At 42.6% G+C, this 64,793-nt stretch overlaps 1 protein-coding gene across 3 annotated transcripts; it reads left to right on the top strand.

The window, feature by feature from the left end:
* The first annotated feature begins 6,608 nt into the window (after window positions 1–6,608).
* Window positions 6,609–23,120, top strand: stx19 (syntaxin 19). 3 transcript variants are annotated; one of them, XM_084085326.1, is made up of 6 exons: window positions 6,609–6,647; window positions 7,166–7,367; window positions 12,154–12,508; window positions 13,429–13,665; window positions 17,066–17,278; window positions 18,111–21,193. In XM_084085326.1, the coding sequence occupies exons 3-6, from the start codon at window positions 12,245–12,247 to the stop codon at window positions 18,345–18,347; spliced, it is 951 nt and encodes a 316-aa protein (XP_083941452.1). In that variant the 5' UTR covers window positions 6,609–6,647; window positions 7,166–7,367; window positions 12,154–12,244; the 3' UTR covers window positions 18,348–21,193. The 3 variants fall into 3 exon arrangements, 2 of the variants coding, with proteins under 2 accessions (XP_083941452.1, XP_083941451.1); XR_014602802.1 differs by lacking the exon at window positions 6,609–6,647 and adding an exon at window positions 22,441–23,120 and having other exon boundaries at window positions 6,988–7,367; window positions 18,111–20,600; XM_084085325.1 differs by lacking the exon at window positions 6,609–6,647 and having other exon boundaries at window positions 6,988–7,367.
* Window positions 23,121–64,793: the final 41,673 nt, after the last annotated feature.

The following is a 64,793-nucleotide window of genomic DNA, read 5'->3' as shown; positions in this document are numbered from 1 at the left end:
CGGAATGTCATAAATTGACATTAATTTAATAGTGCAGAACGCTGTCAGACTGCCTCCGGGCTTACGCAAGAACCTCTAAATGTCTGTCTTCTTATTTTTTTATTTTTTTTATAGGCAGCAGCCCTGGGAATGTTTTCTTTAACTCCTTCTCAGTGTGTGACACTTAATAAATGATGTGTCAGCCTGGCTCTACCACACTGTGTCCCTTAGCGTGCCGCATTCGCCGTGCAGATTTTGACATTTACTCATGACCTTAACCCCTTGAGACCGGGAACGCAGCACGTGTGTAATTTTTTAGATTTCTATGGCTATGCAAAAATAGCAGATCTACAAGCTCACAGCGCGGCAGAGCGGCATGAGCTTGTAGATCTGCTATTTTTGAAAAATCTTGGAATATAGATTTTTTAAAGGGAACATTTATAAAATATTTAGTTCCAGGAGCAAAGATTTGAGTTACAAAATGTCTGCTAGAAGAATAATAATCAAATGTTTGCACACATTTTCATGATTTTTCAAAAATAGCAGATCTACACGCTCTTGAGCTTGCAGATCTGCTATTTTTTAATCGCCAAAGACATCTAAAATGACAGAGATGTGTTCCCGGATTGAATGGGTTAAATCGACTATGTTCTTACATTTATATGCCATGCACCGGAAAGGGATAACATCTTTCAAGAAGCCGTGAAAAGAGATGTATTTTTCTTTAGCCAAACGGGTCCTGACATTTGTAACATGGCAGCCATTAAACGCAGGACATTCTGCGGAGGAGGAGGAGAGAGGCTAGACATCCTGAAGAGAAGTAGCCGTGGTGTATAAGAACGCAAGTATACTCTTTACCCCATAAGGGCTCAACACCATGACCATCTGAGCAGCCATCAGCTGGGCGAAACCAAAGATATTCAATCATTTAGGAATCATGTTCCGCCATCCCAACTTTCCACTAGGTGTGAAATGGTACACGACACGACACGATACGTCCTGAGCTTGTAGATCAGCTATTTTTTGGCGTAGAGATTTGATGTAGACGGGGGGGAAAAAAGTGGTCTATCAACTCAGGCCCACTTGAATATCGTTTTGCGGCCCACCCTCTGACTAGGTTCGCTTAACACGGCAGCCGCAAGCAGATGGGTGGGCCGTGTGTATTTTCAGAGCAATGCTTTTTTTTTTAGGATGTTTTAATGTTATGTCATCATTTACATTTTCGCCAATTATTTGAATTGCCGAAAATTAGTTTTATAGCCGACATGCTCTTGTCAAGCTGAACTTGGCAGGGGAAGCCAGAAGCATTGTGTGTTCACTGCATGTAGCTAGGCCTGTCACAATTATTACATAATCCTCTAATCGCCATTATTTTTGCATAATCGTTTCCATGTTCAAAAGTGTCACAGACACAGACTTTCAAATATTAAATATAGCAGAAATAGCTGATCTACAAGCTTACAACGCGTCACAAAGTGATGTCAATAATTTCTTTGTATATTTCAGTTATTTGTCATATCTGCCCTGTGCGATTTTTGATTAGGAAGCCTAAAATGCTTCATATGTTCCAATGGGTTCAATGGCCAAACACACAATATAATCGTCAATCGCAATTATTTGAGTGACAATTAATCGGCAACTTAAATGTGTAATGGTGACAAGCTGAAGTTGGCAGAGGAAGCCAGAAGCATTGTGTTTTACACTGCATGCAGCAACTAGCTGACAATGAGGACACATCTGTATGTGTTAAGCTGCCTTTTGCAGCCAGAGACAATAATGCTGTATGTGAGATTCACCTCCCCAAGACCTGCCTGAGAGGGAGAGGGAGGGGGGGGGGGAAGAGAGAGAGAGAGAGAGAGAGAGAGAGAGAGAGAGAGAGAGAGAGAGAGAGAGAGAGAGAGAGAGAGAGAGAGAGAGAGAGAGAGAGAGAGAGGCATATAAAGACATGAGAGTGAATGTTAGGTGACATAAGACACATGGTGTGAGTCACACTGTGTATTCTAGCTACAGGGCACCTCACACTGTTAACAAGCTACCAACACACACAAGCACGATACAAGCCCACAGCTGACTGGATAATTAGCAGAAGGGTTAACGGGAGGCCAGTAGTGGAAAATAAGTACATGTATTCAAGTACTGCACTTTTAGGGGTGTGTAACTCTGAGAGTGTACAAATGTATTTGTACACTTTTAGACTGATGCTAGGTTATTGGTTTGCCTGCGATACTGAGGCACTACAACACTGTCTCTCTGCATTTGATATACGTGTTTGTTTACCTTGTTTACTGTAAGTTGCTCTGGATAAGAGCGTCTGATAAATGCCTTAAATTGCAAATTGTAAATTGAGATAATGGACAGTGAGTAGCCTTTTATGTGAGCATTTGTGTCCCAGTACAATGGTTTGGGACAGACCTTGGGGGAATTCCACAATTTAACAAAATGCATTACTTTTTTTTTTTGTGTGTTATTTCTTTTTTTTTTTTGCCATATGAACACGAACGTTCGAATGTTAAAGAAGGTTTATATTCCAACAGATTGTAGTCATTAAATGGTTACATCTTTGCAGGACATTGTCTATGCTTTGGGGTTTCTGGTTCCACAAGTTTCAAATGATCATATCTCCGTCAAATATTGCCCAATTTCAATGAATGATACATCGCATGAAAGCTTACATTCTGTACTTTCATAATAGTTCAAATTGTACTTGGTCACATTTTTGTAGTTATGGTGTAGGTCCTGGTGCACACGGAACTGGAAACTGGATCCGCCCCGGGAACCGGTTTCCATTGTGTTGTCATAACAGCATCTTGTCATCATAACTGACAGCGGATACAGCTCATATCCTCCACCCGTTTGCATTGTCATCACATGTGCTTTTTAAGAACATCTACCATACTGTACATCTCGATTGTGTTCCGGCTTGGATCAATGGAACTAACGTAATTATTCCTACATATTGGCATCACAATGAAAACTCATTTTTCAAGGTTTTAAAGAAAGAAAACTTAGTTTTTCTTTCTATATATTTGTTTCACATTTTATTTTTTATATATATAAATGTTATTAAGAGAGCTGAACCCTGAGAGAAAGCCTGCTCTATGTTGATACCAACTCTTTCTAGTTAAACAGCTGAAAAACCCAGAGTGAAACGGATGAGACGGAATCAAACATACACAGGCTGGTTCTCGAGTTTAAAAAGTTGACGTTGTATTAAGAGGGAGAATCGATACACAAGGCACCGTACAGCAAGATATCTCTCTGACTAAACAGTCAATGATCACAATAGTTATTTACACAAAGGAAGTCGTTATCCCACATCAGCTCTGACGATGACAGCTGTCCATGTGCAGCCAGCTCATAGGTTGAGAGGGAAGATGGCTAGGTGATGATGTGACAGTTTATCTTGGACAAACAGCGTCCAAATGTCCTGGACGACAGAGGGCCTGCGCTCTGTACAGCTCAAAACACATGCAGGCTCTAGAGCAGGGGTCTTCAACGTTTTCAGGCCCAGGACCCCCTAGCTGAGAGAGATGAAGCAGCGACCCCCTCTTTATTATATAAAATTGCGTTTCAGATGAATCTTTTTGAGCGGTGTAGCCGCTCCTATAAGTGGGGTTGGGAATTCGTCTTTCGCTGTACTGTGATTGGCTGACTCTATTCACACCCTTTTCGCCGTACCGTGATTGGCTGACTCTATTCAGACCCTTTGCTTTGATTGGCTAGCGAGACACATGATGAAATAATAACCTATAAATATCACCACGCACTTCAAAAAAATCATTTTTTTTAAGTGAGCTTCCATCACTGTGATGACCACTGTTGTTTTAAATAACACCGCTCACTTCACACTGGGTGTGATTTCTTTGTTTACTTGGTCTGTTCTTTTTCCCCTCTACACATACCTCTTTGACAAAAAATAGCCGATCTACAAGCTCACGACGCCTCGCAGCGCTAGGCGTTGTGAGCTTGTAGATCTGCTATTTTTGTCTAAAGTTCTCCTCAGAAAAAGGGATGCTAGGGTTCAAGTGGTTAAGGTAAAAAAAAATATATATCATATCACACAAAGATTTGGTGGACCCCCTATAGTAACTCTGAGGATTCCTTAGGGCTCCCGGACCCCCTGTTGAGGACCCCTGCTCAAGAGGAAAGGGGAGAGCTAATACTAGGATTAGTTACGTACAACCTCGAACTGAAAAACTTCACAGTATTGGTAAGCAAACTTCATATGACCTGAGTTGTGCCAAGGTGGCACGCTACAATATGTTATGATGGCAGATACAAAGATCATTCATGAAATAGATAGTTGTTTTAGACCTATCAGTTATATTATTAGTGTTTTCACTGGGCTAGAGATGACAAATCTGTATAAAAAGAAAAAAGTTTCCTGCACTCTTGTAAAAAAAAAAGTTTTTTATCCTCAAATAGGCTCTATTCACAGCATCCATATTATGAAGACATTCACAGGTGTTACCAATGATACTAATGAAGGCCCTGTTCCATTCTGGTCAAACAGAGGTCAGGGTGCTGATATTGTGCATGTTGGCTCACTGGAAACACGCTGCTACACCAGTGGGTCTACAGTTGGGGTCCAGGGACCCTCATGGGCTTCCAAATGGCCCCTTACAGGTGTGTAACTCTCAGAGTTATGCGGGTCGTGGAAACCACTGTGCTACACTAAATGGAACAGAGCCTTCATTAGTATCATTGGTAACACCTGTGAAGGAAGTGATAATATGGCTGTGCATAGAGCCTATTCGTCTAGCAACCCCAACCTCTGCATGCCCTGGTTACATGTCGCATTTCCGACGTTAACTAACCCTATACCTAACCCTAACCGCACGCGGAAGCCACTAGTCGGAGTAGTGAGATGTCGGAACGCAGACATTACCCCGCATGCCCTCTCTCTGTCTCTCTGAATCCAGGGAACAACTTGTCAGTAGAAATGTGTCATGAGTACATAGAGTCTGGAGTCACCGGGGCAGAGGGAGCGTGACAGCAGCCCCCCCACACACACACAGTAGACTTAGAGGGATAAATAAAGTCTAAATAAAGTCCACAGACCAGCGCATGCATCACCAACACGCCCGCCTTCTCTAATCCCCCATTGTTGTGCCCTCAACAATGGGCACAATGCATAGCTGGCTCCGTTTGCATTGTGCTGTTCTGCTCCCAATTCAACCCCTAAGGCCACTGATGGAAGAAGTAGCTACTCACATTACTTGAGTAACTGTTGAAATACTCATGTTACAAGTAAAGATGTGGTATTCAAGTAGCAGTAAAGTTTTGGTATCAAAATATAGCATCAAAAGTAGAAGCACTCAAATTGTTCAGAATGTGTCCAACCTTTTTTTCTACAATAGCAGATCTACAAGCGCACAACACGTCACATAGCGACAGCTTGTAGATCTGCTACATTTTCTATTAGATAAAGCATGAAATAGGGATTCATTGGTCAATGCATGTTTTGTATAATTAAATCTACAAGGTAACTTGTAACTGAAGTTCTGAAATAACTATAACCCCAACCCTAACCCTAACCCAGTGGCAAAGTACAATAATTAAATAAATAATAATCAAAACTGGACATGCTAAAGTAAAGTATAAGTACCTCATAATTGTACTTAAGTACAGTAATTGAGTAAATGTACTTAGCTACCTTGCACCACTGTCAGCAATAGGCTCTATTCACAGCAGCCATATTATGAAGACATTCACAGGTGTTACCAATGATACTAATGAAGGCTCTGTTCCATTCTGGTCAAACAGAGTCAGGGTGCTGATATTGTGCATGTTGGCTCACTGGAAACACTCTGCTACACCAGTGGGTCTACAGTTGGGGTCCAGGGACCCTCATGGGCTTCCAAATGGCCCCTTACAGGTGTGTAACTCTGAGAGTGTACAAATGGAACCAAATGGACCCGTAAGGTTCCATTTGTACACTCCCAGAGTTATGGGGGTCGTACCACTGTGCTACACTAAATGGAACCGAGCCTTCATTAGTATCATTGGTAACACCTGTGAAAGAAGTGATAATATGGCTGCTGTGCATAGTGCCTATTGGACAAGCCGTCTCTCCCCTGCAGTTTACTTAATCACGTCACCTTGGCTTTCTGCAGATAAACTAATGACTTTCTGTCGGTGGAAAGGAAACCTCTCATGTCCAAAAGTGTTGCTTCTCAGGAAAGTGAAGGAAAGACCATGTTCCAATGGACCCTATAATGTATGTAGAGTATTATTTAGTGACAAGCTATTGTTACTTTTCATTGGTTCAATATTTACAAAACCCACAGAAACACTTTCACTGTCACTATCAAAATAGTTTAAAAAATAGCAGATCTACAAGCTCACAACGAGTTGAATTCCGGACTTTTACTTGTAACAGTATATATATGTAACAGAGTATTTCTACATGTATACTACATACTGATTAAGTAAAACATTTGAGTACTTTTTCCACCACTGATAAAAAATATGGAGATATGAGCTTTCTGCTCTGCTCTGCTACAAGCAGCTCCCGGCTCATTGGCCGAAGCCTGGCCCACTTCAGAGGAAGGGGGAGCGGCTTCAGACTGGCTCGACCAGATTTTCATCCACAAGTTTTTTTTCCTGTTATGTGTGCATATCCTGGTCAACGGTTACCCTGACTGTTAACTCTGAACGGAAGCAAGGTGCTTATAGTTTAGCTTTTTTTTCTCTCATTGTATCTTTAACTTTCGCTTACTTTTTGTTTTCATTTTCAGTTTGTTTGTGATTAGTTTTTAAAGCCGGTTTGCAAGTTAAATGTTTTTTTTGTTTTTTTTCTGAAAAGGCTTAGTCTTAGTTAGTTTAGTTTTTAGTAGTTTTAGCGATAAGTCGTTTCTTTCATTTGGATTTATCCGAGTCGAGATTCAGCAAAGTCAGAAACGCTGCAAAAAAAAATTTGCAGATCTACAAGCTCACAACGTGTCACATTGTGAGCTTGTAGATCTGACATTTTGGAAGCTTTTTAGACAAGAGGGCTTAAAACTGGCACAGCCGAAATAATAATCGGGAGATCAGATTTCAGATATCCACGTTCTCGGTTCTCGATTTCTGTTTAAACAGCATCGTATTATGGTCTGCTATAACGGTCACGTCAGTTAAGCGGTCATTCCGTTGTACTTTAACGATGATGAGCCTCTAACGGAGACATACCTGTCCTTCACAGCCCCCATGAACGGCCGGCCGGCAGGTGTACGGATGGATGGAAAACCAGGGGGAGGAGGATGACATGCTGGAGTAGGAGGGAAAGTGATGTGTGGAACTATAATGTGAAGTTGGACAGAAAACCGTGCATGGATTTGGAATATGAAGCTGTGCGGGAACAGAGGAGACCCTATGCTGAGTCATAGATCACTAGCAATACCAAGGTAAGTGTCTTAACCCTTAAGACCTGAAGCCAATTCTACAAGCTACAAGCTCATAGCGTGGCACTCGGTGTCGCGCTATGAGCTTGTATATCTGCTATTTTTGAATAGCCTAAAGTGTAAAATAATGCTTTAGCACAAATAAAAAAAAATTACACAGATGCGTTCCAGGCCTTAAAGGGTTAATATGATCATCTAGATCAGGGGTTCTCAAAGAGGGGTCCGGGGACCCCCCCTAGTGGTCCTTGAGGGAGTTCCAGGGGGTCCCCAGCTAAATGATAGATTAGCAACCAAATGGACCCTTATGGGTCTGTAACTCTTGAGAGTGTTCAAATGGAACCAAATGGACACTCTCAGAGTTAAATTAACATTGATTTTACTATATAAATTGGGGTCCAAGAGATAGAAATGCCATTAATTGGGGGTCCGTAGCCTAATGCATGTCAAACTGGGGGTCCTTGAAATTAAAATGGTTGAAAATCACTGCTAGAGCCGTAAAAATCTTCTCTTATGGGGGTCCCTGACATATCTTTTCAAATGGGGGTCCTTGACATGAAAAAGTTTGAGAACCCCTGATGGTTCTCATCCTTTTCAGGCCAAGGAACCCTTACAGTAGCTGGGAGAGAGATCAGAAGCAGGGACCCTCCACTATACTGTATGAAAGTATGTTGCAGATTCAACTTTTTCACATGTTTCTTTGACAGCACTATCATCAGTGTGGTTATAATTTGTTTGTGTACGTGTGTCTATTTTCAGATATTTAACCACTTACCACCTTCAATACTTGTACTTGGTCTGCTCTTTTCTTCCGAGCTTGTAGATCGGCTATCGGTGAATTTTTCCCCCCAGAATAGGAATCCTATAGGGTTCAAGTTGTTAACCCATTAAGACCTGGAACGCATCTGTGTCACTTTAGATTTCTTTTCGCTATTCAAAAATATCAGATCTACAAGCTCGTAGCGCGGCACCGAGTGCCGCGCTACGAGCTTGTAGATCTGATATTTTTGAAAAATCTTGAAACATTTGTTTTTAGATTTTTTTCAAAAAAATGTTAGGATTTAGATGTAAAAATGTAAAAAATAATAATTTTTGTGCCCCCCCCTGTAGTATCGAGGACCCCCAACAAGGGGTCCCGAACCCCCTGTTGAAGACCCGTGATATTCAGCTGTTTCTCAATGTTTGGTATGGCGCCCACCAGCGGTCTAAATAGACCCTTATGGGTCTGTAACTCTGAGAGTTAGTTTTTCACCTGAATTTGATGCTGTTATACAGTGGGAGACACACACACACACACACACACACACACACACACACACACACACACACACACACACACACACACACACACACACGCACCGACACACTGTAGGATTGAGCGTTTGTTGTTGTTTTTCTTTAAATAAGCTCTCGATGAGAGAGAGAGCGAGAGAGAGAGAGAGAGAGAGAGCCACTGGTTCTCACCTCACCGTTGCCACAGCTACAGCTTTAGAGAACAATAGAAACTTTTATATTCATAAGTTCTGCCCCTGAGACTGTAATGGTTACACCATGCACCACACACACACGCACACACGCACGCACGCACGCACGCTTTACACGTGTAATCACAAAAAAGCACTCCTAAGCTGAGAAAAATATGAGCTTATGTGTCAATGACAGACATACGCGCGCATGCACACACACACACACACACACACACACGCACGCACGCGCGCGCACACACACAGGAACAGGGTCTTTCCTGTTTGAAACCTATCCGGTGGTAATTGGATCGGGTGTACAGTAGTTGGCAGTTGCTCCATTTTCTCACTGCAGCCAAACACTCTGCTCACGCCTACAAACAAACACACTCACTTCACATGCTGTGAGATATATATATATATATATATATATATATATATATATATATATATATATATATATATATATATATATATATATATAGATAGATAGATAGTTGGAAACAAAGTTGATTCAGACAATGTAGAACAGGGGTCTTCAACAGGGGGTCCGGGACCCCTAAGGGGTCCTCAGAGTTACTACAGGGGGGCCGCCAAATCTTTGTGTGATAGGATTCTTTTTTTTTACATTAACCACTTGAACCCTAGCATCCCTTTTCTGAGGAGAACTTTAGCCAAAAATAGCAGATCTACAAGCTCACAACGCCTCGCAGCGTGAGGCGTTGTGAGCTTGTAGATCGGCTATTTTTGGCAAAGGGTTATAGGTGTAGAGGGAAAGAAGAGCAGCAAAGGTTTATCTGAAACACAATTTTATACAATATAGAGGGGGTCCCTGCTTCATCTCTCTCTCAGCTAGGGGGTCCTTGGCCTGAAAACGTTGATGTACCCCTGATGTAGAACATCACCAAATCCAGTACTGTTTGTTGTTTCTACTAAGTGGTCTTGCCCTTTAAATGGACTTTGGTTACTTCCCATCACTGCCATAACGCTCTGCTTGACACCGGGCCTAGAGCGGAAAATTCCTCCCTTTTTCTGTTTGATTGCAGAGAAATGTTGTTCTTTACACTCGAGTAGTCACAGGAATCCCAGACCTTCTCTTCTGTCTCTCTCTCGCTCTCTCTCACCGTCAATTCACAGAAAGCCTTTTAAGTGTCAGAATATCGTCACTGGCTGGTGGAAACAAAACATAAACAAGAAAAAGTGCTCCTCGGAGCACAGGTCTCCGCCAGGTACATTGTTGTGGCCTCCTGGTGGCGCTATAATAGGCCAATGTGAAAAGGGTGCCATTTCTTCTTAGGCCTTTCACGGCAATCGGACACTGCATTCATGATTTGAGGCATTTTGTTCCAAAAATGTGTTTTGCTAAATTAGGCCTGCTGCTGGCGCTAAAACAGGCCAATGTGAAATGAATGGCATTTCTTCCTCGGCCTAGTGGGAATGTGCGTGTGAAATTTCACGGAAATTGCAAGCTGCGTTCATGATTTGAGCCATTTTGTTGAAAACGGACCAACCCTGCAAACTTTGGAGGCCAACCTTAGCCAATCAGGATGGAATATGGGAAATCGGACAGATCCGGGTTGATCACATGACTATAGAGATAATGTGTACCAATTTGCATGACGTTTGGATAAAATCTGTAGGAGTAATGTCAAAAAATGGGTTTTGCACAAATCGGCCTCCTGGTGGCGCTATAACAGGCCCAAGTGAAACATTTGGGGCAGAGGTTCTGAATTGGCATCGAGGGAGTGTGTGTGCACAGTTTCGCAGCGAGCGGGCCAACGTTGCCGGAGATTAGCTGGTAACACACAGACAGGACACACTCGCCATGCCTTTCGGCCTGGCGGAGACAATAAACAGACATTTTGGGGTAAAAAGGTTGTTTTAAAACAGATTCAGGGTGTTAGGCTTACAATTAGGAAAAGATTCAGGTTGGGGGTTAGGGTTATATTCGACATTTAGAGGTCAGGTTTAAGGGTTGTAGTTAGATATGTCTGATTTAGTTATGCGCCGATTTTATGTGTTGAAAACAGCCAATCCACAAGCTCATGGCTATTTTCAGTGTTAGTTTTAGAGTAAACAAGAAAAACGACACACAAAATCTCTGCTCTAATGATGATCTCGATGTGTGTGTCCTTAAGTGTGTGTGTGTGTGTTTGTGTGTGTGTTTATTCCCCAAGAAGGCCTTCTCCTATAGGGTTGTGATCATCTCAGAGATGAGTGGAGATGATTGCTCGCAAAGGGGAAACGTTCTGCGGTTCAAAAACACAAACATGAGTTCTCGTGGGAAAGAAAAAAAATCCGCAGCCCAAGTTGATTTCAACCGATGATGCATACAGACCTTCTGCTGTTTTCATACAGTTAAAAATACCTTCTTTCAGAGCCCCGCGTTCCCTGGCGGAATGCGGACATGCCTCATCAGTTATGCCTGCGTGTGTTGCCATTATGACACTGTAAACAAACTTTGATTAAGCATTGACTCACTCCGGACACACCAGAGTACACTATGCAGTACACACTCATCTACAGTTGTGTTTGCCTGTGCTGCAACTAGGGTTGCCATTCGCCCCTTGAAATAAGGAATCGTCCCCTGTTTCTTTTTTTTACGTGTACACACGTAATGGCTAATGTTCCCCCCAGAATATGAATGCTGGGGTTCGAGTGCTTAATATTATGTACAAAAACTGTACATAATTATATGCAATGAGACTTTTTCTAGGCGTCTCAAATTTTTCTTGGAAATAAGGGTAAAACATAATCAAATAATGTGAAAAAACACCCATGTTTAATTTGTTATTTTCATGAACAATAAATATGTTATAATAGTTAATAATAAAGAATAACGTTTTTAAATCTATGTTTGAACAGCTAACCCTGCTGCCCCCCAACATTGAGAAATGTCATGAGTTTAGTGATGTCAGGAGTCCACCCTGGTAAACTCACCCAAGCACTTTGTAAACAGACACAAGGAATACTTACAGTTATATCACTGCCGGGATCTACAAGCTCGAAACGAATTTTAGTAACATTTTAACTTGCTCTTTCATCATAGAAACAAGTGGGCTTATAACCAAAACGATCCATGTTCTCTGGGAGAAGTGGTGTTAGTTTTTCCGTGGAAAAATATTGTTAATGGGAATGAAAACATAGTCGCACCACCGGAAGTGAAAGGCTGAAGGCAGACCAAAACCCCGGTTTCCCTGAGCACGGGTCATCCGTTCAGCTCCGCCCAGAGCCAAGTGAATAAGCAAAAAACAGCTGTTTTTCCTTTTTATTTGGCGATGGGTTCCCAGATTGGTAACTATCTGATTTGATCCCTTATCGTCCTACAGAGACAAGCAGCTTCCTAAGGACCCATAGCGTCCCTGAGTGGGACATAAATACAAACATTTAAGTCCTGAGGGAGACAAGCAGCCGCCCGCCATGAGAGACCGTCTGGACGAGCTGCGGCAGCGGGCGCAGGAGTTCCGCGAGACGGGGAGCGAGGCGACCGCCACCGGCAGCTCCTTCTCCTCCTCCTCCTCCGGAGGAGGAGGGGACGGCCACCACGACCCCGACGACCCCGTACGGGTGGGCGTGGTCACCGCGGCCCCGGAGGCCGTCCTGTTTGAGGAGGAGCCGGTCATCGAGAACTTCCTGTCCGAGGCGCAGCGGATCCGCGACGACATCACGGAGCTAGAGACCGAGGTATGTATATACGGCAGGGTGTCTGTGTCTAGGGGTCTAAAAGTGAATCCAGCCTGTCAATTGAATCTATTGCAACAAATAACTGATAATCTATGGTTTAATTAAAATAGTCGATTTAATCTATTTTAACTAATAATAGATAATCGATAATTGAATTTTGGGCATGTCACAATGCATCTCAAAGCGACACGTCATAAAGAATATAGGGCTTTAATGGATCATTGATTCAATGAAAAAAGATATAATCAATAGTTGTAGCTATTTGAGTCCAAAAGGCTCCATTTAAAACAGGTATTTTGATTATGCTGTAGATTGAAAATGTTATACTGCAATCATGTTATTTGTAAAAAAAATATATGTATTCATATCTAGTTGTTTACAAATCATGTTCTATTAATGTTTTTAATGTGGTTATACATACATAGGTAGAGGCCCCTCGTATAAGCCCTTTGGGCTTCTTGCCTCCTCCTGGCATTTCTCTTTTTATCATTTTGTGTGCCACTTTTTGTATCGTTTTTATATTTTGTGCAAAATAAATCTAAATCTAAATCAAAACCAAACTGTTACGTTCTGTAATCCAGTGGTTCTCAAACTTTTTCATGTCAAGGACCCCCAAATTGACACTTATTAGCCCGCGCGGACCCCCATTTGAAAAGATAAGCCAGGGACCCCAATAAGAGAAGGCTTTTACGGCTCTCTAGCAGTGATTCTCAACCATTTTAATTTCAAGGACCCCCAGTTTGACATGCATTAGGCTACGGACCCCCATTTAATGGCATTTATACCTCTGGGACCCCAATTCATATTGTAAAATCAATGTTAATTTAACTCTGGTTCCCCTGGAACCCCCTCAAGGACCCCTGGGGGTCCCCGGACCCCACTTTGAGAACCACTGCTGTAATCACATGTCCCCGTGGCAGGTCCTCAGGTTCAGCCAGCAGCAGAAGACGCTGGTGGCGACCATGCGCCGCTTCAGCGTGATGAAGAAGGAGAGCAGCATCACGCGGGACATCAAGCTGCAGGCCGAGAGCCTCCACAGGCGCCTGGACGGCCTGTCCAAGCAGGCCCAGACCACCGAGGACACGCTGGGGCCCGCCGCCGTCACCACGCGCATCCAGCGCTCCCAGCACGCCGCCCTGCACCGACACTTCCAACAGGTCGGACTCGGAACGCCGAATCAGTGGTTCTCAAATGATTTTATTGGACAGCTTTAGTTACTAGTTACTTTGTAGATTTAAAATATTATTACAAAACATACATTAAAGGGTAAGAGCACTTTGGTAGAGGTTTGACTTGTGTAGTTACCTTGCCATGATGTAACTCCAAAGGTGGACAAGAAATCAAAAAGAATTGCTCCATTGATTACAAATTGAGAATTCAAAATATGCTCCTCATTGACTTACATTGTACAGTGAAACAGCTCTCAAAGTCACTCTTTTCGCACATAAACGGACACAAACAAAGTTGATTCAGACAGTATAGAACATCACCAAACCCAATCTTTAAATCTTTTTTTCAGAAGACGAACATTTTTTAACACAAATCTTTGCTTCCAAAATATTTTAAGTTGGGGGTCATCGGCCAAATACATATCATTTTAGGGGTCCTTGACATGTAAGACTTAAAAAAACAAAAACGTTTACATTATTTGACAATTTGACCAAAGTATAGTTTGTTGATAACTTTTGATGCAGTAATGGTCTTTTTTTCTTTTCTTTCATTATTTTTTTTAGGTATTAAAAATCACACCCTGTGTGAAGGTAGCGACGCCTTTGATACATTTTGTCATCGATATGTGTTTATAATGTGTTTATAGCCATGTGTCACGTGAAGCTTGACCAATCACTTTGTTGACGGGTATAACCAATCAGAGCGTTGACGGGTCTGACCAATCAGAGCGTTGATGGGTCTGACCAATCAGAGCGTAGACGGGTTTGACCAATCAGAGCGTTGACGGTGAACACGGACAAAGTCAGGTATAGAGCAGGATCCGCTGAGCGGCTAGCGCCGCTAAAAAGGTCTTAAAAGTCTTTAAATTGTCACTTCACTGTCATCTGGGGACACCTCACAAATCAAGTGTACATGTAGACGTCACAAACGTAACATGAGGACCTGCGAGGCGCACCGTTGCTCTGATCCACACCATACATGGCACCAACACTGTCCAGGGGTCTGCCATGACAATAGCCTTGAATAGTCCATAGTCTTTTGTAGAGGACAGATTATTTTCTGTTGGCAGTCATGGCTGCCAGTTCCCACCTGATGTTGTGTGGAAGTTCAGACTGCTCCAGACCATACTGAATAACCGCTAGCTTACATAACGTCTTAAGACTAGGACTTAAGTCGAGGATAGACAGAGCATCACTACTTACGTCGTATTCGTCGTATACTCCTCCGAAAAAAAATGATACGATCTCCCACCATGCAACAGCACATGCCACACATTGGACCTGGTCCTTTCCCCTTGGGCTCAACCTTTGTCCAGGAGAAGGTCTCTGGATTGAAATTCCACAGATCATTGAAGCACTTGTAGTTATGGTAACCACCATATATGTACAGCTCGCCATTGTAGGTAAAGGCTGAATGCCACCAGCGCCTTTTTGGAAGAAGCTGTGCAGAAGGTGTGTTCAGCCAGCAGTTGGTCTCTGTGTCAAACACTCTGATGTTGTTGTTGTTGTTGTTGTTGTCCTCTAGACAAACAAACATCTTCGTCCCGATGATGGTGGCAGAGTGACGTGATAAATCATCCGGCGGATTGCCTCTGGTGTTAATTAAAGACCAAACCATTGTGGTGGTGTCCAACTTGTAGATGTCGTTAGTGTCTCTATAATGCTGGATCCGTCCTCCATGGATAAACATGACCTTCCCCAAGACACAGGCTGAGTGGTCCCTCCTCTTCCCTGGAACAGTCCCTGACACCCTGGGTTTGAACCATCTGTGGGTGTCGACATCAAATGCATGGAGTGCAGGACTGTCTACACCCCAGATGTAGATGATATATTCTATCAGCACAGCTGTGTGGCACTGATGCATGGAGGGAACCTCAAGGGGATGTTCTCTCCCTGTTGTCACTGGTGGCAACTTCCTCCAACGCAAAGACACAGTGTTGAAAACATGGACGCCAATATGAGCCATTTTGTCATTACAGACTCCTGTCCAATCCGATCTTGCAAAGTAGTACACCTTGTGCTCCACTGCAACAGCAGCATAAGGGCCTGACCGTGGCTCTCCATTCAGATGCACCGACCAGCAGAACATTTCTCACACTATAAAAAAAAGTTGGATTTGTAAAGTCTCACTCTTGAACAACACTGGAGTCCTAAATGAAATTAGACTATCTCTGCCGAGTCCTAATGTGCGCATTATCATTTATATTGCTTCGGTGGCACAAATGTCACGTGAAGTTAGGCCAATCCTACCAAGCCAATCAGTTGGGTTAGCCAATCAAGGAGGCAGATGACTGTTGACTCCTAATATGGCAAATTGAATCCCATATATTATATTATTCCTTGTATGTCTTTACTGTCCCTTTGTCCTCCGTTTCGCTTTCTATCGTTACGTCATCTATAGGTGATGTTTCTCATTATATTGGTAAGTTGTCTAGAGGTGAAGTTATCTATACCAGTGGTTCTCAAACGTTTTCATGTCAAGGTATATGTACAGTATTTGGCCGCGGACCACCATCTCAAAAAATTTTGTTCCAGGGACCCCCTGTAGCAAAGATTTGAGTTACAAATGTTCGAAATATATATATATATTCAAAGGTTTGCACACATGTTCACGATTTAAAAAAAATAGCAGATACAAGCTCATAGCGCGGCACTCGGAACCAACGATTACATTTTTATCCCACAATTTTGTAACCCTATTTTTCACCCAGTGCCAATTGCCTAAGCTTGTAATCCTGGGCGCTACTCTCCCTCTGCCGGCCTGGGGAGAGCCCCGAACTGAGCTCATGCTTCCTTCAACACATGAGGAGTTAAATGCTTCTCTATCCATCGTTAAGTTATCTATACTGTAGGGCAGGGGTCTTCAACAGGGGGTCCGGGACCCCTAGGGGGTCCTCAGAGTTACTACAGGGGTCCGCCAAATCTTTGTGTGATAAGATTTATTTTTTTTACCAAATTTGTACTAATTTTTTCTATTTTTTTTTGGTAATGTTTTTCTATTTTTTTTCTGAAAAATGTCTAAATCTTTTCTACATTTTTCTACATTTTTTTTTTTTACCTAACATTAAGCACCTGAACCCTAACATCCCTTTTCTGAGGAGAACTTTAGCCAAAAAATAGCCGATCTACAAGCTCACAACGCCTCGCGCTGCGAGGCGTTGTGAGCTTGTAGATCGGCTATTTTTTGGCAAAGAGGTGTTTGGTGTAGAGGGAAAAAAGAGCAGACCAAGTAAACAAAAAAAGTTGAATCTGAAACACAATTTTATACAATACAGAGTAGGGGGTCCCTGCTTCATCTCTCTCTCAGCTAGGGGGTCCCTGGCCTGAAAAGGTTGAAGACCCCTGCTGTAGGGTGATGGTCCTCGTTCTATTCTTATGTGTTCTCTAGGTGATGCGTCGCTACAACGAAGGCCTGGTGTCCAAGCAGGATCGCTGCAAGCACTTCATCATCAGACAGCTGGAGGTGTTGGGCCGCGACGTCACGGAGGAGGAGGTGGACGAGATGGTCGCCGCGGGCAAATGGGAGGTCTTCAACGAGAACCTCCTGAACGACGCCAGGATCACGCGCTCCCAGCTGTCTGAGATCGAGCAACGCCACAAAGTAAACAGTCACACACTCTTTAGCCCATTAAAACCGGGAACACATCTGTGTAACCACTAGAACCATTATTTCATACGTTCGTATTAAAAAATGGCAGATACTATGGCCTGGGCCGTAGCGTGACGGTCCAGGCACCCTATAGGCCGCAATGCCCGGCCTGACAGTGTATCGCGGGTTCGACTCCCGTTCCCGACGACCTTTTCTGCGCGTCACCCCCCCCATCTCTCTCCCCGTTTCCTGTCAGCCTATACTTTCTCTATCCCTCTCTAAATAAAAGGCACAAAAAGCCCCCCCAAAAAGTCTTTCAAAAATAAATAGCAGACATACAAGCTCATGAAGCGGCACCGAGTGCACAATGAGTACTTTCTACTTTTGCCACCTGACGTACATGTTGATACCAATACTTTTGTACTTTTACTAAAGTCAATTTTGAATTCCGTACTTTTACTTGTGATAGAGTATTTCTATGTTGCAGTATTGATACTTTTACTTAACCCATTAAGACCTAGAACAAATCTGTGTCACTTTAGATTTCTTTGGCTATTGAAAAATAGCAGATATACAAGCTCATAGCGCGGCACCGAGTGCCGCACTACGAGCTTGTAGATCTGCTATTTTTGAAAAATCGTGAAAATTATTATCATTTTTTTTTAACGAAAAATTGTTAGGATTTCGATTTTTTTTAGACGAGGCCTCAGGTCTTAATGGGTTAAGTAAAACATTTGAGTACTTTTTCAGGGCTTGAGAGTCAGAATGCGTTGCCCCAGCAGCTTCAAAACGTGTAGTTAATGTACGTATACTCACGTCCCTCCCCCTCTCCCCATCGTCACAGGAGCTGCTGAGCCTGGAGAGCAACATGAAGGACCTGAGGGACCTGTTCCAGGACATCTTCATGCTGGTGGAGGAGCAGGGGGCCTACATCGACCACATCCAGACCAACGTGGAGCGCGCCCAGGACTACGTCCAGGTCTCCAACGAGAAGTTCCGGCTGGCCGCCCGCTACAAGAAGAAGAACCCGCTGCGACGGCTCTGCTGCTGCTGCTGCCCTCCGTGGAAATGCTGCTTATAGCGGCTGGGTTCACAGAAGTCTTTCATTTCAGGGGATCACCCCAGTCAGGCCCGGATTAATGCGCGGGATTTAGGGGCTGCAGACTATAGGGCACCAAGCTCGGGGGGGAGGGGTCGAAAACGCCTGGCCAAAATGAAAGAAAGGCCGGACTATTGCGAGAAACGGCGCCGAAATACTGTCCGGGAATGCCGCTCACCTCGCTGATGACGCAGCATCGTTTAACCACCGCCAATCTTGGAACCCATTGCCCATTTTCCTTCGAATTTGACTCTGGGGGGGGGTGCTCCAGATAGACTTTGGATACAGCATATTGGCCCGTTTGGTCTGCCCTCACCTCTCCTCTTCCGGTGGGGGCGCCTATGTTTTCATTCCCACCGACAACATTTCTCCCACGGAACACTAACAACATTTGTCCCACGGAACATGGATCGTCTTGGTTATAAGCCCACTTGTTTCTATGCTGAAAGAACAAGTTAAAATGTTACTAACTTTCCGTGGTGTTGTCGGCTCCGAGGACGCCATTGTTGAATGAGTTTGGGTTCTGTTTCCAGTGGGAACACATTAGGAAGCGAACTCACAGATGTAAATCCTGCCCGCTACATTTGATTGGGTCAAAGCGCGGCTTGCTTTCTGCTTTAAGGCTCGCCCACTTGTAGGCCAACGTTCACAGGTTCTGAATGGCCCTCCCGACGGATGCAGTAGCGCAGCCCGGAATCTGTTCTTGAGAGATTAAACTACCGCTGACAAAACACTGAATGTGGGCACCCAGGGCACCTTAAAGGGTTAATCTGGCCCTGCCCCCACTTTGGTATTATCAAGGCCACGGACCCCCCCCCCCCCCCCATAACTCTGAGAGTGTACAAATTGAGCCAAATGGACCCTCACGGATTCGGCTCCATTTGTACACTCTCAGAGTTACAGCCCCACAACGGTCTTAACTATCAATCACTTTGCTGCGGACCACCTGGAAACCCCTCAAGGACCCCCGGGGGCCCCCGGCCCCCCACGTTGAGAACCACTGGCTTATTGAACGGAGATTCAACAAAACACTGAAAGGATGACGCTGGTTAACCTAAGCCTAATTTATGCACCCTTTCAGCCTAAGTTTCAAGCTAACAGTGGGAAGCTTCGTGAGACGTTATCAGATGGAAAATCTACTGCAATCGGCGAGTGCCACCGTTGCACGATGGAGCGTAGCCTTAATTAAGCTTAATAAAGGCGTATTTGTAACTTTGCCCTGGGTTTATAGTTGTGTAAACACAGGGCAAAGTTACATACTATGCCTTTAAAGTTTCTTTTTTTTTTGCACTTGGCACATTTTAAAAAGAGAACATTCAGCTATAATAAAGAAAAGGGTGAAGAAGTTCCTGTAAGTGCCTTACATGTAAGCATTGACACTAAAGCACCAAGGTGAGAGAGAAACGCAGAACTACCGGTGGAAAAGTTATTTAAGACGTTAACCAAGGTTGCTGCTGGCTTAGAAGGAAATGCCCAAAACACTGTGAAGACAGACAGATAGACAGACACCGGACGGTTGAAGTATCCCATGATTTTGTAACCCATTTTTTCACCCAGTGCCAAGTGCCCAAACTGTAATCCTGGGCGCTACGCTCCCTCTGCCAGTCTGGGGAGAGCCCCGAACTGAGCTCATGCTTCCTTCAACACATGAGGAGTGAGCAGGCCGCTTCTTATCACCTGACAGGGGGGTGTTTCCCCGGTAGGACGTAGCGCGTGGAAGGAACACGTTATTCGAAACAGTTTCTTTCTCCTCCATCAGGCGCCCCGGCTGACCAGGGGGAGGCAGTATAGAGACCAGGATTACTTCATGTTTTTGTGAGGATACCTACAATAGGAGACACGGGGAGAACATGCAAACTCCACACAGAGAGGCCCTTTCACCATGGAAAACTTTTCTAAGTTATTTAAGACGTTAACCAAGGTTGTTGCTGGCTTAGAAGGAAATGCCCAAAACACTGTGACAGACAGACAGACAGACAGACACCGGACGGTTGAAGTTGAAGACATTGTTTTGTGGACTACAGACAGATGACATGGTGGACGGTTTAATGGACACGCATTTGAGCAGCTGATGGACTGTGATTGATGGGACATTCACAGAGGTGGACAAAGTACTCAACCCAGTACTTGAGTCCATGTATGATGACACTCCTGGTCAAATATTACTCATTACTCAAGTGAAAGATACATTTGGAGTACTTGCTTTTAAGCAATGCTTGAGTACCGTATTCAAAAGTAAATGCTTTTAAAACTATTCAAAAATGCAAAGTACATTTTCATGTTGGTAACAACGCCTTTGCTGTATAATTTAGCAACTTTCCCAAAACATTTTCAGAAATATTCAAAAACGTAGAAATAATAAAAATGTAAAAATAAATCAGGAAAATAGCTGATCTACAAGCTCGCAATGCATCAATGACACATTTTGGAAATAAGGCTCAATTCGTTAATAATGTACTTCTAAAAAGTACAGCATTTGTCTTTCAAATGTAGTGAAATGAAAGTCATAAGCTTCCAAAACACAAACACTCAAGTAAAGTACAGACACACACAAAAAAAAGACTTAAAGGACTACTTAGTTTTTTTTTTTAACCTATACCGTTCAAGAGTTATAGGCCAACATGTGAATATGCCTGTTACAGCGCCACCATGAGGCTGATTTGAAACATGTAGGGTGGCATTTCTTCCTCTGCCTAGTGGGGATGTGCGTACAAAGTTTCACGGAAATCGGAGGCTGCGTTCATGACTATTTACCAATAGATCGAATACCCCCCCCCCCCCATTTAAAATCACTTAAATCACTATAACGATAGAAAGCAATACAAGATTTTTTTTAACACTCAACTTTTAATTATTATCATTACAGACTAATAAAATACCCCTTGTTGTAAAAAAAACAAAGTTGTCCTTTAAAGGACAACTTTGTTTTTTTACAACCAAGGTTTATGTTTTAGCTTGTAATTAAAGTAAATAAAAGATGAGTGTTAATTTTTTTTTATTTACTGCTTTCTATAGTTTTAGCAATTTTCACGATCTTTTTTACAGTGGGCAGGGGCATTCTGTCCGGTGGCTAAATATGTATTTTTTTACACAATAACCCAGCGTTTTCTTTATTATTATTTATAGTAGCTCTTCTAGCCCCCAATAACTCACATCTGACCATCAAAGACCACAGGACCTTTTTTATTGTGTAAAAAAGACATATTTAGCCACCGGACAGAATGCCCCCGCCCACTGTAAAAAAGATCGTGAAAATTGCTAAAACTATAGAAAGCAGTAAATGAAAAAAAAATAACACTCACCTTTTATTTACTTTAATTACAAGCTAAAATATAAACCGTGGTTGTAAAAAAACAAAGTTGTCCTTTAATGCTCAAGTAAATGCACTTTGTTATTGTCCACTCCACTGGACATTGGGCAGTTAACCTTGATAAAGTGAATAATGTTCTCTTATTAAGTTTAGTCTAACAGTCGACACAATTCAGACACCGTTGCAAGGTTAGGTCTGTGGAGTCTAGACAATGAATGGAACCTCGCTGTCAGGTCGAGACCTTGGACGTGCAAAAAAAACTTTTCAGGAAATAATAATAATAAATTTATTCATATAGCACCTTTCAAAAAACAAGTTACAAAGTGCTTTACAATAACAACAAGTTAATACAAATCGGAAATTAACCCATTAAGACCTGAGGCCGCGGACACCCATCTCAAACTATTTTGTTCTAAGCAAAGCACAAATGTTCAAGATTTTTCAAAAATAGTAGATCCACAAGCTCGTAGCGCGGCTTCTGGGGGGTCCCTGGAACAAAATATTTTGAGATGGGGGTCGGCGGCCAAATACATAATCATTTTGGGGTCGTCCTTGACATGAAAAAGATTGAGCACCACTGATATAGAAACATGCGTTTTTCAGAATACTGTTGGGATTTAGGAGACATGTAGAATCGGCTTCAGGTCTTAATGGGTTCATTTCATTTACGAGGGAGTAAAACATAAAAAAGTTGAAGCGCGGAGATACAAGGTTTCTGCCCGACGACAGCATAATGATAAATGCAGGTTGCGTGTCTCCACACAGAGGACAATGGACGGAGGTCAACACTTTGCCAAGGACCGCAGGAGAAGCCAGACTGTAAATCCAAAGCCATTTAAAAAAAAGCTCTTCTCTGAATCTGCCACTTTAATGTTTTTTGTGTGGGCACGCGCGCACACAGACTTATGAATGCATTTATAGGAATGTCAAATTAAAGCTCGGCGGAGAGAACGTTTCATATTCAGAGATTACGAGAGTCCCACCGTGTCCATCCATTTCATTTAGGTACGTAGAGTTTTAAGAAAGACCTTAATCTATTTTTATATTCAGGAATGAAGCCCAATTTGCATCTCAAAGGGACGGCCATTTGAAGCTCTGACTTTCAGCAGGCGGAGGGGTGCACAACTTTTCAACGCAGCTAATGACCGTCTGACACGTTTCAAGTTAAGATTTCAAGTCACAAAACGTTGAATAAAATAGCTCTGCTCATACCTAAAGCCCCCAAAATGGAATTTTTCCTCACCGTATGAAAAAGCGAACTCCTCTGACAAATTACTGCTGATATGGGATTCTGAGCCATACGTTTCTGGTAATAGCCCTTTTTTTTGTCTCCTTTAAACCCCAGAGAATACTCACTGACTGTATTTGATAATAAAACATTTCAATTGAAGCACTTTGTTCTTTTCACTTTCCTCAGGTAAGGTATATACGGTGTCCCCTTCACTCTTATCATAGGAACCAAATTAGCATAAACTTGAATATGATATATAAATCTCATATAATTCAGTCTTATGATTTGACCATGTTAAAACAGGGGTTCCCCAAATAGCCATAGCCTCTGGCTGATCTCCCAATATTGCGATATGGCTTGGAAAAAACACACATGTTGTTTGTTTTGCTGTTTTCAGATGTATGTAATTTTAATGATGTATTGTTGTTATAGTCATGCAACTAAAATAACAAGGTTTCACATGATTTGAAAAATTTCAAGTGGCATTTCTTCCTCGGCCTAGTGGGAATGTGCGTGCAAAATGTCACTGCAATCGCACGCTGTGTTCATGATTTGAGGCTTTTTGTTCAAAACGGAGCACTCCTGCAAACTTTGGAAGCCAAGCTTAGTTAATCAGGATGGAATATGAAAACTATGAAAGACTATAGAGATACTGTGTACGGATTTACGTGATGTTTGGACAAAATCTGTAGGATTACTGAAAAAAAAAAAAAAAAAGTTTTGCAAAAATATGCCTCCTGGTGGCGCTATAACAGGCCCATTTGGTGCAGAGGTTCTGCTCTGGCATCCAGGGAGTGTGTGTGCACAGTTTCGCTGCCATCAAGCCAACGGTGCCGGAGATTAGCTGATCACAGACGGAAGGACACACGGATGGACGGACGGACAGGGAGCAAAACATATAGTCTTCTAGACAAAAAGAGAAAATAAGTGGATCAAACTCGGGAACAAATCTGCTGTATAATCGCCGATACAGAAGTGGTATTAAAAGTCAAACAATGGCCGATAGATCAGCCTTTTATTTGAATTCCTGGGGTTTTCTCCACACCATTCCCCCCCGACAAAACCCCTCCAGTGGGCAGGAAAGTCTCCATGCTAATAACGTCCTCTAAATTAATACATTGGCATTTCATGACCTAACTCTTCAACTCCAGGTCCAGGTCTGTTGAAACTATTGCATTATTCAGAAGCATTGTTCTGCCCGCTCCTCCTGCTATAGAAAACGTCTCTGTCGGCCGGGAAACCTCATATATGTCCAAAACTGTTACTTTCCAGGATTCAAAAACAGCAAAAGTAGCAGATCTGCAAGCCCCAAACGTGTCTCTTGCCGATCTGCAAATTTTGATGCTTCTGTGTGACGCTGTAGTATGCAGTAATGTAAAAGGTACTCACATTTCTTACTTAAGTAAAAGTACCAATACTGCAATGTAGAAATACTCTGTTACAGATAAAAGTCCGGTATTCAAAATTGACTTGAGTAAAAGTACAAAAGTACAATATTTGGATCCGAGATGTGGTGGAGTAGAAGTAAAAGTACTGAAAATTGGAAATACTCAAGTAAAGTACAAACACCTCAAAATTGTACTTAAGTACAGTAATTAAGTAAATGTACTTAGTTACTTTCCACCACTGGTATTATGATCAAGTAGGGCGTTAATTTACGGGACAAAAACAAGATAAGTTATGTTAAAAGAATATGAAGATAAGAGGTTGCTGCCCGACCGCGACGAAGATCGCTCTCTGTGTGATTATCTTTTGTCGGAGTGTTTCCGCTCTACAAGGATGGACAATAAGGCTGTGCACACACCGCCTGGAACGCTGCCACGCAGTCAATTAATCCAGGGGGGGATTTACAATAATGCGGAGGGAATGTGGGAGCTCATAATCAGCTCACCTCCTGATTACACCTTAAGCACTTATTTCCCTGCTTCACCTAAACCTGTTGTCAGTGATGGAAGAGGCACTCAGACACTAAGTAAAAGTATCAATACCTACCGCAATGTAGAAGTACTCTACTGAATTCAACATTTGAATTGAGTAACAGTACAAAAGTAGTGGCATCAAGTTATGCTGGCGCAGTTTTATTATATTATGTAAAAATGACTAAAATTAGTCAAAATTTGATGAACTTTGCAATGTGTTGTAATAGCTGAAGTGCAGGGCTTTTGCTGTTAATGTATGTTTTTGTAATCTGCTAAGTGACTATAGTAACTAAAGCTGTCAAATCATTGTAGTGGATACAAAGTAAAATACTTTACCTCTTAGAAGTTAGTGGAGAAGAAGTTTAAAGTATAACAAAATCAATACTCAATTAAAGTAGGCTAAATGCACTTCAAAACTGTACTCAAGTAAATGTACTTTTTTTTTAACTTTCCACCAGTTCCTTGAAAAGGAGCGAGTGGTATCGTTGCTGTCGGGTGGAAACCGTGTCCAAAACTGTCACTTTTCAGGATTCAAATTCAAAAATAGCAGAAAGATAACAGGTCTACAAGCTCAAAACGCATTGCAAATATGACACATTTTGAGCTTGTAGATTGTTTGTGTGACACTGTTAGTATGATGAAAGTAGGGCATTGACTTACACAAAAACTAACCAAAAAAATATGAAAAGTTGAACTATGGAGATACGAGGTTTCTTCCCGACAGCATGCGATTATGTGTAGACTGTGAGTCACTATTTACACATAATGAAACAGCAGCTTCTTGCTTTGGCCTCATAGCACTCTGACCCACTTTACCAGAAACACAACGAGAGCTGAACTGGGATCAGTGCTGACGCACACAGGAGCTTGGAATTATATGGGACCGACTGGATCCCTCTAGTCATTATTAACCACTTGAACCCTAAGCCAGTGGTTCTCAAAAGTTGTGTTGTTACCTTGCCATGATGTAACTCCAAAGGCGGACAAAATCATTTCTCCTTTGACTAGACATTGATCATTCAAAATATGCTCCTCATTGACTTACATTGTACAGTGTCCGGGACCCCTAGGGGGTCCTCAGAGTTACTACAGGGGGTCCGCCAAATCCTTGTGTGATAGGATTTTTTATTTTACCTTAACCACTTGAACCCTAGCATCCTTTTCTGAGGAGAACTTTAGCCAAAAATAGCAGATCTACAAGCTCACAACGCCTCGCGCTGCGAGGCGTTGTGAGCCTGTAGATCGGCTATTTTTGGCAATGAGGCGTAAGAGGTCAAAATGAGCAGACCACGTAAACAAAAAATGTTTGAATGTGAAACACGATTTTATACGATATAGAGGGGGTCCCTGCTTCATCTCTCTCTCAGCTAGGGGGTCCTTGGCCTGAAAACGTTGAAGACCCCTGATATAGAACATCAACCACAACCAAACCCAGTACCGTTTATTTTTTAAATAAAAATGTCAACTTCCTGTTGATTTAGCCATTTTTATTAGGAAGAAAACCCAGACTGGATCCGAGGATCCAAATCTTCAAATACAGTAGTAAAATCAACAGGAAGTTGACATTTTTATTAAAAAAAAAACCAACAGTACTGGGTTTGGTGATGTTCTATATTGTCTGAATCAATTTAACAAATATTTTTAACCAAATGGCCCCGCCAGGGCCCATTTGGTTCCATTTGTACACGGTACACACTCAGAGTTTCAAAAACCAGTCCATTGAACAACAAGGTAACCACCCTAACCTTTCCCTGTGTCCCTGTCTGATTCCCTGGGAGTCAGCAGCACCCACGGGTGTCTGGTGTCAGGGACAAACACGCAGGTGAACAAGGGTGTCGACCGGAAAGTCTGGTTTGTCTGCTACTGGAGTGCATTATCAGACACGCCAGTCGGCTGCTTGTATTGTAGCTCCGGGCCATGTTAACAGATGAGATTACGTTGTGTAAACGCTACCGTTATTTAACTCACAGGAAATAATGGGTCAGAAGGAGAGGAAACAATTACAGTTGCAGAAACTATAGAAGTCCTTTTTACTTGACAGCTTTACTCTATAAACACCAGTGGTGGAAAAAGTACTTAAATGTTTTACTTAAGTAAAAGTAATACTGCAATATAGAAGTAGGCCTACTCTGTTACAAGTAAAACCCCCGAATTAAACATTTATAGAGTAAAAGTACAACAGTATTGCTATCAAAATGTACTTAAAGTACCAAAAGTAAAAGTACTAAAATGTTTGAAAATAGCAGATCTACAAGCTCACAACGCGTAGCATCGCGACGCGTTGTGAGCTTGTAGATCGGCTGTTTTCAAATAGCCTATGTATAAAATAGGGCTAAAGTGGTTAATGTATGTTTTATAACGTAATCATTTATATCTGCAAAGTAACTAGTAACTAAAGTTTTCAAATAATTGCAGTGGAGTAAAAGTACAATATATGCCTCTGAGATGTAGTGGAGTAGAAGTAAGACAATTAGAAATACACTAAGAAATAATAAGTAAAAGTACCTCAAAATTGTACTTAAGTACAGTGCTTGAGTAAATGTGCTCAGTTACTTTACGCCACTGATAAACACTGGGAGAAAATTGTCAGACGTGAGCACCGAATAATTATCAATGTCTGTCTGCCAGTCTGTCAATTATCAGACTGCTGCATCAGAATGCTGCTAGAACTAAGTATATAATTAGTTCTGCTAGAACTAATTATGTGCTGTCCATTTTCAAGGTGACACCAGTCCATGGCTGATAAAGTGGACATAACGCACTGTATGGTTTCTCACAAAAGAGTTTCTATACATTTTTTAAAGCAACTAACTCCAGGCAATGCTTCTGTTTCCTGTTCGCCTCTATTTTCACAGAATGTTCACCTATTATGACATGCTCTGCCATGGGTGGTTGGGTTCATGTACTTGTGTTAGGCTACTATAACTTTATCAATCCTGAGATATGTTTGTTTTTAGTTAGTTTGAAGCAGTGTTGATTTCGTCGACTAAAACTATGACGAAAAATCTTCGTCGACTATCTTTTTTCACTGACGAAAACGAAATAAAAACTAAGCTATGATGACTAAAACTAAGACTAAATGTATTGACAATTTCGTCAACAAATAAAAACTAGACTAAAATGTTAGTGAGGGACTAGTGGAGAAGAGATCCAGTAGAACTAAAAAGACAAGTCATTTTATGCTTGGTTGCGCTCCGGTGTTGCGCTCTGAAAATAGCAGATCTACAAGCTCACAACGCGTCGCGCTGCGATGCGTTGTGAGCTTGTAGATCTGCTATTTTCAGCATGCAACCAAGTGTTATAATCAGCTATACTACGCCATCAAGGCACCGTCAAAATACATTTCAGTCGACTAAATCAACTGTAGATTTAGTCGACTATAATCTTATGATATTTAGTCGACTAAAACTAGACAAAAACTAAAACATTTCAGATGACTAAAATATGACTAAAACAAAATGGAATTTTATTCCAAAAACTATGACTAAAACTAAATCAAAATTTGCTGACAAAATCAACACTGGTTTGAAGTCCCAGCTAAAGGAGGATGGCTGAAAATCAGAACTGGAACACTATACATTTTAAGCAGATAATTGGGTATACTCTTTCCTCATTGGCAGATTTTTTTTTTAAACCAACCCGAACATGTATTTTCTGTTTATTAAAGAGCTGGAGAGAGACGGGGATAGTTATTCCTGCTACTGAACAAACACTCATTATGCTAGAGCCTACAGCAATGCTTACTATCACAATAGTGCTTTAACCTTTTAACAACCAAAACATATCACTTACCCTACCGTTGACTACAATGTTGTCTTTGAACATGTGATATTTTTGTTCACTTACAGATGTGCCACTTCAAAACTTCACATGTCCTGCCATCGCCAAGACAGTACATTTTCAGGGGATTCCCAGGGCAATAAGAGGGACAAAGAAGGGCATTTAAAATGCTGAATTATTTTGATGATCACTGCTTTTATGATGCTAATTAATTTGAGCAACTGGTCAAATCACCTTTCGCCTCATAGTGAGTCTGACACCTTGTTCAACACACATTCTTTTGTTCTCATGTATATGGATGTCTGTTGAAGGGAAAAACGGGGGGGTGTAGTGACAACTTCTTTTCAGGGGCAAAACAGTGCATTTTAAGGGCAGAAAAGGGAGGAAAAAATGCAATTTCAGGGCACTATCAGGGAAAGAACAGTAACGTGTGAAGTTTTGAAGTGGCACATCTGTAAACCTTCACCTGCATAAAAAAAGAAAACATAAAGAAATTATTGATAATGCATCTCTACTCTGTACTAATCACCTCCCAACCAGTTTAGTAATCCTATTCTGAGCCTATCTCCCAGAACTGCAAGCATGCCCTCTAGTGTTCACCCAGGGAAGTTCCAGTTCATAAAGCAATTATGAACTATTTAATAGAAGGCCAGGTTGGACACTTTTTGACCATGGTTTATTGTACAGATAATTATACATCTGTAATAACATGCTTTCCATGGCTAGTCAGCATTTTTCATTTTATTTCATTTCATAATGTGCCCATCCCAAGCTGATCTCAGCCCCAGACTGTCTCACCAGCTGTGCTCAATCAATGCCATTATTAACATGCAAGACCGCAGCAATTGGGCTCTGCTGTGGAGGGAGATGTCTGGAGTGAGTTGGGCGCGATTTGGAGTGAGTTGGATTTGGAGTGAGTTGGGCTGTTACCGCAGCAACTATTAAAGCACACAGGCTACTGTGTAAAACCCAAAGTCTACAAATACTTTTGACTGCGCACATCCACGGGTATGGACTAGTGCATTGGTTCTTGGAAAGTGGGGTCCTTAAGGGAGTTCCAGGGGGTCCCCAGCTAAATGATGGATAGTAAGGAACCAAATGGACCCTTATGGGTCTGTAACTCTGAGAGTGTACAAATGGAACCAAATGGACCCTGACGGATCCATCGGGTCCATCAAACAGAGTCAGGATGCTATGCGATATTGTGCATGTTGGCTCACTGGAAACACTCAGCTATACACCAGTGATTCTAAAAGTTGGGTCCAGGGACCCTCATGGTTCCTTAAGGGGTTTTCAAATGAAAAATCTGAGAACCACTGTGCTACACTAAATGGAACAGAGCCTTCATCAGTATCATTGGTAACTGTGAAGGAAGTGATAATATGGCTGCTGTGCATATAGAGCCTATTCCGGACTTTTACTTTTTGCAGTAATGATACTTTTACGTAAGTAAAAAAATGAGTACTTTTTCCACCTCTGCATACGAGGTTTCCACCCGACAGTGATGGCGATAATTCTGTTTGGGCTAAAACGACGTGGTCATAATTACTGAGGCTCTCACACAGACACAAACAACAACGCACTCACTGATCCAGAACCATATTAAACCCTTGATGAAAGGGGCCGAGGCAGCGTGCCGTTTGTTTGTAGACGAACCAATTAAGAGATGTTTAGCTAATGAGCGCTGGTGTGTGGGAGACGACTTGAAAAGATGACACGTTTTGGCGAGTTATATGCTCTCGACACACGCCGCTTCTTGTTGTTCAGCAGCATAGCAGGCTGCAGGTTGATGTGAACGCTCCTTGTAATGAGACCTACACGCATAATCAACAGACCAACGCAGATCAGACGCAGAGCACAGGGATGCAAATAGTGGAAGCAGGCCATTTTATTATTTATTTATTTATCATGTTTGTTTGCCAGTGATGGAATAATGACTCCCATTCACTTGAGTAGAAGTACAAAAGTATTGACACCAAAATATACAAGTAAAAGTACTTTTTTTATACATAATGTCCCATTTCAGAAGTTTAGAAAAAAATCGCACCCTGTGTGAAGGAAGCGGTGCCTTTGGTGAGTGGCCTCCTGGTGGCGCCATAATAGGGCGGGGCGGGGCTTCAGCAATTAATGCTCGTCCCTATTGGTGGTCTAAGTCCACATACCAAATTTGGACTTGGTGGCATGCTGCAAACTGGAGTTATAGTTGTTTAAAGCCAGTGGCCTCCTGGTGGCGCTATAATAGGGCGGGGCGGGGCTTCAGCAGTCAATGCTCGTCCCTATTGGTGGTCTAAGTCCACATACCAAATTTGGACTTGCTGGCATGCTGCGAACTGGAGTTATAGCTGTTTAAAGCCCGTGCTCAAACGGACATCCAGGCTCAAACGGACAAACGGACATCCAGGCTCAAACGGACATACGGACGGACATAGTCAAGTGTAGAGCGGCTGGCACCGCTAAAAAAAGAAAAATATCAATATATCATATATCAGATCTACAAGCTCACAATGTGTGCGTTTTATGTTTTTTTTAATAATCATCGAAATCCGCAAAGTAACTAGTAACTAAAGTTTGGCATTTGGAAGATGCTGGTGTCTTCTTGAGATCCATGGCCAACCTTTTCGACTAAAGTTTAATGAAGACTAATTAGATAAAGACTTTATTTTTGTTCTGTCTGAAGTCAATTCAGAAATTAAAATATCTTACAGATCTACAAGCTCACGATGACAACGTGACACGTAAGCTTGTAGATCAACTATTTTCGAAAGATTTTGAGACATTTTTTTAAAACTTGAAATAACTTGGTGAAATGGGACTCTCTGCCCAATCAATTACTTTTGGTACTTTTGATACATTTTCGAATACAGGTCTTTCACATGTAACAGAGTATTTCTACATTGTAGCATTGCTACTTTTACTAAAGCACAAAAAGAAAGAAAGAAAGAAATTGGCGGCAAAAACGGTGAGTCCATCTTCCAGCACTGTTTTATGACTGGTGATCATGAACCATAGAGATGTAGTGAAGTCAGTATGGGGAGCGGCGGTGTGTCCATTTTTTTAAAGCCCCTGCCACGGAGGGCCTCAGAAGGAAACCCCCCTGGCAGTAACGTAACATCTCCTCGACATCAAAGTGCTCCCCTCTGACCAGAAGCAGCTGAGCTTATAAGGGAGCTGACGTTGGTTTACGAGGCGGTTTTATCGCCGGCCATCAAAATCAGACAGTGAGGTATCAGGATCCGCGGCTAGCTGTAAATCAGGCCAGACGGTGTGTGTGCAGCGACTGGCAGCTAGCTACCGGTGGCGGGACGGGACAGGACACTATAATATATGTAGGTAAAACATATAGGGAGCGTGACATTGACCCGCGCCTGCACTGCTTGAAGTTCGTGTTCACAGACCGTGGGATGGTAACTAGGCAGTACTAGGACTTTTTTTTTGTTTTGTTAACCCATTGCCAATACAGTTTTCTGAAAAACATATGTCGCTATATCAGTGGTGTTCAATCTTTTTCATGTCAAGGACCCCCAAAATGATTGGTAAAATGGTATTTAGCCACGGACCCCCATCTCAAAAATATTTTGTTCCAGGGAGCCCCAAAAGCAAAGATTTGAGTGGAAAGAAATTCACTTTAAAATATACATATTCAAAGATTTGCACAAACGTTCACGATTTTTTTGTTGTAAAATATGGTGGTTATAATGATTGTGACGCTATATTACTACTTTTGCTGGGAACCCCCTGGAACCCCCTCCTCAAGGATCCCTGGGGGTCCCCGGACCCCACTTTGAGAACCAATGTGCCATATAAAACTACTCGTTTGGAAACGTAACTTCGGTCGATTATCTCTCCCCTTCAATAATACCAATTGGGATTGTATTTTATATCATTTTTATCGTTGATTAGTCACCTTCACAACAAGTGCAATCGTGGAATGAGTAACACAGCTAAACGTGTGGGTAGCTCCTCCAAATAAATTGCCCAAATCCCCTAATATGCGTCTGTTGAGTAATCACTCTCGTTTTGAGCAACCTGGCAGTCACAGGTGTTTGACTGGCACCTGAGCATGGGTCCCTGCAACTTTGTTGAATTTGCGTACGCTCCAAGCAGCAACACTACCTACATGGAAAGATGCCACGCTTGTCCCCTCAGGATAAGGCTTGTGCAATAGGGCAATTGAAGCCGGTGTTCCGTTACAGTGCAGATTACGCATTGTTTGGTGTTAGCCCTGGTACCATTTTGCTGGCAGGTGTGCCAGCAAAATGGTACGAGTGCCGCGCTACGAGCTTGTAGATCTGCTATTTTTGAAAAATCGTGAAAATTTGTGCAAATCTTTGAATAAATATTTTTTAAAGCGAACATTTGTAACTCAAATCTTTGCTTCTGGGGGGTCCCTGGAACAACATATTTTGAGATGGGGGTCCACGGCCAAATACATAAACATTTTGGGGTCCTTGACATGAAAAAGTTTGAGAACCACTGATATAGAAACATACGTTTTTTCAGAAAACCGTTGTTGGATTTAGAGGGCATTTGTAGAATCGGCTTCAGGCCTTAAAGGGTTAAAGCATGGGTCCTGCAACTTTGACACCTGTCTTTGGTACCGTTGTGCAAATCTTGCCTGTAAATCCTCAGTGAGGCAAGGGTGCAAGGGAATCGGTCTTCTTGGGGTGTTGTCTTCCCTTGACTTCACCAGTCTCACAGAACTTGGTCCTAAGTTTGGAAATGGTACCAGGCCTGACACCAAATAATGCTGCCACTAAAGGGATAAACGTGGCATCTTTCCATGGCGGCAGTGTTGCTGCTTGGAGCAAACACAAACTCAACAAAGTTGTATATATATATATATTGGACAGTTCAGAAACCTGCCTGCCAGAGACATAACTGATGGGATATTCCTAGCTAATAGAAACTGCAGACTTGCTGTTCCTGGAAAGTTAGAATGCTGAAATAGAAGCCATTGTTCTTGCATAAAAAGAACGCAAAAAAAAGTTACAAATCTTATTTGTGGGAACGGATCGGGTCAGTTTGGGCCAGCGCTGGGTGCAACAAGGACCCCATGCTGGGACCCTGGAAGGTAATGGACACATCTGTGTGTTTTTGCTGAATTATGGGATATTTTCATCTTCTCTGATGGATGGGTGACGCCTGCCTTTAAATGCAAACCATGTGTGAAACCTCCTGCCAGACAATGTGTGTGTGTGTGTGTGTGTGTGTGTGTGTGTGTGTGTGTGTGTGTGTGTGCGTGCGTGCGTGCGTGCGTGCGTGCGTGCGTGCGTGCGTGTGCGTGTGCGTGTGCGTATGTTCCCTATCCTGATGCATTGTCTAGTCCTAATGGACGCACGCACACACACGCACGCGGGGGGACAGACTTGGAAAAAGCTATGCATGACAGACAGGAGGGAAAAAAATGGTGTTCCGAATGTCAGTGTCCAAATGTCCATTCGGTCATTTCCCTCAATAAAAAAGCTACTTAATCAGCAATTTTCCTATTAGAAGATTGAAATACAAGAGTTATGTCAAAATGCCATTTAGGATACCATAGAGCAATAATGTTTCCTTCTTTTTTTTGTATTCAATTACTGTTTCTGGTCATTATTCAGCTTTTATTGAAATGACAGGAGAGGCATTGAGGCAGAGAGAGACACAGACAGACAGACAGACAGACAGGCAGGCAGACAGACAGACAGACAGACAGACAGACAGACAGACAGACAGACAGACAGACAGACAGACAGACAGACAGACAGACAGAGAGGTGATGATCTATGAACAAAGGAGGAATACAAAAAAATGTCATCTTCTCTATTTGCTGCCTGGCTGCAGTTGAGCGTAATGACCACCAGGTGGCACTATTAGCCAATAGTCTAGTCTATAGTCTCATCTAGTCTACTTTCTGAGTGTGTGTACTCAGTGCCACTCCCATGCAAATCCTTCATCATTCTCCATGGATGCCAACACTTCACCTTGAGGCTTTGCACCTCCACACTTCAATCACGCCAGCGTTTTTTTTGTGTTTTTTTTTGTTAAGTTTGCCTTATAAGACAGCTCTCTGCTCCCGAGCCAAAATGGAATCAAAGCCCTTAACCTTTCTTTCTTTTATTTTCCTTTCTTTTCTTTTTTTTTGTCCCTGTCGCAATAAACTAGCTTAATCAGTGAGGACAGCCACTTTTTTAAGCCAGCCTGCTTGCTTTACCCCCTGACACACAGCATTTAATTTATTGTGCAGGTCCGTAGCTCTGAGAGTGTACAAATGGAACCAAATGGACCCTTACGGGTCAATTTGGTTCCATTTGTACACAGCATTTAATTTATTTTGCAGGTCTGTAGCTCTGAGAGTGTACAAATGGAACCAAATGGTACAAATGGAACCAAATGGACCCTTACGGGTTCCATTTGTACACTCTCAGAGTCATGTATACCCTCTCAGAGTTAAATTAGCACTGAGGATTTACAGCGTGGATAGGGGGGTCCCTGAGATTAAAACAGTATCAAATGTTTAGTCCCACAAACGTTGCATGTGAAAATGGTCCGCAGTCTGAGAACCATGGAGAGTCAATCGTCGATTTTACGTTGCACGCAAACAAACCCTAAACCTAATCTTAAACCCTATAACCTTGATAACCACACAAAAAAACTATGCCTAAACCTAACCTTAAACCCTAACCTCAACCTCACCAAAACTATGCCTAAACCTAACCTTAAACCCTAACCTCAACCTCACAAAAACTATGCCTGAACCTAACCTTAAACCCTAACCTCAACCTCACAAAAACTATGCCTAAGCCTAACCTTAAACCCTAACCTCAACCTCACAAAAACTATGCCTAAGCCTAACCTTAAACCCTAACCTCAACCTCACAAAAACTATGCCTAAACCTAACCTTAAACCCTAACCTGAACCTCACAAAAACTATGCCTAAACCTAACCTTAAACCCTAACCTTAACCTCACAAAAACTATGTCTAAACCTAACTATAAAACCCTGTCCCATAACCCCGGAGGGTCGTTGGGGCACAACAGACGATCTGTTGCCCAGCTCTCTCCATCCCTCTCTGCCCTCGGCAGCTCTAGTTGCCTCACCGAGTTTCAAGTGAGTCGTTTCTCCGATGTTATCTTCCCATCTTTTCTTTTGTCTCCCTTGTCTCCTGCCACCTTGTACGGTGCCTTGCAGGATGGTCTTTGCGAGGCCTGAGGATCTGATGATGTGTCCGTACCACCTCAGTTTTCACCTAGTCCTGGGTACGACGTTAAACTGCATCCAACCTGGAGTCGGATGGGCACCACCAGTTTTAATTGCCCAAGACACACCACATGACAACTACAGCTTTACGTTGCATACTAACAAACCCTAAACCTAACCTTAACCTCACAAAAAAATATGCCTAAACCTAACCCAAACGTTAACCTCACAAAAAACTATGCCTAAACCTAACCTTAAAACCTAACCTTAACCTCACAAAAACTAGTCCTAAACCTAACCCAAACCTTAACCTCACAATAAACTATGCCTAAACCTAACCTTAAAACCTAACCTTAACCTCACAATAAACTATGCCTAAACCTAACCTTAAAACCTAACCTTAACCTCACAAAAACTAGTCCTAAACCTAACCCAAACCTTAACCTCACAATAAACTATGCCTAAACCTAACCTTAAAACCTAACCTTAACCTCACAATAAACTATGCCTAAACCTAACCTTAAAACCTAACCTTAACCTCACAAAAACTAGTCCTAAACCTAACCCAAACCTTAACCTCACAATAAACTATGCCTAAACCTAACCTTAAAACCTAACCTTAACCTCACAATAAACTATGCCTAAACCTAACCTTAAAACCTAACCTTAACCTCACAAGAATCAAGGCCTAAACTCAACCTTAAACCCTAATCTTAACCCCTAAACCTAACTATAAACCTAAATGTTGACATGCAACGTTACCCAAAATGTAATGTTTTGGTGGTTCCGAAATGTTGTCATTGAACGTTTGTGCATAAATGTACAGTGAAAACGTTTCCTCTGGCGGTTGCGTTGCACATAATGGTCCGTGTAGAGAATCACTGATATATTTAACCCTGATTCAGTACGTGCACCATTGAGTATTTTTGTTTATTTACATAGCTACTGTGTTTCTTTTTCGATGTGTTTTAATGATATTTGCTATATGTACAGTATGTGATATGCAGTGTTTTCTAACGTAGCCTTTTAAACAGCAGATGTCATGTCTGCACATGCATTAGTGTTTTCAGTTCAATTCAAACCTGCATTTTCTCAGCTCACTAACATTCTGCTGTTGTGTCACGTCCCTGCGTTGAATATTGATGCATTTACTCAGCAGTAACACGCACACACACACACACGCACGCACGCACGCACGCACGCACGCACCCACGCACGCACACGAGCACACGCACACACATCACCTACTAGGACACAGAGAGGTGAGAATGTGGTTTTGTTCAGAGGGGTCTGGAGAGAAAGAGAGCATTACCCCCTGCTGGGTAATGACAACACACACACACACACACACACACACACACACACACACACACACACACACACACACACACACACACACACACACACACACACGGTGGTTCTGAAAGTGACCCTTGAGGCAATTCCAGGGGATCTCCAGCTGAATGTGTGGTAATACTATGTTAGTTTCACTGATCCAAGCCGAGAATACAATAGATTGCTACTAAGTTATTTTAGGTGTCAGAATGTATTACTATTATTATTGTTTTTATAAAAAATATATATATTATGATTCAAATCTAAAGTGTTTTTTCCAGTTATAGGCCCACTTGCAAGATCCCCACGGCCCTGCGGTGGGCCCCCGGCCCACCGGTTGAGAGACACTGTTGTAGATTGAAGGGGTATATTTCGGCCTTTTGAAAACAGCCGATCTACAAGCTCACAATGCGTCGCATCGCGACGCATTGTGAGCTTGTAGATCGTCTATTTTCAAAAGATTTGCATACATTATGAACTTGTGAAATGGGGCCTTCTGCACAATGAGTGCTTTTACTTTTGGCACTCTAAGTATATTTCCATGCCAATACTTTTGTACTTTTACTCAAGTACATTTTTATCACCGGACTTTTACTTGTAACAGAGTATTTCTACACTGCAGTTTTGATACTTTTACTTAAGTAAAAGATGTGAGTACTTATAGCCTGCTAATGAAGGCTGCTGTCAGGTCCTGATAGGACCCCATGGATGGGGCGGCCCCCCGGGACCTGATGTGGCCCTTCACACCCCCATGTGACCCCCCCCCCTCTCTCTCTCTCTCTATCTCTAGGGACAGCAGGTCCATCAGTCCTTCATGTCACTGTGACCTGATCAGTATTCTACCCTCTGCTATCATTCTGCAACAGACACAGATGTCTAGATGTGAGCAGTGGTGGTGGAAAAACTGCTCACAAATGTTTTACTTGAGTAAAAGTATCGATGCTGCAGTGTAGAAATACGCTGTTGCGAGTAAAAGAAAGGTATTCAAAATGTTCTTGAGTAAAAGTACAAATGCATTGGTATCAAAATGTACTTAACGTACCAAAAGTAAAAGTAGTCGTTGTGCAGAATGTCCCATTTTACAAGTTCAAATCGTGTTCTTCTTCTTCTTCTTCTTCTTCTTCTACCATGCTGACACCTCTCTTCTCCTCTCTTCATGTCTTCAACACCATTCGTATTTTATTTCCCAGAAGAAGCCAGCGCTCACTGTCTTCAGTAATAGCTCTGCTGTCATGACTCTCTCTCTCTCTCTCTCTCTCTCTCTCTCTAAACCTGAATAGCAATTTAAATGCCCTTTTTCCGCATTTATCTGAAATCTCATTAACCCAATGAAAAGCCGTCAGAAGTGTGTTGTAAATAGAAGATCCTTTGCCACGTGGATGAATGGGAATATATTCCTTCTTCTCTCCCCCTCGTTTGGTCTGTTTTTTTCTTTTCTTTTCTCTCATTCCAGCCGTGTTTCTCAGTCTTTAGAGGTGAGAGCATGTCTGTAAAGTGTCAGGGTTGATTAGGAGAGAAGAGATACGTCTCGTTATAACCAGAGTGCACTGCTGCTGGAAGAACTACACATATTTGTCTTTTTTACTTAACCTCACAATGGGACATTTCACTTTCAAACGTGTTTAAAGAGGTGGTGCCATGGTTTTGCACTTTTTCTGTTTTTCATGTGTCTATGAGGTTGATAGAACTTCCTTAAGCCCCCTGGTGGTGTTTTTATGGTGTTTTATGTCTTCTCTGACTATTTTGAGTTTCTACCTGGAGGCTGAAACCTTGAGGGTCGAACGTGCCAATAGAGAAACAGCGCTTTAGTGACATAGTAAAAACATACCCTCCCCCTCATTATCATAACACAACAGGTGTGGGCATGAGGAGGAGGAGGGACTAGGACAGGTGGGTGGTGCTAAGGTGGTGGAGGAGGTGCTAAGGCGAGAACCAGGTATACTTAATGAACTGGAGGCGTGTCCACATAAAAACATAATTTTAACAATTTCTGTACACTTTTTTGAAAAAAAATCTTCTTCCTAGTATAACCATAATACCTGATGATTATGTTTTGGGGGGGGGGGGGGGTCACTGAAAATCACGGCACCCCGTCTTTAAGTACAGTACTTGAGTAAATATACTTAGTTACTTTACACCACTGTCAAGGTCCATTATTTATTCAGCATTTGAGCCGCGGAACCACCATTTGATGAGATGAACTTAGAAAATGTTGTTGTCGTTGGTTTATATGATCTTGTTCCACAACTCCATGCTGTACCAATAGGAGAGATTACAGGCAAACGTTGAGAGTATTCTACATTCTCTAATTCTGTAGACTTCTTGCAAATTAAGTAATGCAGTAATGTTTAACATTAATTGAACTCTTTTTCATTTTACGTTAAAGATCTATAAGGGTCCATTTGGTTTCCAACTCGCCATTATCTAACTGAGAACTGAGGACCACCACGCATTAAAAGGCCACAATCAGTCTCCAGAACCAAGGACATGTGTTTTAAAGGTGTCTGACACAGTTAAAATGGACTTTGAAGTTACAATGGCTTGAAGTAGGACGTCACCACGATATAGAAATACTTCCATGAGTAAAAGTACAAAAGTGTTGGCGTGAAAATATGCCGACCGTATCAAAGTGCTAACATTTTTCAAAATGTGTCGAACTTGATATTATAATTATTTTAAATAGCAAATCTGCAAGCTTACAGTGGGATGAACGTCTGTTTCGGAATGGCCTCTCTCTATCTCTCTCTCTCTCTCTCTCTCTCTCTCTCTCTCTCTCTCTCGTCATATATCCTGTGCTCCCCGGGGCCTCGTTGCCCTAATGAGCAGAAATAATAAATAAATGAATAAATACATGACATGCAGGCAAGGGTTCTGCAGATGGACCCCGGTCTCAAAGAGCCTTGTCCCCCTGTCCACTAAATCACACTGTGTCACTGGGACAGCTCACTGCTGCGCGCGTGTGTGTGTGTGTGTGTGTGTGTGTGTGTGTGTGTGTGTGTGTGTGTGTGTGTGTGTGTGTGTGTGTGTGTGTGTGTGCGTGCGTGCCAGCGTGCGTGCGTGCGTGCGTGCGTGCTAGAGAGAGAGAGAGAGAGACAGAGAGAGACAGAGAGAGACAGAGAGAGAGAGAGAGAGAGAGAGAGAGAGAGAGAGAGAGAGAGAGACAGAGAGAGAGGCCCCTTTTCCATCCAAAATAACTTTGGTTCTAGAACCAATGCCGTTCAAGATTCTGGGAACCTTGGTGATTTCTAGCAAGCCGACCGCGAACCGGCCAGTTCGCTAGATACTTGATAATTCTACTTAAGTAAAACATTTGAGTACATTTGAGTATTTATTTCCACCACTGTACGTAATTTCTTTTTAAATAAGCCATTGTGCTTTTTTATGAGTGATCCAGTTTAGAGGACCAATGATTGTGAATTGTGTACTTCCATGTACTGTTTTCATGTCTTTCTAAATAAAGTGCTTTAATCAATCAATCAATCAATCAATCAATCACACACTGCACAACATAAACCAGGGGTCTTCAACAGGGGGTCCGGGACCCCTAGGGGGTCCCCAGAGCTACTATAGGGGGTCTCCCAGATCTTTGTGTGATAGGATTTCGTTTTTTTACATTAACCACTTGAACCCTAGAATTCCTTTTCTGAGGGGAACATTAGCCAAAAATAGCAGATCTACAAGCTCTCAACGCCTCGCGCTGCGAGGCGTTGAGAGCTTGTAGATCTGCTATTTTTGGCAAAGAGGTTAATAGGTGTGGAGGGAAAAAAGAGCAGACTAAGTTAAAAAAAAAGTTTAATCTGAAACACAATTTTATACAATATAGAGTAGGGGGTCCCTGCTTCATCTCTCTCTGAGCTAGGGGGTCCTTGCCCTGAAAACGTTGAATACCCCTGACATAAACGGAACGGTTTCCACGTGAGTTTTCCTGCGTGAATGTAACAGCTCCCTGTTTACACATCTAGATCCCTTTTTTTTACCTACATTTAAGCAGACGCGTCGCTAGGTCTCTACTAGGTCGGGGGCTTAGCCCCGCAGGCAACGTGTGCCCCTCCTCCCGCGCGCGCGCGCGCGCGATTTTTTTCGCGGATTTCGCGGATTAGGGTGCTTTTTCCCCCGTTTTTTGTTACTTTATTTCGGTTTTAGGGTTAGGGGTAGGGTTAGGTTAGGGTGATAGATATATAATAAAAAAAAATAAAAAAAAACTTTTAATTTTTTAATTTTTAATCTTTTTTTATTGGTGGCTTTGGACAAAACATTGGTGGCTATAGCCACCGAAGCCCACCCCTAACGACGCCACTGCATTTAAGTCTTGGTTTTGGTCGGATCGTTTAATTTTTGCAAACGTATGTTTTGTTCGTGCTTATAAAGCTATTTGGGTTAAATTAAGATGGCAGATTGTTTAGATTACATGCGAGCGTAGGTTTGTGTCTTTATCACAGCCGTGATGTCTATCGGATGTCCCCCACAATTCACACGCACACGCACACGCTCACGCTCGCACACGCACACGCTCGCGCTCGCGCACACGCACGCACACACACACACACACACACACACACACACACACACACACACACACACACACACACACACACACTAATGAGACTTTGGCAGGGAGTCAGGACGTTGTAGAAAGTCCCAGAGGTTAGTGTCAGATCAGGGTGAAATCGCTGTAATCCATATAAAAACCACCAAAGTCAACGCTCTCTCTCTCTCTCTCTCTCTCTCTCTCTCTCTCTCTCTCTCTCTCTCTCTCTCTGTCTCTCTCTTCCCCCCGGACATATTTCACCATAAAGAGAAAAATAGTGAAGCAATTATAATCATATTTATCAATAATTTTTTCGCTGACGCTGTGGGTTTATTTTATTTTGCATTATAATGTATGTGAGAACGGCCTGCCGATAACAGCTCTCCTCTCCGTCCCGTCGGGCTGTCGGTTCAGAAACCTTGTATCTCCATATTTCAACTTTCTATGTTTTTACTCCGTACATTAACACCCTACTTCATCATGCAAGAGGGTTGACTCAAAAGCAGTGGCGATAGCAAAGCTGCTTCAAGGGGGGGGGGGGGTTGGACATGCTCATATCAGTGGTGCTCAAACTTTTTCATGTCAAGGACCCCCAAAATGATATGTATTTGGCCGCCGACCCCCATCTCAAAATATGTTGTTCTAGGGACCCCCAGAAGCAAAGATTTGAGTTACAAATATTCGCTTTAAAAAACATATATTCAAAGATTTGCACATATTTTCTCAATTTTTCCAAAATAGCAGATATACAAGCTCATAGCACGGCACAGAGTGCTAGATATAAAAGTGGGGGGGATATCCCCCCACTTTTGGGACGAACAAAAGTTTGCGGATACGGTTTGTCAACTACTTCTAAGTTAGTATATCTACTTCCTGTAGGTGGACTTAAAAAATAAAACCAGTGCTGATGACTTATCTTACTGGTAAGCATATTTAGTTGCTCTTATTTTGAAGGACTTTGAAGGAAGTCAGACTTAGAGGAAGTCTGATTTCTGTTAGCCAGTATGACTTAAAACAATTACACACGACTGGAGATTTATGTGAACCTAGCAGCAGGTCGGTGAGTCATTAATTATGTCATTATTATAATGTCAATTATGTTGGTGGTGATGGAGGTGATCACTTTGTTGTGGTGAAGAAGGCTGTGTGAAAACGAAAGCAGTCAGGCGGTGAAGAAAATACTGATTGTGCACACAGTAGGAAGAAAAAGGTTTGTCTATCAAATGGAGTCTGTACGGCTGTCGATAAATGAACACATGACGTCGGTGGGAGAGGAGATATTGTGTGTTTTGGAGAAACAGCAGCGTGGTGCTGATGTTTGTAGTGTGAAGCTTAATGTCAAAGTGTTTGTGTTGGAGCGCCTCAGTGCGGCTGCAGAGTTCATGTGCAACCGCTTGCAGAGAGAGATAGAGACACTAGAAACTCTACTGGAGACACAAAACAAACTGCTGGACATTGATTTTGATATGGACATCCATCGTAACACTGCAGGTTGTTAAACACATGGTTACATTACATTCATTCAACACGAGCTGCGAGTGTGTGTGTGTGTGTGTGTGTGTGTGTGTGTGTGTGTGTGTGTGTGTGTGTGTGCGTGTGCGCGTGTGCGTGTGCGCGTGCGTGTGCGTGTGCGCCTGCGTGCGTGTGCGTACTCACTTGCTACAGTGGTGGACAGCAATGGAGTACTGTACTTAAATACAGATTCTGAGGAAGTGTACTTTACTTGAGCATTAGATATTCAATTTCCAAGACAAATATTTTACTTTCACTCGAGTACATTTGTTGGAAGGCTGTAAAGTAGTGACTACTTTGAGGTTGGCTGTTTTTTTTCCTTCCCTAAAATGCAATTGGCCAGACTTCTGCTCTCACACTAGTGTGTTTCTGGATCCCCCCTACGCTCTTTGTTACATCTTTTATGGGTGTATAGGAGTAAAAGTATTTAGTTTTGGTTCCTCAGTCATTTCTATGTTTTTATAGGTGTTTCTGCAGGCTTTGTATAACATAGCGGTTCTACAAGCAAGCACATCAGTGCATGCAGTGCAGGTGGTTTCAGAGAGTTACTTCTTCAAGAGTTACAAGGTCCTATAAATTCATTGCAGTATTTTTCAAAGCATGTACTTATGAATGCTATATATATTTAATACCGCTGTGGGCCGCTGTGGGCGCTGGGGGCGTGTTCTCTCCTCCGCGTCATCAGTGCCCATACCCTAGGTGGGGTTGGTGAAAGGGCCTTTCTGTGTGGAGTTTGCATGTTCTCTCCGTGTGCCCTAGGGTAGGTACCCTCACAAAAACATGCAGTAATCCTGGTCACTATACTGCCTCCCCCTGGTCAGCCGGGGCGCCTGATGGAGGGGAAAGGAACTGGTTGGAATAACGTGTTCCTTTCACGCGCTACGTCCAACCAGGGAAACTCCCCCCTGTCAGGTGACAAGAAGGTCAGTTGGCTCTCATGCATTGAAGGAGGCATGAGCTCGGCCCTGGCCTCCCTAGGTTGGCAGAGGGAGTGTAGTGCCCAGGATTACATAGACAATTGGCACTGGGTGTAAAAAATAGGGTTACAAAATCGTGGGATAAAAATGTTGTTAAAAAAAAAAAGGAACGGCTTTGGACATACAAGGTTTTCTGATGTGGGTGGCTGTGTTGGCTGTGTGTTGTGGACAGTGGCATCTCATTATCCTCACTTTTCCCAGCATTCCTGGAGGCGCGGTGGGGACCTGATTGATGCGATAACGGCGGCGCGGAGACGTGAGGTGGACAGGGATAGACATGAACAACGATACACAAACTTGCACACACACACACACACACACAGGCACACACATGCACATGCACGCATGCATGTGCGCACACACACACACGCACGCACGCACGCACGCGCGCCCGCATGCAAGCACACACACAAACATGCACACTTGCATACTTGTGAGGACATTCAAAATTAACGAACAGCATAAAAAATTGCCGAAAAGTAGCCTGAAGAATAGCTGATCAACAAGCTCACAAAGAATTGCTGATCTATAAGCTCACAACGTGTTAGTGCGTTGTGAGCTTGTAGATCTGCTATTTTGCAGTGTGGGACACCGGCACGGAAGTATGAATCAGACAAAAAAATAAACCTAACCTCTAAATGTCCAATTCTAATTCAAACCCCATCCTGATTTCTTCCCTGATTCTAAGCTTCTAAAAATATGTTTTAACCATAAAACAATTATGGTTAAAACTAAGAAGTTGTGAGGACCAGGAAAATTGTCCTTGCTATTTCTCAAATTCTACTATACTATAGTAATGAAAACACACAACACACACACACACACACACACACACACACACACACACACACACACACACACACACACACACACACACACACACACACACACACACACACACACACACACACGCACACGCACGCACACGCACGCACACGCACAAATAAGTACGCAACCACTCGTGCAGTACATAAACATCTATATTGGCATTCTGGACATTTAGCTGGCGCTGTTATTTAGAGCAACTTATACAGAATAATGTATGTGCAAATATGCTTACACACACACACACACACACACACACACACACACACACACACACACACACACACACACACACACACACACACACACACACACACACACACACACACACACACACACACACACATAGGGGAGCGAAGCAATTGATCTTAATGTCAGCAGTGTACTTTAGCCGGCTCGTGGAGTATAGACACAACTTAACCTGATTTTGCTCTTTTGATTATGATAGCAGAAATTGTGCTGAATGCACTTAGCGCGTCTGTATTGCCTCGCTGTTATGGTCCGACAAATACATACACACACACACACACACACACACACACACACACACACACACACACACACACACACACACACACACACACACACACACACACACACACACACACACACACAGACCCTTATCCAATAGAGCAAACTGCATTATGAGGCCATTCTAATCAATTTGTGCAGAGTTTGACGACAGACAGCAAAAGCATGGAGTCAGGATAGTGTTACTTATTATTGTCCCTGTCGGCGGCAGAAACCTCCTATCTCCATATCTAAACTTGTTTTAACGTTGTTGTTGCTGTTGTTGTTGTAAATTACCGCTCTACTTTGTCATACTACAGTGTCACAGCAGCGATTTTTGGTGATCTACTAAGCTCAAGTAGACAAGTAACTTGTCGATCGGCTATTTTGTTTTATTTTTTATGTAGTGTGTGTCTGTGTGTCTGTGGGTTGTATACATATTGAACCACTGAAACGTTATTATTAATTATTAATTTAAAATTATTTAAATTAAATACTAACTCAATTACGTTGGATCCATTGGAACACAGGTTATTTTGTATCCATTTCCTGAAAAGTAACAGTTTTTGACATTGTCTATTGTTTATTAAATGGATCCCCATTAGCTGATCTTCCTGGGGTCCATAGAAGATACTTTCAATATAAAAACATGACAATACATAATATGACATCATACAAAATGAATTAAGATGTGCAACGCAGAGTGTTCCCGGCTCTGATCCAGCCATTTCCCAGTTCTAAGTGTAAGTGTAAAACCATACCTACATAGTCTTGAACCCTTCTTCTAGACCTGTCTCGACCCATCTCGACATATAAGGTTTCCATCTGACCGAGTCATTACGATACAGACACGGCCAATACCATCAGCTCAATGACTCCTTAAACCAAGGACCTTAACCCTTTAAGACCGGGAACGCATCTGTGTGTCATTTTTAGATTTCTTTGGGCTATTCAAAAATAGCAGATATACAAGCTCATAGTGCGGCACCGAGTGCCGCGCTATGAGCTTGTAGATCTGCTATTTTTTTTTGAAAAATCGTGAAAATGTGTGCAAATCTTTAGTTTGAATACATATATATACTTTTTTAAAGCGAAAGTTTTTAACTCAAATCTTTGCTTCTGGGGATTTTACAAATGTCTTCTAAATCCTAACAGTTTTTGTTCCCTAAAGTTTTTTTAAAACATTTTTTTTTATTAATGTTGCTATATTATCAATGGTTTTCAAACTTTTTTCATGTCAAGGACCCCCAAAATAATATGTATTTGACTGCAGACCCCCTCCCATCTAAAAATATTTTGTTCCAGGGACCCCCAGAAGCAAAGATTTGAGTTAAAAATGTATAAAGATTTGCACAAATTTTCAGGACTTTTCTAAACATAGCAGATCTACGAGCTCATAGCGCGGCACTCGGTGCCGCGCTATGAGCTTGTATATCTGCTATTTTTGAATAGCCAAAGAAATCTTAAAATGACACAGATGCGTTCCCTTCCCGGCCTTAAAGGGTTAAGTGCTGCTGACAAACTGTGCTCTTTCAATAACAGCTGCTATCCTGCCCTATCCGCCATTCATTCTCTCTTCTCTTCCCACCAGGTTGTTTTCTGATGGCATGTCTGTCCTTCGTTTATCCCAGTTGGTAACACTGTACTTAACGGGTCGGGTCTATAATGCATTATAATCATTTGGGGTCTCAGGGGGAACCCTTGAGGGAAATAGCAAAAGTATAGCAAGGCCATTTGTATAGCACATTTCAACAACAGGGCAATTCCATGCGCTTTACACAAAAATCAAGCAAAGGAAACACACTAATACAATTATAAAATGGCATGCATTTAACAAAATAAGTAAAAATGTATAGGTAATATATAGTTACAGTGCAGAGGAAAAAAGAAAAGAGAAAACAAGAAAAATAACTCAATCGAAGACAGCGGCAAACAGAAAGGTCTTTAGTTGTGTTTTAAAATAAATAAGAGTGGCAGCAGAACCTGCAGTTTTCTGGGAGTTTGTTCCAGATATGTGGTGCATAAGAACGACATGCTGCTTCCCCACGTTTGTGTGGTTGTAGGAACGGAAAGCAGACCTTTCCTAGATGACCTGAGAGGTCTGGATGGTTCATGATATCGTACAAGATCAGGAATGTCTTTCGGCCCCTAAACCATTCAAAGCTTTATAGACCAACAGTAGTATTTTGAAATCAATTATTTGACACACAGGTGTGCCAAATAAAGCCTTAAAGCCTTACACAGGTGTAAGGCTTTAAGAACTGCAGTGATACAGTATGCTCCACTTTCTTGGTATTAGTAAGGAGTCGAGCAGCAGCGTTCCGAATCAACTGCAGTTCTCTGATGGGTTTTTCAGGGAGACCTGTAAAGACACCGTTACAGTAGTCTAGTCCAGTGGTTCTCAACGTGGGGTCCGGGGACCCCCAGGGGTCCGTGGAGGGGTTCCAGAGGGTCCCCAGCTAAATGTGTTAATATAGCATCCCAATAATTTTAACCACTTTAACCTTTTACACTTTGGCTATTCAAAAATAGCAGATCTACAAGCTCATAGCGCGGCACTTGGTGCTGCGCTATGAGCTTGTATAATTGTTAAAATGTCTGCAAACCTTTGTATATATATATATTTTTTTAAAGCGAACATTTGTAACTCAAATCTTTGCTTCTAGGGGGTCCCTGGAACAAAATATTTGAGATGGGGGTCCGCGGCCAAATACATATCATTTTGGGGGTCCTTGACATGATAAAGTTTGGGAACCACTGGTCTACTGAAGATGAATGCATGGACAAGTTTTACTAGATCCTGCTGAGACACAAGTCCTTAAACCCGTGCTATATTTTTGAGGTGATAGTAGGCTGACTTTATGATTGTGTTAATGTGGCTGTTTAAATTTAGGTCTGAGTCCTTGACTACGCCAAGGTTTTTGACTTGGCTAGAGTTTTTTTTACATTACCGATTGGAGCTGGGCACTGACTTATAATCTTAGTCTTTCTTGACTCTAAAAACTATTACTTCAGTTTCGTCTTTGTTTGATTGAAAAACAAATTGGCACATCCAATTGTTGATTTGTTTAATGCATGTACTCTATGTTTGACCATAGTTCTCTGGTGAAACGGTTATGTAGATTTGTGTATCCTCTGCATAACTATGGTAGCTTATTTAGTTGTTTTCCATAATCTGAGCTATAGTGGGAGCATGTAGATATTGAACAGTAGGTGCCCTAGAATGGATCCTTCCGGAACTATGCATGTGATTTTTGTCCGCACAGACGTGTAATTAGCGATAGATACGAAATATAGTCTTTGTTCTCTAAGTATGATTCAAACCAGTTAAGTACTGTGCCAGAAAGTCCCGCCTAGTTTTTCAATCTATCTAGTAATATAGTGTGGTCGACCATGTCAAATGCAGCACTGAGATCTAGTAGTACTGAGACTGAACATGTTCCACTGTCTGTATTTAACTCTTTAAGACCGGGAACGCATCTGTGTGTCATTTTTAGATTTCGTTGGGCTATTCAAAAATAGCAAATATACAAGCTTATAGCGCGGCACCGAGTGCCGCGCTATGAGCTTGTAGATCTGCTATTTTTGAAAAATCATGAAAAGTTGTGCAAATATATATATATATTTTTTACATTTTTGGCGGACGTTTGTAACTCAAATATTTGCTTCTGCATATTTTACAAATGTTCGCTTTAAAAAATATATAATCCAAGATTTTGCCACGAACGTTCACGATTTTTCAAAAATAGCAGATCTACAAGCTCATAGCGCGGCACTCGGTGCCGCGCTATGAGCTTGTATATCTGCTATTTTTGAATAGCCCAAATAAATCTAAAAATCACACCCAGTGTGAAGTGGGCGGTGTGGTCATCACAGTGGTCATCACAGTGATGGAAGCTCACTTTTTTAAAAAAAGTGTTTTTTTTTAAGTGCATAGTCCTATTTATAGGTTATTAATTTCATCATGTGTCTCGCTAGCCAATCACAGTGCTGAATAGAGTCAGCCAATAGAGTCAGCCAATCACAGTACAGCGAAGGGTGTACTAATGAGGTGTCCCAACCCCACTTATAGGGGCGGCTACACCGCCCAAAAATGACGCACAGATGCGTTCCCGGTCTTAACACATATACTGCCAATCCCGAGATATCTCGGGACATTAAATCCACCCGTTACCTGCGTATCCCGAGATATCTCGGGATCGTCTTTTTATGTGGTTTAATAACGAAAAAAAGACATTTTGGTACCATCCTTGATTTTTTTTTTTTTCCCATGACGCTTCCGACCCATCCTATGAGAAAATTTCCGACAACCGTTTCCGGTTCGTTTTTTATCTTGAAAAAACAGTTTTTCCCTGGTTTTGGCTAAAGATCATGGTTTTCACACGGTTTAAAAAACGAATGGTAAGCTCCGGTTGTATTTTCTTTTCTTTGATCGACGAACCGTTATCCTCTTTGTGTTTAAAAACGATCTGATAGCCGATCGGTGGCTAAGCTAATCTAAGATGGCCGGTGGGGAAACGTCACAGCCACGTCACAGCCAAACGGATATGACGTTTGCAGCCTCTTTTGGCCGCTGAATCCACAGAAGAAGAAAAAGAAAAAAAAAGTGTAAACATTATGAGGGCTCGTACGTCCGTCGTTGCTGTTTATAAACACCATCCGATCGCGGATTTTAATGGATATCATTTTTTTGTGAACGGTTCAAAAGGCTATAAAACTCAAAAACGCTGGCAGTGGGTGAGTACCTTATGAATAAACTCTGGTTAAGTGGATGTCATTGAAAACTTTGACAAGAGCAGTCTCAGTGGTGTGGTCGAAAACGAAATGTTTTTTAACTCTGTCTACGTTGGATTGGGAATACTGTGATGTCTCTGTTCACACATGCACGGACGCTTCACATGAGCTGTTCCTCAACACCTGTTCAATAAGATGACTTCCAACCATCAGTACATGAGAGAACACAATGCTGGAGGGGCTGGAGGAGAAAAGCATGCTGATTACAACCACATCTGCTGCTCCTCTCCTGTTGGGAGAAGCTACTGTGCACATGTTGGCATAGAATCTGCATTTATGTTTTTAAAATGAACCTGAAAAAGTCCATACCCGAGTCCATATTTCATCAATATGAAAGAAAGGGACATCGACAGACAGACAGACAGACTGGTTTGTTAGTTTCTACAGTACATTTTGATCTAGTTTTAGTCATAGTCTTTTGGATAAAAATCAATTTAGTTTTAGCCATATTGTAGTCATCTGAAATGTTTTACTTGACCATACCGTATATCATGAGATTTTTTTGTCAACCAATAGATATTTAGTCGACTAAAATATTGTTTGGGGGGCCGTGATGGCGTCGTAATTATACTTAGCTGCACTACGAATTATCATCAACAGTATATTTATATTGTATAGGCTATTTAGTCATAGTTTTTGTCATCATAGCTTAGCTTTTATTTTGTTTTCGTCAGTGAACAAAGGAAGTCGACAAACATTTTTCGTCATACAGTATTCAACAAAATGAACAACAGACAACAGGTATAAGGCAGTGGTGGAAAGTAACTAAGCGCATTTACTTAAGTACTGTACTTAAGTACATTTTTTGAGGTATTTCTACTTAACTTGAGTATTCCCAATTTCCAATACTTTTACTTTCACTCCACTATTGTACTTTTACGCCACTATATTTATTTGAAAACTTTAGTTACTAGTCACTTTGTAGATTTATAATAAAGAAATACATCACATGGATGCAACTGGGACGCATCATCAGTGTTGTAGCCTGGGGTCATAGGGTGTTTCGGGTCTCGCAACATACAACATACACCCTCGCCCAGGTGACCCAGCCAGGGTTGATCAAGCCCCGACTTACGTCCCAGTAGCACCCACGGTCAGTCCTATAGGGAAAGACAGGGCCACTCAGTCCGCTTCTCCGGAAGTACTCTGCCGGGACTCGGGGAGGCTCTGGCACGTGGAGGGACTAGGCACTGTGGGTTGTCTCCTGGCCGGGCTCCTCCTTCGTCTCACCAGGTCCAGGACCTGAGCGCTGCGCCAGATCAGATGCACCGCCCCGATCCAAACATTTCCTTCTGGCGTGATGGTTCCTTGGGCCGATACCACTAGATTGGGCCGTCTAATGGTATTAGCTCCGCTTGCGGTACGCTGGAATGGAATGGCCCTCCTAAAGGCCTCACCGCGGGTTTTTTGGGCTTCTTCCTCACGGAAGACACAGCATGGGGCGCTAACCCATACTGCTCCCGGGATGCCGTCTACATTCCGGCTGTCAACAGTCTCTCCTGTGGTCACCAAACTATTCCTGGTTGTCACGTAGTCTATAAATTCCTATGAGCCACTATAAATAGAATAACTAATAAAGAAATACATCACATGGATGCAACTGGGACGCATCATCAGTGTTGTAGCCTGGGGTCATAGGGTGTTTCGGGTCTCGCAACATACAACATACACCCTCGCCCAGGTGACCCAGCCAGGGTTGATCAAGCCCCGACTTACGTCCCAGTAGCACCCACGGTCAGTCCTATAGGGAAAGACAGGGCCACTCAGTCCGCTTCTCCGGAAGTACTCTGCCGGGACTCGGGGAGGCTCTGGCACGTGGAGGGACTAGGCACTGTGGGTTGTCTCCTGGCCGGGCTCCTCCTTCGTCTCACCAGGTCCAGGACCTGAGCGCTGCGCCAGATCAGATGCACCGCCCCGATCCAAACATTTCCTTCTGGCGTGATGGTTCCTTGGGCCGATACCACTAGATTGGGCCGTCTAATGGTATTAGCTCCGCTTGCGGTACGCTGGAATGGAATGGCCCTCCTAAAGGCCTCACCGCGGGTTTTTTGGGCTTCTTCCTCACGGAAGACACAGCATGGGGCGCTAACCCATACTGCTCCCGGGATGCCGTCTACATTCCGGCTGTCAACAGTCTCTCCTGTGGTCACCAAACTATTCCTGGTTGTCACGTAGTCTATAAATTCCTATGAGCCACTATAAATAGAATAACTAATAAAGAAATACATCACATGGATGCAACTGGGACGCATCATCAGTGTTGTAGCCTGGGGTCATAGGGTGTTTCGGGTCTCGCAACATACAACATACACCCTCGCCCAGGTGACCCAGCCAGGGTTGATCAAGCCCCGACTTACGTCCCAGTAGCACCCACGGTCAGTCCTATAGGGAAAGACAGGGCCACTCAGTCCGCTTCTCCGGAAGTACTCTGCCGGGACTCGGGGAGGCTCTGGCACGTGGAGGGACTAGGCACTGTGGGTTGTCTCCTGGCCGGGCTCCTCCTTCGTCTCACCAGGTCCAGGACCTGAGCGCTGCGCCAGATCAGATGCACCGCCCCGATCCAAACATTTCCTTCTGGCGTGATGGTTCCTTGGGCCGATACCACTAGATTGGGCCGTCTAATGGTATTAGCTCCGCTTGCGGTACGCTGGAATGGAATGGCCCTCCTAAAGGCCTCACCGCGGGTTTTTTGGGCTTCTTCCTCACGGAAGACACAGCATGGGGCGCTAACCCATACTGCTCCCGGGATGCCGTCTACATTCCGGCTGTCAACAGTCTCTCCTGTGGTCACCAAACTATTCCTGGTTGTCACGTAGTCTATAAATTCCTATGAGCCACTATAAATAGAATAACTAATAAAGAAATACATCACATGGATGCAACTGGGACGCATCATCAGTGTTGTAGCCTGGGGTCATAGGGTGTTTCGGGTCTCGCAACATACAACATACACCCTCGCCCAGGTGACCCAGCCAGGGTTGATCAAGCCCCGACTTACGTCCCAGTAGCACCCACGGTCAGTCCTATAGGGAAAGACAGGGCCACTCAGTCCGCTTCTCCGGAAGTACTCTGCCGGGACTCGGGGAGGCTCTGGCACGTGGAGGGACTAGGCACTGTGGGTTGTCTCCTGGCCGGGCTCCTCCTTCGTCTCACCAGGTCCAGGACCTGAGCGCTGCGCCAGATCAGATGCACCGCCCCGATCCAAACATTTCCTTCTGGCGTGATGGTTCCTTGGGCCGATACCACTAGATTGGGCCGTCTAATGGTATTAGCTCCGCTTGCGGTACGCTGGAATGGAATGGCCCTCCTAAAGGCCTCACCGCGGGTTTTTTGGGCTTCTTCCTCACGGAAGACACAGCATGGGGCGCTAACCCATACTGCTCCCGGGATGCCGTCTACATTCCGGCTGTCAACAGTCTCTCCTGTGGTCACCAAACTATTCCTGGTTGTCACGTAGTCTATAAATTCCTATGAGCCACTATAAATAGAATAACTGATAAAGAAATACATCACATGGATGCAACTGGGACGCATCATCAGTGTTGTAGCCTGGGGTCATAGGGTGTTTCGGGTCTCGCAACATACAACATACACCCTCGCCCAGGTGACCCAGCCAGGGTTGATCAAGCCCCGACTTACGTCCCAGTAGCACCCACGGTCAGTCCTATAGGGAAAGACAGGGCCACTCAGTCCGCTTCTCCGGAAGTACTCTTTAGATTATTATTACAAAACATACATTAACCACTTCAGCATATACATTTTGACCATTTGAAAATAGCCGATCAATAAGCTCACAATGCGACGCATTGTTATCGTTCTGCTATTTTCAAAAGATTGTTATGTATTTGAAAACTTGAAATGGTACATTCTGCATGGCGACATTACATTTTGATGCCAATACTTTTGCACGTTTACTCAAGTACATTTTGAAATCCTCACTTTTACTTGTTACAGAGTATTTCTAAATTGCAGTATTGATACTTTTACTTAAGTAAAACATGTGAGTATTTTTTCCACCACTCATAACAGGTAATGCATAACAGGGTGGGGCATACATTTCCGACTGCATTCCCGAGTAGGCCGATGCAACGGTCTAGTACAGTATACGTACATTATGTACACAAGTGAAATAAATCATCTCATCATGCGTGGTGTGGACAGGAAACGCCACTAGCAGCTACTTCCTGTCGTTCAGTAATCCTGGTGAGTGGCTATCACTCATAATCTGTCTGTTCATCTATTCTGTTCATCTTTATCTCTCCGCCATGCTCTTTTTTTTTTGTTCTATCCTTCTCTCTCTCTCTCTCTCTCTCTCTCTCTCTCTCTCTCTCTCTCTCTCTCTCTCTCTCTCTCTCTCTCTCTCTCTTGCTCACTGTTTATCTCCCTCAGGCTTTACATGTCCTGAATCTTCCTTACATTTTTAGACACACCCACAACCCCACACCCAAAAACACACACACGCACAAGCACACGAACACAAGCGTGAATACGCACACGCACACACCAACACAGTCTCACTCCCAAGAAGGCACATATTGCCTTTTGGTCAGAACCCCAGGAAGGCACTATGCGCCTTCCAGGGTCACTCACACACACGGACACGCACTGACCCCAACCTGAATCTTTTCCTAACTCCCCAAATCTTTTTCAAACCCATAAGCATTTCTCTATTTATATGTCTATTTCTCAAATTCTTCTATGATTGTGGGGACATTTTGGCCCTCATAGTCATAAGTAGCAATGCACGTAAGCCTATAACCACCACACACACACACACACACACACACACACACACACACACACACACACACACACACGTTCTCTTTCTCTGTCCGTTTATCTCGGTGTCTTGTGTGCTCTCGCTCCCCTTAGCTTTGCCTTACGTGACTGGGGCTCATATCAGGGAGAATAATTTATGGCGTCCATGAATAAGACATGCTGAGGATTCCACATGGTTCAGGCCCTGCTATGGAAACACTGAGAGCTCTATTTGGACAGCCGGGTGATTGAGTGATCAGTGTTTGCCGCTCCGCTGTTAGCAAACACATGTCAGTGAAACTGTGTCATGCAACGAGTCCCCATGGGCGAGGGGAGGAGAGAAGAGAAGAGAAGAGAAGAGAAGAGAAGAGAAGAGAAGAGACGAGAATTCTCTTAAGAGAAGAGAAGAGAAGGCGCCAGTGGCAGCACAGCAGTAAACGTTACACATACAGGGCAAAGAGGTACAGAAGAATTGCATCACAAAAAAGACACCCTCAAACAATATATGAATACAGTATACAGATGTATGCATCTATATACAATCCTCCTGCCTGATGCAAAATATGAAAAAGAGTAGCAAGGTAAGCCCATAGTTTAGCCCAACAACAGACTGGATGTTACAATAGTAACACAACGTTGAAATGCTACCAAGTCACGCAGTCAGTTAGCGTTGCCCTTTGCGTGCCTCATTATGCGAACAGCACAAAGGACTGATGAAGCCCCTCCCACATCCTCATAGGGTGGAGGAATAAGTCCCTCCCCCTATCGCTCACTGGCTCTTCCATCTCTATGAGGAGGAGGTGGTGGGGGTGGTTGGCCCTGATGGCCTTCAGCCTCCTCGAGAGGAGAGGAGTGAGGGGAGGAGAGGAAAGGAGAGGAAAGGAGAGGAGAGGAGAGGAGAGGAGTCAATTCAGGAAGAGAAGAACAAAGAGAGGAGATGAGAGATGAGAAGGCTTGTCTCTTCTCACTTGTGTGTGTGTGTGTGTGTGTGTGTGTGTGTGTGTGTGTGTGTGCGTGTGCGTGTGTGTGCGTGTGTGTCCCTGCACATCAATCACTGTCACCATGATGTCACCACACGCCAACCAATTACACGTCTGCTGTCACATGATTTCACCACGCATGCTAGCCAATGGCACGTCCGCTGAAGCGGCTCCAAAGCACCTCTGATGCGGAGAACAGGTAATGGAATGGTTAATGGAAAGTGTTAACACTATCACTGCACGCGCACACACGCGCACACACACACACACACACACACACACACACACACACACACACACACACACACACACACACACACACACACACACACACACACACACACACACACACCATTTCAGGTGGCTGTCACCTGTCTATGTGTGGCAGCTGTCCCCTCAGTGTCAGAGCGTTGATGAGACAGGCAGCAGGTGTGACCATCCAGCACCATTTAACTACACTCGTACACACACACACACACACACACACACACACACACACACACACACACACACCCTCTCTCTCTGTCTAATCGCGACCAGAGGCAGCAATAATGATCCTGTGGCCCCATTTCAAACACGTTGGCACATCGGTGTGCATTTTGACCTCTCAGGTTCATGATGTATGGTTGTGCATCAGTGAGGCACAACTTCATCTAGCGGATCTACAAGCTCACAACACGTCACAGCAGCACGATGAGTTGTGACCATGTAGATCGGCTACTTTCGGTGCTCATCACCGGCGTGCAACTATAGGCACAGTAGGTTTGAGTCACTCCCACGCTCTGAAACGTCCGCAGGTGAGACTGTGACTTCACTTGTTAAGACCTGAGGCCGATTCTACATGTCTCCTAAATCCCAACAGTTTTCTGAAAAACGTATGTTTCTGTATCAGTGGTGCTCAATCTTTTTCATGTCAAGGACCCCCAAAATCATATGTATTTGGCCGCGGGCCCCATCAAAATATGTTGTTCCAGGGACCCCCAGAAGCAAAGATTTGAGTAAAAATGTTCGCTTTAAAAATATATATATTCAAAGATTTGCACACATTTTCACGATTTTTCAAAAATAGCAGATATACAAGCTCATAGCGCGGCACTCGGTGCCGTGCTATGAGCTTGTATATCTGCTATTTTTGAATAGCCCAAAGTGTAAAATAATGCTTTTTAGCTCAAATCTAAAAATGACACAGTTCCAGGTCTTAAAGGGACATTTCACCCCTGGAAGAAACTGACCCAATGGTAATGAAGTTTAGGACTCAATTATTATTATTTTTGTGAATGATCTGTGTTTTGAGATATATAGTAATCTTCGAACATCTCGTGACGTTATTTACGTCACGAGATGTTACATCATAACTTTCCGCACTACATGTTGTCTCGACGCGTCATGCAGCCAGCGGACAGCCCCCCACCCCCCTCCTGCCAGAGATTTTAGACACAACAGAACACAGAAAACAGCCCAAACTGCGCATTTGTTCGCGGACCTTTTGTTAAATTTGAAGAGTGACGCATTACTTTACCTGAGTTACATCTTCTGATAGTTGTACTTGAATGTTGACATGAAATAATAATCCTGTGTAGTGTTTCATAAACGCAAGCGTGAAAGAATCCAAATACAACGTGGAGATGGTAAACAAACTGACTTCCAGTGTTGCCAGATATTGTGAAAGAAATAAGAAACCAGGTCTATGAAAACAAGCCCAAAAGAAGATAACTAAGCCAAGAGCACTTTAACATGGGATATTATATATTTGAAAAATGCCGATCTACAAGCTCACAACACGTTGCGATGTTACCCATTGTGAGCTTGTAGATCTGCTATTTTCCAAAAAATCTTGAGGGGAAAAAAGTGCAAAATGTGGAGTATTTTTTAATCGTTTAACAACACATATTTGGTTGGGGCTTCCTGGCACAAAATATAATTTCAGATCGGGGTCCGTGGAAAAATACATGAACATCTTTGAGAACCACTGGTTTAAACAACAATCAAAACATTTGGATACAAGCCCAAATATCAACTACATTTTAGAAAGAAGCCGCTTATAATAAGCAGACATGGCAACACTGCCATGCTGTTTCAACGTTGTTCTTGGAGATCACACCCACACCGCACCTCCCCTGCCACAAGGAGGGGCAGTGCACCAAAAGCATTATGGTCATTGTAGTAATAAGCAGTCCAGTCAAAAGCTAGTCAAACACACAGATTTCATTATTTTTCTGGCCATAGGGTGCAAATTTTAAATTGTGCTACTGTTATCTACTACAAATACTATTACCTTTGAGTGATTGCAGTTTCTTCCAGGGGTGAAATGCTCCTTTAATGGGTTAAGACCTGAGGCCGATTCTACATGCCTTCTAAATCAGGAGTTCTCACAAGATTTTTTCAAAACTGTTCAAAAATAGCAGATGTACAAGGTCATGTTGATCGCATCGCCCCCTCGCTCCACTGACATTTGAATGGAATCTTGATCAGGGACGTGCGCTCTGCACTTCTGGATTTCTTTGTGTCTGTCCGTGCGACCGGGGCATGCTCAAACATGCGGTGTGCGCCCCCGGCCGGAGTGGCTTTGGAGCGGCAGGCGGCCCTCGCTCCCAGTTTGCTCCTACCTTTTCATAAACCCGCTCCCCGCTACGTTAAAAATCGTCCCGCTCCGCTCCCACTCCACTCGACTCCACTCGTATCCACAACTAGTCGTGGATGATATTGTTTGGTTCACTTTCAGTGCGATTTTATGAACGATAGAAACATTGACCATGGAGCCATTCAAAATCTCTCTCCCTCTCTCTCTCTCTCTCTCTCTCTCTCTCTCTCTCTCTCTCTCTTCACCCCAAAATGTTTTTCCCCCCAATTATTCTTACCCTCTTTCCCCCCCAATTTAGTCATTATGCCAAAATGATTCAATATTTTCTGATGCTGCTGTGACAGGAGGAGACCAATGCAAAACTATATAAAATAACAATATACACTCCAAAACAGCTCTCAAAGTGTTGATGATCCAGGTTCAAAGACAATAAAGTTTTGCTCTTGTTCAAATCGGTCTCCTATTAACTTCAATTAGTCAACATGTTGGAATATTGTCTCAGGAATGAGACAAAAACAAAAACATCTCCATGAATTCAAGGCTTCATGGGGTGAGTAATTGATAGAAAGTGAGTCATTTAGGTCTTTGAGCATGTCATTATAGGGGATTTTTTCCCCCACAAAAAAAAATCAAGCAATAATTTAATTATTCCTTTAAGTGGTTAATCTCTTGTTTCCTGACTTTGCAGCCAAAGTCAAAGTGGAGTCCCACGCTCGCTTTAGTTTAGAGAGTATTCCCCATGCAGAGAAGGATGGTGTCATTTTTTTCCCTCCTACATGCGTCTCCTTAATCAATACCCCGGCATCCAGAAAGTGATTTGTAACAACGTGGCGTTCTCTCCCACCGCAGACTCTTCTGTCAGCCCGCTGTGGTGATAAATGTTTCACGTAGCTCCATCTCTCCCCTCCCTCACCGTGGGACTCCTGACAAGACCGATTATCCCACCTCGCTGTTTCTTACGCTCCTCTGCCAGAGAACAGCCATGTCGACACCACAAAAAAGTTAAACAAAAAATAAATAAATACTTAAGTAAAAGTAGCAATATAAAAATACTTCACTTGAGTAAGGGTAAAATATTGGCATCCAAATATACGGTAGCTCAGTCGGTAGGGCTCTCGCCTTTCGGACCACAAGGTCATGGGTTCAATACAAATAAATAGTATTTTAAAAATGAAAATTGCAGATTTACATCTCACAACACATTGCTTGTAGATCGTTTAAAAAGAAAATACACTTGTGTACACAAATGCATGTTTTTTTTTTATATACAGTAAATATATTTTTGAATGAACTAAATATACAGTTCATGTATATAGCCTAAGCCATAGCAAAAGTTTTCAAATAATTGTGGAGCAAAAAGTAGGCTCCACTATTTCCCCTGGAGATGTAGTGGTGTAGCTACATCTCTAATATATATACACCACTACATATATTATATAAAGTCTTGAAATACAATCAACAATTTAATAATTTAATTTAACCTATTTAGACCTGTGTCACTTTAGATTTCTTTAGCTATTCAAAAATAGCAAATCTACAAGCTCATAGCGCGGCACCGAGTGCCGCGCTATGAGCTTGTAGATCTGCTATTTTTTGAAAAATCTTGAAAAAATATTTTCCAGATTTTTTTCAAAAAACTGTTAGGATTTAGAAAACATTTTAAAGAATCGCCTCAGGTCTTAAAGGGTTTTTAATAAACGCACATAGTTTCTGTGCACACCACTAGCCTCTGTGAGAGAACGGCGATGTCGACTCTCAAACAGTAGAAAAGAGAGAAGAAAAAAAAGAGAAACGTTAACTTAAAAAAAAAAAAAAAAGCAAACCATTACGTGAAGAATGCCGCTGCGTGGCTAAAGCAGCTGTCCCCAACGTCAGCGTTGTCCTGCTCTGGATTTACGACGTCTTCCCGCAAGCGAAGAAACTTTAGAAGCAACAACGATGGGCAGCTGTGTCATTCTGATGTCACGGACCTGGGGGGAAGCATGCGGTGCGGAGGGGAACGGTGGGGGGGGGGGGGGGGGGCTCTGTATAGCGTGGAATCCCTAGGTATGGGGTTTCTAACTGCAGGAAGCCACAGCTTCCATCGGGGTTTGTGTTTTGCTGCTACAGAACCTGGACCGACGCATATAACAGCTCCCATGTGACTTGGCTTCCGTCCCCCGTCCTTATTGGGCCTGGCGGGAGGCCGCAGGGCTTGTGGGAGATGTGGGGGCCAGATTTGCCAGATTTGGGGGCTGTGTGGGACATCTGTATCACTCCAATCCCCCCCCCCCTAATATATCGTCGCAGTCGGAAAGAAACCTCATATTTCCATATTCGTTTTTTTTTGGTGTTTTTTTCGTAGATTAATGCCCTACTTCAGGGGTCTTCAACGTTTTCAGGCCAAGGACCCCCTAGCTGAGAGAGAAATGAAGCAGGGACCCCCTCCATATTGTATAGAATTGTGTTTTAGGTTAGACTTTTTTTGTTTACTTGGTCTTTTCCCTCTACACCAAACACGTCTTTGGCAAAAATAGCTGATCTACAAGCTCACAACGCCTCGCGGCGCGAGGCGTTGTGAGCTTGTAGATCTGCTATTTTTGGTGTAGATCTGCTATTTTTGGCTAAAGTTCTCCTTAGAAAAAGGGATGCTAGGGTGGTTAAGGTAAAAAAAAAAAAAATTATATCACACAAAGATTTGGCGGACCCCCTGTAGTAACTCTGAGGACCCCCTAGGGGTCCCGGACCCCCTGTTGAAGACCCCTGCCCTACTTGATCATGCTGCAGCGTCACACAGAAGCATCAAAAGTAGCAGATCAACAAGCTCGAAACACAGCTCGAAACGCAGCGCGAAGCGACCCGTTTTGAGCTGTGGAACTAAATTGAACTAAATTGTTTTACTTAAGTAAAAGTATTAATACTGCAATATACATATACTAGTAAAAGTACAAAAGTAACGGTATCAAAATGTACTTAAAGTACAAAAGTAAAAGTACTCATTATGCAGAGTGTCCCATGTTGCATGTTCTCAAATGTATAAAATAGATAAACCTCTTTTGAAAATAGCCGATCTACAAGCTCACAATGCGTCGTGTCAAAGTTTTGGATATAATGAGGTTTCCACCCGACAGAGATGATATGTAAGCATAGATTATTCACGCGTTATTCAGTAAACTCTCTCATCCCACCTTTTTGATAACGTGCTGTTTCATAGCAATATGAAGTGCGCTTGAAAATCTTTCATTGTTTTCAGTGGTGGAACAAGCACCCAAATGTTTTACTTAAGTAAAAGTATCAATACTGCAATGTAGAAGTATACTCTGTTACAAGTAAAAGTCCGGAATTCAAAATGTACTTGAGTAAAAGTACAAAAGTATTGGTATCAAAAGGTACTTAAAGTAACAAAGGTAAAAGTACTAAATGTTTGAAAATAGCACATCTACAAGCTCACAACGCGCCGCGATGCGACGCGTTGTGAGCTTGTAGCTCGACTATTTTCAAATAGCCTATGTATAAAATAGGGCTAAAGTGGTTAATGTATGTTTCATTATATCATAGTTTATATCTGAAAAGTAACTAGTAACTAAAGTTTTCAAATAATTGTAGTGGGGTAAAAGTACACTATTTGCCTAAATTGGAAATACTCAAGTAAAGAACAAATACCAAAACATTTTGCAGTGCAGTACTTAAGTAAATGTACTTAGTTACTTTCCACCACTGTCCATGGCTATTCTATCAGACCAGTGAGTGATCAGCGTGAAAATGTCTCGTGCACACTGAATGCCAGAAGGCGAAGGAACTCACTCTCCTCATATTTTTTTTCTTCATATTTTGTGAAAAATCTACTGTGTGAATATCTGACACATTGTGTGTATGAATTGATGATTTGGGCGAGACAGACATCTACGGGGAATCCACAGCGTCTCGTTCATTACCAGGTACTGCATTTGTCTGTGTTTGCGGCATTATAGCAAAGCAATAAAGATTTTAATTAATTACAGCTATTAACTCAGAATATAAAGATAACAGAAGTGATACGAATGTATAAATACATTGTACAATATTTGTTGCTGCCGTGCGGAAACATTGTACGTCCAAATCAGTTCCTTTCTATTATTCTTATTTTTTACGTTTCAAAATAGTCAAAATAGCGTGTCACGATGTGATGCGTCGTGAGCTTGTAGATCTGCTATTCGCACTACTTTTGTGCAACACTCTTGTAAGATGAAGTAGCATTCATTTATGAAAAAAAATAACATTAACTTGTGGACAGTTTATTTTACGTTGTGTTATTTTATGTTATGTTCTATAATAAATATTTTCTATTTCTCTTCCTGAATTGAGTCCTGTCCTCTGGAGTTCTGGATATAAGATCTTGTATTTTCCAGAGAGTAGTTGTGGTAAACAGATTGAGTTTGAAGTGAGTTGATTTGGGAGGACAGCAGCATATTCCACTATCATGATGAACTGTGGCTGTCTCTTTATTTGCGTACGCGTTCTGAAATAAACATTACGTTGCCACATTTCTCACTGACTCAAAGCTGAATTATGTGCTTTGAGTTCACATAAACATGTAGGTACCGTAGACCATTGGTTTTCAAACTAACAAAATATGGTTGATATAGCGAAAACATATTTTTAACCACTTTAACCTAAGTAATACTTTTGGCTTTCAAAAATAGCAGATCTACAAGCTCATAGCGTGTCACTTTGTGCCACGCTATGAGCTTGTAGATCTTGTAAATGTTTTGTAAAATGTTGTAGATTTTGTCAAATTATGATCAAAACCTTTTCTCATGGGGGTCCGCGGCCACATATATATATATATATATATATATATATATATATATATATATATATATATATATATATATCGATTTGGGGGTCCTTATGGCACTGCTGTAGACCCTCTCTATATTTTGGTTTATTTCTGTTTAATGGAAACAAGCCTAAAACATGACATATAGAGATACAAGGTTTCTGGGCATGAGTGATGACAAAAAAATACATTTGTTTACAGTAGGCTATGGTGGGAAATATGCAGGGAGTTGCACTCATTTTGTTTTGTGGCTGTAGTGTAACACACACACACACACACGCACACACACACACACACACACACACACACACACACACACACACACACACACACACACACACACACACACACACACACACACGCAATTCTTTTAATTTATTTGGATCTGCACCGTGACATTACGGTCAAACCAGATACAACTGCTGCACATGCATGCTTATTAACACACAGAGAAAAAAATTGATGACATACTACTATATACAGAAATTTGACAGAATGTTGTCTCCCCCCTTAGCTACTCAAGGATATATGAAACATGTTTTTCTCCCGATAGACAGACTGCCCATGATAGCTGAGACAGAGCAGTATTTGGCCAACGTTTTTGCATTTGTCTTTTTCAATCCTCCCAATTGCAGGCCACGGAGCACAAGTTTGTGAACGTGGCCCAGACTCCCAAACACAAGGACAATAAGTTGAAAGTTATATCCCAAGGCCATAATATGTTCCACAAAGGCTGATATTTCATAAGTTTGTATGTAAAACAAGATCCATAGACAAATCAAATGGGCAGCCCATTTCAAAGATAGTAACGTTTCTTTCTTTATTTGGAATATCTTGCAGGTGAATTGACATGTGTGTCATTGTGATCAAACCAGTCTAGTTTTACAGTGCTGTCTTTGTATATGTTTAAGTTGTCCTTTCCTGTACTTCTCTAATCTTGTCTGAGACCAGATACACCAGGCGGTCATGTCGGGCAATGTACAGTCCTTTATAGTGGCTGCAGACATTTAAGATGTGTGTCAATGTACAGTCCTTTATAGTGGCTGCAGACATTTAAGATGTGTGCGACTGTCTTTGTCATGTGGTACTGGGTGTAGGATACAGTGTGGGTCATGTTCTGATGGGTACCAGGTTGCCAAGTTGCCAAGCAATGCAAGATTATTTGTATAGCACATTTCAACGAGAACACATTAAGCATTGAGACACATAATAACGTATGAATTCAAAGAATTACACTAAAGACTAACTGTTCTTTTTCATCAGTAAAATAAAGCTGTATCCTCACATGTGATGTGGGTTTTCTTTAACCATGCAGTGAAACTGTGTATTTCTGTGTCATTTATATGGCTGTGAACTGGCACTGTTGTTTGCTTACTGCGGTGTGGCACTGCTGAGTGCTATGAGAATGAAAGA

The sequence above is a fragment of the Gymnoscopelus microlampas genome (genome assembly GCF_963454915.1).
Source record: "Gymnoscopelus microlampas genome assembly, chromosome: 17".
Lineage (NCBI taxonomy): Eukaryota > Metazoa > Chordata > Actinopteri > Myctophiformes > Myctophidae > Gymnoscopelus > Gymnoscopelus microlampas.
This window is presented reverse-complemented; position numbering and strand designations above follow the sequence as displayed.

Coding starts and splice junctions, on each gene's coding strand:
- stx19 (XM_084085326.1), top strand. CDS start 12,245: ATGAGAGACCGTCTGGACGAGCTGCGGCAGCGGGCGCAGGAGTTCCGC. Junction 12,509..13,428: donor TCACGGAGCTAGAGACCGAG/GTATGTATATAC, acceptor TCCCCGTGGCAG/GTCCTCAGGTTCAGCCAGCA. Junction 13,666..17,065: donor TGCACCGACACTTCCAACAG/GTCGGACTCGGA, acceptor TGTGTTCTCTAG/GTGATGCGTCGCTACAACGA.